The 72,089-nt window shown below is 42.3% G+C and overlaps 1 protein-coding gene across 2 annotated transcripts; it reads right to left on the bottom strand.

Annotated features, from left to right (window-relative positions):
- Positions 1-13,264: 13,264 nt before the first annotated feature.
- On the bottom strand, positions 13,265-57,440 carry tbpl1 (TBP-like 1). Of its 2 annotated transcripts, none has more exons than XM_078212557.1 (9): positions 57,273-57,440; positions 40,150-40,240; positions 37,279-37,359; positions 36,490-36,682; positions 28,779-28,861; positions 27,890-27,953; positions 23,696-23,799; positions 23,312-23,406; positions 13,265-16,105 (listed from the first exon to the last, which is right to left on the bottom strand). In XM_078212557.1, the coding sequence occupies exons 4-9, from the start codon at positions 36,622-36,624 to the stop codon at positions 16,026-16,028; spliced, it is 561 nt and encodes a 186-aa protein (XP_078068683.1). In that variant the 5' UTR covers positions 36,625-36,682; positions 37,279-37,359; positions 40,150-40,240; positions 57,273-57,440; the 3' UTR covers positions 13,265-16,025. The 2 variants fall into 2 exon arrangements, with proteins under 2 accessions (XP_078068683.1, XP_078068684.1); XM_078212558.1 differs by having other exon boundaries at positions 13,715-16,105; positions 36,490-36,677; positions 57,273-57,424.
- Between the last annotated feature and the right edge of the window lie 14,649 nt (positions 57,441-72,089).

Raw genomic sequence — 72,089 nt, 5'->3', positions numbered from 1 at the left:
TGGAGCTTGTAACAAAAGCAATTCCGCCAGGAGCATCCGGAATAAGGTGGGTGAGCTTGCAGCATGGGTTGGTACCTGGGATTTCGATGTTGTGGCCATCTCGGAGACATGGATAGAGCAGGGATAGGAATGGTTGTTGCAGGTTCCGGGGTTTAGATGTTTCAGTAAATGCAGGGAAGGTGGTAAAAGAGGGGGTGGTGTGGCATTGTTAGTCAAGGACTGTATTATGGTGGCAGAAAGGACATTTGATGAGGACTCGTCTACTGAGGTAGTTTGGGCTAAGGTTAGAAACAGGAAAGGAGAGGTCACCCTGTTGGGAGTTTTTTATAGACCTCCGAAAAGTTCCAGAGATGTAGAGGAAAAGATTGCAAAGATGATTCTGGATAGGAGCAAAAGTAACAGGGTAGTTGTACTGGGGGACTTTAACTTTACAAATATTGACTGGAAAAGCTACAGTTTGAGTACTTTAGAGGGGTTGATTTTTGTCCAATGTGTTCAGGAAAGCTTCCTGACGCAGTATGTAGATAGGCCAACAAGAGGCGAGGCCACATTGGATTTGGTACTGGGTAATGAACCAGGCAAGGTGTTAGATTTGGAGGTAAGTGAGCACTTTGGTGACAGTGACCACAATTTGATTACATTTACCTTAGCAATGGAAAAGGATAGGTATATACCAAAGGGCAAGAGTTATAGCTGGGGGAAAGGAAATTATGATGCGATTAGGCGAGATTTAGCTGGCATAGGTTGGGGAAGGAAACTGCAGGGGATGGGCAAATTTGTAATGTGGAACTTGTTCAAGGAACAGCTACTACGCGTCCTTGATAAATATGTACCTGTCAGGCAGGGAGGAAGCAGACTTGTGAGGGAACCGTGGTTTACTAAGGAGGTTGAATCTCTTGTGAAGAGGAAGGAGGAGACTTATGTTAAGATGAGACGTGAAGGTTCAGTTAGGGCACTTGAGAGTTACAAGTTAGCCAGGAAGGACCTAAAGAAAGAGTTAAGAAGAGCCAGGAGGGGACATGAGAAGTCTTTGGCAGGTAGGATCAAGGAAAACCCTAAAGCTTTCTATAGGTATGTCAGGAGTAAAAGAATGACTAGTGTAAGATTAGGGCCAGTCAAGGACAGTAGTGGGAAGTTGTGCGTGGAGTCTGAAGAGATAGGAGAGACACTAAATGAATATTTTTCATCGGTATTCACACTGGAGAGGGACAGTGTTGTCGAGGGGAGTACTGAGATGCAGGCTGTTGGACTGGATGAGATTGATGTTCATAAGGAGGAGGTGTTAGCAATTCTGGAAAGGGTAAAAATAGATAAGTCCCCTGGGCCGGATGGGATTTATCCTAGGATTCTCTGGGAGGCTAGAGAGGAGACTGCAGAGCCTTTGGCTTTGATCTTTGTGTCGTCATTGTCTACTGGAACGGTGCTAGAAGACTTGAGGATAGCAAATGTTGTCCCCTTGTTCAAGAAGGGGAGTAGGGACAACCCTGGTAATTATAGACCGGTGAGCCTTACTTCTGTTGTAGGCAAAGTATTGGAAAGGATTATAAGAGATAGGATTTATAATCACCTAGAAAGGAATAATTTGATTAGGGATAGTCAGCACGGTTTTGTGAAGGGTAGGTCGTGCCTCACAAACCTTATTGAGTTCTTTGAGAAGGTGACCAAAGAGGTGGATGAGGGTAAAGCGGTTGATGTGGTGTACATGGATTTCAGCAAAGCGTTTGATAAGGTTCCCCGTGGTAAGCTTTTGCAGAAAATACAGACACATGGGATTGAGGGTGATTAAGTGGTTTGGATCAGGAATTGGCTAGCTGTAAGAAAACAGAGGGTGGTGGTTGATGGGAAATATTCATCCTGGAGTTCAGTTACTAGTGGTGTACTGCAAGGATCTGTTTTGGGGCCACTGCTGTTTGTCATTTTTATTAATGACTTGGATGAGGGCGTGGAAGGATGGATTAGTAAATTTGCGGATGACACTAAAGTCGGTGGAGTTGTAGACAGTGCGGAGGGAAGTGGCAGGTTACAGAGGGACATAGATAAGCTGCAGAGCTGGGCTGAGAGGTGGCAAATGGAGTTTAATGCGGAAAAGTGTGAGGTGATTCACTTTGGAAGGAGTAACAGGAATACAGAGTACTGGGCTAATGGTAAGATACTTAGTAGTGTGGATGAACAGAGGGATCTGGGTGTCCATGTGCATAGATCCCTGAAAGTTGGCACCCAGGTTGATAGGGTTGTTAAGAAGGCATAAGGTGTGTTAGCTTTTATTGGTAGAGGGATTGAGTTTCGGGGCCAGGAGGTCATGCTGCAACTGTACAAAACTCTGGTGCGGCCGCATTTGGAGTATTGCGTACAATTCTGGTTGCCATATTATAGGAAAGATGTGGAAGTGTTGGAAAGGGTGCAGAGGAGATTTACCAGGATGTTGCCTGGTATGGTGGGAAAATCGTATGAGGAAAGGCTGAGGGGCTTGAGGTTGTTTTCGTTAGAGAGAAGAAGGTTAAGAGGTGACTTAATAGAGGCATACAAGATGATCAGAGGATTAGATAGGGTGGATAGTGAGAGCCTTTTTCCTCGGATAGTGATGGCTAGCACGAGGGGACATAGCTTTAAATTGAGGGGTGAGAGATATAGGACAGATGTTAGAGGTAGGTTCTTTACTCAGAGAGTAGTAAGGGCGTGGAATGCCCTGCCTGCAGCAGTAGTGGACTCGTCAACATTAAGAGCATTCAAATGGTTATTGGATAAACATATGGATGATATTGGAATAGTGTAGATTAGAGGGGCTTTAGATTGGTTCCACTGGTCGGCGCAACATCGAGGGCCGAAGGGCCTGTACTGCGCTGTAATGTTCTATGTTCTAATTTAATGATTACAAGGGGCATTAATCTTCATATATCTGGATGGATTAAGTTGGCAGAGGTAGTCTGGAAGATGAGTTTGTAGGATTCCAGGGTTAAAACTGTTTTGGGTTAGTACTGTGTAACGAGCACAGTAAAAAATCCTCCGGGAAAAAAGTGATAACACAATGGAGTTTCAAATTATGTTTGAGACTGACATATCAAAGCCCAAAACAAGAATCTTAAATTTAAACAAATCTAATTACATAGGTATGAGGGGAGAGCTGGTTAATGTTGACTGGGTTAATAAATTAAAGGCATGGTGAAAAATAGGCAGCAGCAAATATTTAAAGGTGCATCCTTAATCTTGGGAAGTTAAGGATAGTATTAGATTCTTATCTAGATTATTTGACCTCTTTTTAGGGAAAAATCAGATTTCACCATCTGACGTGGATTTGAACCTGGGACCCCAGAGCATTACCCTGGGCTTACTGGATTGCTCACTCAGTGACAATACCAATACACCATTGCCTCCCGCAGACAAAAGAGCAGGGGAGCGGGGAACTGGAGACAGACAGCAGTACATGAAAGAGTGGGAGAGGAGGGGGACAGCAGCAGCTTAAAGAGTGGGGAATAGGAGAACCCAGAGACAGACTGCTTCCCCCAACCGAGATCTCCAGTCCAATCCATAGCTCCAGAGTGGATCAACTGTGTTCTGAAAAAAATCAAAGTGTAATTTCACAGGGAAACAGGTAGTTGATGCATTGGTGAATATATTTCTCATTTATCTTTCAAAATTGCAGGGTTTGTATGAGCAGTAGTAAGGTTTACTAACAGCAGTAAAGCTTATTAGTTTGCTGGTGACTATTTCCAATTTATCTTAACTAGGGAATTTCAAACAAGATAAGTCAAATATTTAGGACATAGAACAGTACAGGCCCTTCGGCCCACGATGTTGTGCCGAACCTTTTCCGAAACCAAGATCAAGCTATCCCACTCCCTATCATTCTAGTGTGCTCCATGTGTCTATCCAATAACCGCTTGAAAGTTCCTGAAGTGTACGACTCCACTATCACAGCAGGCAGTCCATTCCACACCCCAACCACTCTCTGAGTAAAGAACTTACCTCGCACATCCCTCCTATATCTTCCACCACGGACCCTATAGTTATGCCCCCTAGTAACAGCTACATCCACCCAAGGAAATAGTCTCTGAACATCCACTCTATCAATCCCCCTCATCATCTTATAAACCTCTATTAAGTCGCCTCTCAACCTCCTCCGCTCTAAAGAGAAAAGCCCTAGCTCCCTCAACCTTTCCTCATAAGACCTACCCTCCAAACCAGGCAGCATCCTGGTAAATCTCCTTTGCACTCTTTCCAGTGCTTCCACATCATTCTTATAGTGAGGTGACCAGAACTGCACACAATATTCCAAATGTGGCCTCACCAAGGTCCTGTACAGTTGCAGCATAACCCCACGGCTCTTAAACTCAAACCCCCTGTTAATAAACGCTAACACACTATAGGCCTTCTTCATGGCTCTATCCACTTGGCAACCTTCAGAGATCTGTGGATATGAACCCCAAGATCTCTCTGTTCCTCCACATTCCTCAGAACCCTACCTTTGACACTGTAATCCGCATTCAAATTTGTCCTACCAAAAAGAATCGCCTCGCACTTATCAGGGTTAAACACCATCTGCCATTTTTCGGCCCAGCTCTGCATCCTATCAATGTCTCTTTGCAGCCTACAACAGCCCTCCACCTCATCCACTACTCCACCAATCTTGGTGTCATCCGCAAATTTACTGATCCAGCCTTCAGCCCCCTCCTCCAAGTCATTGATAAAAATCACAAATAGCAGAGGACCCAGCACTGATCCTTGTGGTGGACACCGTTGGTAACTGGTCTCCAGTCAGAAAATTTTCCATCCACCACCACCCTCTGTCTTCTATGAGATAGCCAGTTACTTATCCAATCGGCCAAATTTCCCTCTATTCCACACCTCCTTACTTTCTTCATGAGCCGACCATGGGGGACCTTATCAAACACCTTACTAAAATCCATGTATATGACATCAACTGCTCTACCTCCATCGACACACTTAGTTACCTCCTCAAAAAATTCAATCAAATTTGTGAGGCAAGACTTGCCCTTCACGAATCCGTGTTGACCATCCCGGATTAAGCTGCATCTTTCTAAATGGTCGTAAATCCTATCCCTCCGGACCTTTTCCATTAACTTACCGACCACCGAAGTAAGACTAACCGGCCTATAATTACCAGGGTCATTCCTATTTCCTTTCTTGAACAGAGGAACCACATTCACCACTCTCCAGTCCTCTGGCACTATCCCCGTGTGGAGATGCCGGCGTTGGACTGGGGTAAACACAGTAAGAAGTTTAACAACTCCAGGTTAAAGTCCAACAGGTTTATTTGGTAGCAAAAGCCACACAGGCTTTCGGAGCTCCAAGCCCCTTCTTCAGGTGAGTGGGAATTCTGTTCACAAACAGGGCATATAAAGACAATCACCTCGACAATCATCAGGCAAGACTGTTCTCTTCCTGTTGGGGAGCACTTCAGCGGTCACGGGCATTCGGCCTCCGATACTCGGGCAAGCGTTCTCCAAGGCGGCCCTCGCGACACACGACGGTGCAGTCGCCGAGCAGAAACTGACAGCCTCTGATACAGGTGATTGTCGAGGTGATTGTCTTTATATGCCCTGTTTGTGAACAGAATTCCCACTCACCTGAAGGGGCTTGGAGCTCCGAAAGCTTGTGTGGCTTTTGCTACCAAATAAACCTGTTCGACTTTAACCTGGTGTTGTTAAACTTCTTACTATCCCCGTGGACAGTGAGGACCCAAAGATCAAAGCCAAAGGCTCTGCAATCTCATCCCTTGCCTCCCAAAGAATCCTAGGATATATCTCATCGGGCCCAGGGGACATATCGACCTTCAGGTTTTTCAAAATTGCGAATACATCTTCCCTCAGAACATCTGCCTCCTCCAGCCTATCAGCCCGTATCACACACTCATCCTCAAAAACATGGCCCCTCTCCTTGGTGAACACTGAAGAAAAGTATTCATTCATCGCCTCTCCTATCTCTTCTGACTCTATGCACATGTTCCCACTACTGTCCTTGACCGGCCCTAACCTCACCCTGGTCATTCTTTTATTCCTCACATAAGGGTAAAAAGCCTTGGGGTTTTCTTTGATCCGACCCGCCAAGGACTTCTCATGCCCCCTCCTAGCTCTCCTAAGTCCTTTTTTCAGCTCATTCCTTGCTAACTTGTAATCCTCAATGGACCCAACTGAACCTTGTTTTCTCATCCTGAGATACGCTTCCTTCTTCCTCTTGACAAGACGTTCAACCTCTTTTGTGAACCATGGTTCCCTCACTCGGCCATTTCCTCCCTGCCTGACAGGGACATGCCTATCAAGGACACAGTATTTGTTCCTTGAACAAGCTCCACTTTTCATTTGTGCCTTTCCCTGACAGTTTCTGTTCCCATCTTATGCTCCCTAATTCTTGCCTAATCGCATCATAATTATCCCTCCCCCAATTATAAACCTTGCCCATTGCAATAACAAAAGACACCGAATTGTGGTCGCTATCTCCAAAGTGCTCTCCCAAAACCAAATCTAACACTTGGCCCGGTTCATTTCCCAGTACTAAATCCAATGTGGCCCCACCTCTTGTTGGCCTATCCACATATTGTGTCAGGAAACCCTCCTGCACACACTGTACAAAAACTGCCCCATCCGAACTATTCGACCTATAAAGGTTCCAATCAATATTTGGAAAGTTAAAGTCACCCATGACAACTACCCTGTGACCTCCACACCTATCCATAATCTGCTTTGCAATTTCTTCCTCCACATCTCTATTACTATTTGGGGGCCTATAGAAAACCCCCAACAACGTGACTGCTCCTTTCCTATTTCTAACTTCAGCCCATATTACCTCAGTAAGCAGATCCCCCTCGAACTGCCTTTCTGCAGCCGTTAAACTATCCTTGATTAACAATGCTACTCCACCACCTCTTTTACCACCTTCCCTACTCTTACTGAAACATCTATACCCCGGAACTTCCAACAACCATTCCTGTCCCTGTTCTAACCATGTCTCCGTAATGGCCACAACATCATAGTCCCAAGTACCAATCCACACACCAAGTTCACTTACCTTATTTCGGATGCTCCTTGCATTGAAGTAGACACACTTCAACCCACCTTCCTGTCTGCCGGTACACTCCTGCAACCTTGATATCTTCCTCAGTACCTCACTACACTCAACACTGACTTCTGGACTACAGCTCCTTTTCCCATCCCCCCGACAAATTAGTTTAAACCCCCCCAAAGAGCCGTAGTAAATTTCCTTCCCAGGATATTGGTGCCCCTCTGGTTCAGGTGCAACCCATCCTGTTTGTACAAGTCCCACCTTCCCCAGAATGTGTTCCAATTATCCATGTAGCTGAAACCCTCCCTCCTGCACCATCCCTGCAGCCACGTGTTTATCTGCACTCTCTCCCTGTTCCTCGACTCGTTATCATGTGGCACCGGCAACAAACCAGAGATGACAACATGATTTGTCTTGGCTCTCAGCTTCCACCCTAGCTCCTTAAATTCCTGTTTTAAATCCCCTTCCCTTGTCTTATCTATGTCGTTGGTACCGATGTGTACCACGACTTGTGACTGTTCCCCCTCCCCCTTAAGAATCCTGAAAACACGGTCTGAGACATCACGGACCCTGGCATCCGGGAGGCAACATACCATCCGTGAGTCTCTTTTGCTGCCACAGAACCTCCTATCTATCCCTGTAACTGAGTCCCCAATAACTATTGCTCTCCCCCTTTCCCTTCTGAGCCACAGCGACGGAAATAATTATTTTATGGAAATAATATGAATATAAGCATAGATAGGAATAGAGCCATTAATTAGAATTTAAGCAGTAAAATAAAAATGTCAGGGCAGGTGGTGTATGTTGGTTGCAGAGTTCATGAACCTGTGTGATTCAAGGCAAACATCTGCAGTGTCAGTGGCTGGAGGAACTTTGGCTCAGATTCACTGAGATGGAGACCAAGCTGCAGACAGTGCAACACATTAGAGAGGGGGAGAAGTTACTTGGGCACCTTATTCCAGGTAGTCGTCACACCACTTAGGGTACAGTTGTCTGATTTATTCCATTGTCAGGGATAGAAGGATGTGTGCGAGGCAGGTGTGGAGATCGAGATGGAAAAGGAGGATCCTCAGACTTTTTAATTATCTAATAGGTTCTAAGTTCTTGCAGCCTGTATGGGCAAAAGCAGTCTGCAGGATGGATGAACAAACTGACTGTGGCAATGTTAAAGGAACTCATTCAAACGGGGTGGGGGGGGGGGGGGGGGAAGAGTTAATAGGAATGTAGTGGAGTCCAAAAGGTAGTGTTGTCTGCCTGTTGCCTGGGTTCACGGCATCTGCTGTGGGCTGGAGAGGAACTTAGTGGGAGGGGGAGGATCCAGTTGTTGTGGTTTACAAAGGGACCAATGACATAAGTAGGATTAGGAAAGAGATTCTGTTTAGAAATTATGAAAAACCAGGGGCTACATTAAAAAAAACCTTAAAGGTAACAATCTCTGGATTACTACCTGAGCCATAAGCAAATTGGAGTAGGGTAAGTAAAATTAGACTCACATGCATGGCTTAAAGATTGATGTGTGAGAAACAGGGTTTTGATTCATGGAGCACTGGCACCAGTACTGGGGAAAGAGGGAGTTATGTGATTCAGACAGTCTTCATCTGAACCATGCTGGGACCAGTGTTCTGGTGAGTTGTGTAGCTAGGATGCTATAGAGGGCTTAAAACTAAGTAGAGAGAGGGCTCAAGTCAGGGAAAATGTGATGAATATGAGAGTGGGCATGGCAGGGAACTGATAATCTGAGCGTGGCTGAAAGGAATGGAGCGTACAAGTTTAAGAGTGCACCAGCAGATAAGGGTAGAGGCAGCAAAAATCATAGAAAGCAAAATTAAAAGCATTCTATCTGAATGCACACAGCATTCACAAGATAGATGAATTAACTGCACAAATAGAAATAACATGTATGATCTCATAGACATGCTGCACGGTGACCAAAGCTGGGAACTGAATGTTTGAAGGTATTCAACATTTAAGAAAGATAAGCAAAAAAGAAAATGAGGTTGGTGGTACAGTTAATAAAGGATGCGATCAGTACATCAGAGAGAGGATCCTAGATCAGAAATCAAGATGTAGAGTCAGTTTAGGTGGAGCTAAGAAACAGCAAAGACCAGCAAACATTGATAGGTGTTTATAGGCCATTGAGCAATGGTGGTAATAAAGGGCATGGCATGAGTCAGGAAATTAGATGTATATAACAGCAATTCAGTTATCATGGAGGACTTCCACATACAAGTAGACCGGATAAACTAATCAGCAATAATACTGTGCACGACAAATTCATGAAATGCAAACAAAATGGTTTTCTAGAACAGTATGTTAAGGAACCAGCTAGAGAACAGGCTATTTTAGGTCTAGTATTGTACAATAAGAGGCTAATTGATATTCTTGCAGTAAAGACTCTAGGGAAGAGTGACCATAATATTAAGTTTGAAAGTGATTTGGTTCAATCCGAAACTAGGGTCCTAAATTTAAACAACTATGAAAGCATGAGGGGCAAATTGGCTAAAAGCTATAATGCTAGACAATGGCTAGCATTTAAAGAATTAACACATGGATTACACCAAATTTACATTCCTTTGAGGCAGAGACCAATCAGGAAAGGTGATCCAACCATGGCTAACATGAGAAGTTAAAGATTGTATTAGATTAAAGAAGGGCCTTATAAAGTTGTCACAAAAAGTGGTAAGCCTGAGGATCGAAAGCATTTTGGAATTCAGCACGAGGTCCGAGAAACTGTTAAAGAAAGAGAAAACAGAATACGAGTGTAAACAAGTGACACAAAAAAGTAGATTGCTAATCTTTTCCTTTTTACATATAGATGCTTTTACAAAGACCATTATAGGCCCAGTACAGACAGAACCATGCAATCATAGTGGGGAATTAAGGCAATGGCAGAGAAACTAAATAATAGGTTGCATCTGTCTTCACAGGAAGATACAAAGAGCCTCCCAGAAAGACAAGTGAATGAAGGGACTAGCGAGAATGAGAAACTGAAAGATTTTCTTAGTAAATAAGTAACACCAGAGTAATTAATGGTACTGCAAGTTGATAAGGTGGTCATCTCCCAAAATTCTACAGCTTTTGGAGGGTATTTGCAGATTGGAAAGTAGCAAATGTAATCCCACTATTTAAGAAAGGAGGGAGAGATTGAGAATTGGGTAACAGACAGAATACACAGGTCATTCTCAGGTTGTCAGGCTGTGACATAGAAACATAGAAAATAGAAGCAAGAAAGTTAAAGACAACATATAAACAAAAACTAAAGGAAACCATATTGCAAAGGCCAGTGGCAGGCTGGAAGATTGGGAAATTTTTTACTAAAGTAATTAAAAAGAGCAACGGTAAATTATTAAAGAAAACTAGTGCAAAATATGAAAAAGGATAGCAAAAGCTTCTATAAGTATATAAAAGGGAAGAGAATAATTGAAGTGAATGTTGGTCCATTGGCGGATGAGACCAGGAAGTTAATAGTGGGGAACACAAAAATGGCAGAGGCGCTAAATCAGTATCTTGCCTCAGTTTTCACAGTGGAAGCACTGGTACAACCCCAACAGTAACAGGTAATGCAAGGTAATAGAAAGGGAGGAACTTAGAATAATCATCAACAGGGAAATAGTAGAAGAACAAAGAAAATTAGGATTGATGGCAGATAAGTCCCCAGGGCCTGATGGCCTACATTCTATGGTATTAAAGGAAGTGGCAGCAGAGATAGGGGATCCATTGGTTATAATATTCCAAAATTCCCTGGATGTGGGAAAGGTTCCAGTGGATTAAAAAATGCAAATGTGACACCCTTTGTCAAAAAAGGAGGGAGGCAGAAAGTAGGAAACTACAGACCAGTTTTGTTTAACATCTGTTGGGAAATTATTATAATCCATTATTAAGGAAGTAATAACAGGACATTTGGAAAGTCAAAACACAATCCATCAGAGTCAGCATGGTTTTATGAAGGGTATATCATGTTTGACTAATTTGCTAGAGTTCTTTGAAGATGTAACAAGCCAAGTGAATAATGGGGATCCTGTAGATGTAGTATATCTGGACTTTAGGAAGGTGTTTGATAAGGTGGCACACCGCACAGAAGTTAATACATAAGGTAAGATCAGATGGGGTTAAGGGTAATTTATTAGCTTGGATAGGACACTGGCGAACTGACAGAAGGTAGAGTTAGGATAACTGAGTCTTTTTCTGGCAAGATGTAACTAGTGGGGTGCAACTGGGTTCAGTCCTTGGGTCCCAACTATTTACAATCTATATTAATGAATTGGACACAGGGGTTGAATATTGGGCTGGATTTTGCAGCCTCACTCGTCCTAAAACTGTAAAATCCCGCCTGAGGTCAATGGGCCTTCCCATAGATGATTTGGAGTTGGGGACCAAGTGTACTGTCATAATTCGCAGGTGACACTAAGATGGGTGGCAGAGAAAGTGTGCAGAGGACGCTGAAAGTCTGCAAAGCGATATAGTCTAAGTGAGTGGGTGAGGATCTGGCAGATGCAGTACAATGTTGGTAAATATGAGGTCATCCATTTTGGTAAGAATAACAGCAAAATGGACTATTATTTAAATGGTAAAAAATTGCAGCATACTGCTGTGCAGAGGGACCTGGGTGGCCTTGTCCAGGAATCTCAAGGAGTTGGTTTGTAGGTGCAGCAGGTAATTAAGGCGGCAAATGGAATTTTGTCCTTTATTGCTAGGGGGATGGAGTGTAAAAACAGCGAGATTATGTTGCAGCTGTATAAGGTGCTGGTGAGGCCACACCTGGAGTACTGTGTACAGTTTTGGTCTCCTTACTTGAGAAAGGATATACTGGCACTGGAGAGGGTGCAGAGGAGATTCACTAGGTTGATTCCGGAGTTGAGAGGGTTGGCTTATGAGGAGAGACTGAGTAGACTGGGGCTATACTCATTGGAATTCAGAAGAATGAGGGGAGATCTAATAGAAACATATAAGATTATGAAGGGAATAGATAAGATAGCAGGGAAGTTGTTTCCACTGGCGGGTGAAACTAGAACTAGGGGGCATAGCCTCAAAATAAGGGGAAGCAGATTTAGGACTGAGTTGAGGAGGAACTTCTTCACACAAAGGGTTGTGAATCTGTGGAATTCCCTGCCCAGTGAAGTAGTTGAAGCTACCTCATTGAATGTTTTTAACGCAAGGATAAATTTTTGAACAGTAAAGGAATTAAGGGTTATGGTGAGTGGGCGGGTAAGTGGAGCTGAGTCCACAAAAAGATCAGCCATGATCTTATTGAATGGCGGAGCAGGCTCGAGGGCCCAGATGGCCTACTCCTGCTCCTAGTTCTTATGTTATGTTATTGTCTGCCCCTCACCCGCTCCAATTCCCATGGTGGCCGGGGCAGTAAAATTCCAGTTGTTATCTTTTATAGTCATTAACATTGCAATATACTTACTCACTTTGAAGTGTATTGCATGTTAAATAGATCTGTAAATAAACTTGTAAATAAGTTAATAAAATAGAATGTCTGCTCGTAGTCTTCTGCATGCAATATAAGATCCTACTCTCTTGTATTTTCTTAAAGAGGGAAGCTACATTTTTTAAAGAGAGACCCCAGGCCCTTATAATACCAGGTCATTATAGTTTTATAGTACAAATTACTCAACTATCTGGAAATGGTAATGGCAGCAATTGAGCTGGCCAGCAATCGGGAGGCTGGCAGACAGAGGTCACTGCGCATGCCCTGATCTTACACGGACAGATTGGTGCATGCGCAGTGGCCCGCTCAGCGCAATGCTGCCGGCCTCTCCAGCGGGGTAGGCCCCACCCACGATTTGCAGTGTGATTTATGCTTGTGTACTCTGCAGTGCAGTGTGGGGGAGATTCACTTTGAAACTCACACTGGAAGAAAAGTGTGATTTAATCCAGTTTTCACGCAAATTCAGTGCTCAAGACTTTTCTTTCCTTAGGGGAAATGTGGTTCACGTTCTCAGACTCAGAATAGGTGTGTGGGAAGTTGCAGCCTTGAACTCAGGGGAGGGCGATTGTTGAGGGAGTGCTCCCGATCTGGAGTAATCTATATTTGGGGCTAGAGTTATAATCCAAGTCAGCATTTCCCTTCAAGCTAAGCACTCAGTAATGTTAAATCCACTAACAAGGATATCAGATTCAGTGACAATGATCAAGAAGCAGTTGGTTTTCTCAGACAATAATATTGGAATCAATTTCTGTTTCTGGCAGCCAACTTCAAATTTTAGAAGAGGTCCAGGAATTTCATTGGTCTACCAGTATTACCTATATATCATAAATGTCATTTATGTGGCAACATACATTTTTCAGAACTCATTGTTTTGCATTGACTCCAAGTCTTCTAGTTTACAGAGCATCATACTTTAGCAGTGGTCTATTATCACTCACAAAATAAAGTTACAATATTTTCAGAGCAGTATTGCAATGTTCTTACCAGTACATGCCATGCCTCTGATAAACAATGAGTGTCCTACCTGCAGTTCAGTCACAATACAAGCTGCAGCTTACAATGCCAATTTTGTTTTCCTGATTCCAAATCATTCCCCATGGCTTTGTCTGATTCAGCCATGAACAAACAGAAGTTTACTTATTGAAACATGTATTCAAGGAAGCTTTGGAATTTCCATCTTCAACAGTCAAGTGTTCACACGTCAATCTAACATGGTGACCTTGTTATTGAAAGTTTTAAAGCAATCCAAAACACATTTTTCTTCAAATTAGTAGATTTTGAAGTTTTTTTTCCTGAATTTACAGTTTTACATATGAAAGTTACATATTTTCTATGAAAAAGTATACCATCTTAACTACATCTCATCAACACAAACATTTAGCCTTTGCAATACATAATTGTCTTTTCCAACTCAAATTCAACAGCAGAGGCAATTTCCAAGGTATGGTAAAAAAGCAATACAATATTCCAACTACTGGCAATTGGAATGAAGACATAACATCTAAGCAACAATGCTGACATATTTTGAAGTAGACTATTTACATGACAGATGCACTCTGTCGCTCAACATAACCCTTTGAGACTGAGAAAGCCTTGCTACATTAAATAAGCAACTACTATATACTCAGGACTACATTTATTGTGAGAATATTGTAAATCAGTATTTTACAGTGCATACATCCATCTACTACAACTTTGCTGAGGATTGGAAATTTACAAAAACATACATAATAGAAAATATGCTATTCATAAGTGCTATCCAGTACTCAAAGGATTATGTTTGTGAATGTTAATTTAGATGATGTAATGTCCAATTGAAAAGTTTTGTTTGTGAATTACCTTACAATCGCAATGATAAAGTAAATTCTAGTTTGAAATTCAACAGTATTCTTGTATCAAACAGATGCCACTTGCAATGCACGTGAGAATGGACACTCAACCTGAGGAATAAAGATTCAGCTGGGAAAAGCGGAGTGAATCGAGAACATTTTCACTGCTCGAGTGCAGTGTGACTTCTACAGCACAAAGTCAAGAGTTTTAAACTTAGTAATTGAAACCTTGTTTTCATTGTAAATCATGAATACCTAATGGCATACCGGCAATATTATAAGTTTATTATGCAGAGTAACAGTGGTCAAACTGTAACAATTGATTTTTTTTTCTTTTGGTAATGGTGGAAGGGCAATAGAATAGTTTCTTTTAAAAAGTTACATAAGTAATAGTCAATAGTCTGCTTGTTAAAAGATACATTAAAGAACTTCAAATCAAGGTTGCGCATCATAAAACACTTTTTCAAGTCAGTATTTATTAAAACATAGACAAAGTAAATCTGGGTTCAAAGAAGAAATCTCACTGGTGATGGGTAGTCACCTCCATTCTTTCTAGAGTATGAAATATTCATACCTCAAGAGCTTAACTGATCAAAGTTTGTAGCAAGCACAAATGAAAAAACCACTGGAACTCACCAACATTAGTGAGATTCTCTTTATTGTGTGGGTGTGAGGCTCCCTGGTAGAAGTTTAAATTCATGTTCTGCAGCATTATGGGCTATATGGTTCTAGTCCCATGAAAGTTCTTTTCAAATACAGAAAAAGTTTCCTAAGATACTGCTTTAGAATATTAACGCAATACTTGTTACTATGTTTTGATACATGTCCAATGGTTGATATAAATGGTATGCATCACAGCATGTAACTATTTTGATAAAACAACTTTACACTGCCTTTCTAACCCATTAGATGATGCTGTATATGAAGTTTCATAACTTAGCTGATCAATATTAAAAATCAACAAGCAACCATGCAAATATTTAAACACTTTTCAATACCCTACAATGTGTAAAAGGTTTGATGCACTAGATTTTTTCATTAATAGGATGTGATTTGACTCCAACTTTTAGGAACCCTTCATTTTACATTGACTCACAAAATAATCATTTTAATAATGAACTTTCAGTCCATATCTACCTGAAATTTTAATCACTACTAAATGGGAATCTAACTTCAACCACAACTATTACTTGTGAGGACCTGTTAGTCAAAACTGCTTTTCCAAATAATGTTTTGGATTTACTAATACTAAATTTATTATGCTATTTATAAATTTTGAAAGCAATTATGACTGATGGTAGGGTTCTTGTTTAAAATTAAATACACATCTATTAATTTTATTTAAACACGAGCCAAATGGACAGTGATATTGGTGGCATCTTTGGTTTTCATATACAGCATAAATTTCTTTTTTAAAAAGACCTCACAATAAAACACAAAAGCTCAACCAGAAAAAATGGTTCAACTTTAAATGTAGTGCACATTTTATAATCTTGTTCCCCTTACTGCACAGACTAAGAGAGCTCTCCCAAGAAAAACAGCAGCATCATGTCATGTAAACAGTTCACAATAAAACAATATTAACATCCCAATATGAATACATTTGCATTGTGTTCATACATTTTTATAAGCATCTCACAGTCTCTCATTTACTGTATGTCCATTCCTGGAATTATTATATGGTAAAAATTTGCCTGTGTAGTCATCCATTCAATAATCAAAGGATGGTCCCAGAATAGGAATGGTTATTTGATCATCTTTCGGGACTCAAAGATTAATGGATAGGTCTGCTCCACTGCCGTGGCAACACACTGTATACTGGGTGCTAAGGTACAGAAAGAAAAAGACACATTGTAAATCATACTTTTTAATTGAATTCTACAGAGCAAAGTTAACATTTTGAAATGTTTGCTCCTAATCTAGCCAGAAAGGTAACAACAGATTGCAAGATCTTTTATAAAGTATACAAAAAGGAAAAGAGTAGCTAAAGTTAATGTTGGTTCCTTAGAAGCAGAGACAGAAGAAATTATGATCAGGAATGAGGAAATAGCAGGTACTGAACTAATACTTTGTGTCTATCGTTAGAGTAGAAGACAAGCTTCATACCAGAAATAGATGGTAACCTTGGGGCTAAAGAGTGAGAGAATTAAGGAAGTGGGGTAATGCATTTTGGAAGGTCTAAAACAGATTGGAAATATACAGTAAATGGCAGAACCCTTAAGAGTATTGATAGACAGAGGGATCTGGGTGTACAGGTACACAGGTCACTGAAAGTGGCAATGCAGGTGGAGAAGGTAGTCAAGAAGGTATACAGCATGCTTGCCTTCATCGGCCGGGGCATTGAGTTTAAAAATTGGCTAGTCACGTTGCAGCTTTATAGAACCTTAGTTAGGCCGCACTTGGAATATAGTGTTCAATTCTGGTCATCACACTGCCAAAAGGATGTGGAGGCTTTGGAGAGGGTACAGAAAAGATTTGCCAGGATGTTGCCTGGTATGGAGGGCATTAGCTATGAGGAGAGGTTGGAGAAACTTGGTTTGTTCTCACTGGAACGACGGAGGTTGAGGGGAGACCTGACAGAAGCGTACAAGATTATGAAGGGCACGAACAGAGTGGATATTCAGAAGCTTTTTCCCAAGTGGAAGAGTCAATTACTAGGGGCATAGGTTTAAGGTGCGAGAGGCGAGGTTTAAAGGAGATGTATGAGGCAAGTTTTTTAAAAAAACACAGAGGATGGTGGGTGCCTGGAACTTGCTGCCGGGGGAGGTAGTGGAAGCAGATACGATCGTGACTTTTAAGGGGCGTCTTGACAAATACATGAATAGGATGGGAATGGAGGGATATGGTCCCTGGAAGGATAGGGGGTTTTAGTTCAGTCTGGCAGCATGGTTGGTGCAGGCTCTGAGGGCCAAAGAGCCTGTTCCTGTGCTGTAATTTTCTTTGTTCTTTTTGAAATTAATATGAGAAAAAGTGTTGGAGAAACTTAAGGGCTTAAATCCGATAACTCCCTGGGACCAGATGGCCTACACCCTAGGGTTCTAAAAGAGATAGTTCATCCACTATCCCTGCAGCTATGATTTTCCAAAATTCCTTAGATTCCATTAGATTGGAAGTTGGCAAATCTTTCCCATCTTGCTTGAAAGCAGCGCAAGAGAAAATAGGGCACTACAACAGGCCAGTTAGTCTAACATAAGTTGTTGGTAAAATGCTGGAATCTATTATTAAGGAAGCTGTAACAATGCAAGTAGAAAAGCATAGTATGATTAGAATAAGTCAACATGGCTTTACTAAAGAGAAATCCTGTTTGCCACATTTATTAGAGTTTTTTGAGGATGCAACTAGTAGGATCGATAAAGGGAAAACCAGTAGATGTAAATGTACTTGATTTCCAAAAGGCATTTGATAAGGTGCCACACACAAGACAAGAACTTATGGAGTTGGTGTAATACTTTTGTATGGATAGAAAGGGTTCATTAACTGATAGAAAGTAGAGTGTGGATATTAACAGGGCTTTTTCAAGTTGGCAGGCAGTGAATAGTGGAGTGTGCAGTGAATAGTGGAGTGCTGTAAGAATCAGTGCTCAGGTCTCTACTATTTACAAACTATGTAGAGTAATGATGATACTAAGCTAGGTGGGAAGGCAAGCTGTGGGGAGGACACAAAGGCTGCGAAGAGATATAGATAGATTATGGGAGTGTGCAACAAGATGGCAGATGGAGCATAGTATTAGTCTAAGTATACTTAAATCAGCATATACTTTTTTTAAAAAGGAGTGAAACTTGCAAGTGCTGACATTCAAAGAAACTTGGGTGTGTTCGTACAAGAAACACAAGTTAGCATGCAGGCGCAGTTAGCAATTAGGAAGATAAACGGCACGTTGGCCTTTATTGCAAGGGGAAAGGAGTACAAGAATAAAGAAGTCTTGTTACATCTGTCGAGGGTTTTGGTCAAACCACATCTGGAATACTGTGTGGTTTTGGTCTCCAAGTTTAAGAAAGGATAGACTCACATTGGAGGCTATGTAGCAAAGATTCACTAATTGAGGAGATTGTCCTATCATGAGAGAGTAAGTAAATTACGCTTATATTCTCTGGAGTTTAGAAGAGTGAGAGGCAATAAGACCAGAAGATGTAGGAGCGGAAGTAGATTCTGCTCCACCATTCAATGAGATCATGACTGATAATCTTCAACTTCTCTTTCCCGCCTTATCCCCATAACCCTTGATTTCCTTACTGATTAAAAATCTATCCATCGCAACCTTGAACATACGAAATGACTCAGCCTCTACACCCCACTGCGGTAAAGAATTCTACAGATTCACTACCGTCAGCGAAAAACTTCCTCCGCATCTCTGTCCTAAATGGGTGACCACTTACTCTGAGATTAGGCTCTCTGATCCTTGACTTTTCCCACAAGGGAGAGCAACCTTATTGCAATCCTCATTGAACCCTCCAAAATTTAAGGGGCTTGATAAGGTACATAATGAGAGGTTGTTTCTGTTGGTCAGGAAGTCTAAAACATGCGGGCACAGTCTTAGGAAAAAGGTTGATCATTTAGGACTAGGATGAGGAGAAGTTACTTCACCCAAAAGGTTGCAAATATTTGGAATTCTCTAACCAGAGGGTTGTGCATGTGCCATCATTAAATACGTTTTAAGGCTGGGATAGACAAGAGATTTGGTCTCAGGGAATTAAGGGATATGGGAAGTGTGCAGGAAAATGGAGTTGAACCCCAAGATCAGCCATGATTGTAATGAATGGAAGAGCAAGCCAGGTGGGCCACATGCTCCTATTTCTTGTGGATGAAACCAAAGTCTGCAGGGTGGATGAGCAAATTGACCTTGACATAGGAGGGAGTGAGAGGAATATGCAAGTGATATGAAGCAGTACAGTCAAAGCAGAAGGCATAGAAACTGCTGTGAAGATTGTGCCACCTGCCCAGTGCTGCGGTTAAAAACATTTGTGGCTGGTGAAAAACTTGGAATGAGAGGAAGAGGTCCCATTGTATTCAGTCTTGGACCCAACGTAGCCAGAACTAGAAAAGTGGTTCTACTGAAAGAGCTGGGGGAGGTAATGTTGAAATTAAAAAGCAGAATCTCATACGCAAAAACCTCTGCATTGTTAACTGAGCCACACGCAAATTTATATCGGGTCAAACTGATTAGCAGGTAACATGCGTGGCAGAAAGAGTGGTGTGGGAGGCAGGAATTTCAATTTATAGGGCACTAATATCAATACCGGGGAAAGAGGGAGCTCTTCTCTTGGGCCAGGCACCACTTAAAATTGGCTGGAATTGCCCTGGTAAACTGAATAACTAGAGTGGTAGGTAAAATTGGTTGGGAGGAGAGAGAAGATCCAGGAAAGAATACATTCAAAACAAATGCTAAGGCTGTTAAAGCAGAATAGTGACTTGGCTAAAAAGAAACAAAGTGGGTCAGTGATAGCGTAGAAACAGAAGGGTTAACAAAGGTATTAAGAGGATTAGTGACTAGTATAACATCAGAATCAAAAGGGTTGTGGTGAAGGCTAAAAGTAACTCATTTAGTTGTATGCAACATATAGATGAATTATATAGAAATTGATTTGATCCAATTTCTTTTATTTCAAAAAAAATTTCATGGGATGAGGGGGTCACCAGAAAGGTCGACATTTATTGCCCATCCCTAATTGCCCTTGAATTGAGCGGCTTGCTAGGTCATTTCAGAAAGTAATTAAAAGTCAACCACATCACTGTGGGTCTGGAGTCACACGTAGGCCAGACCAGGTAAGGATGGTAGATTTCCTTCCCTGAAGGACATTATTGAACCATGGATTTTTACAATAATCGATGATGGTTGTTCATGATTACCATTACGGAAACTAGCTTTATATTTCAGATTCATCAACTGAATTTAAATCTTACCAGTTGCCGTTAACCAGAGCATTAACCTGGGTCCTACTAGCCTAATGACATTGCCACTATGTCACTATTTCCCCCACATTATGGAGATGTAGTTGCAAAGTGATCAAGTTTGGGAATTAAAATATTCCAGTATATCTTGCTTTTAGAAGAGGGATAAAAATGGAAAAGGAAAAGGGTTTGTTCTAATGATAAAGACAGTGAGAGAGAAAGAATCTTAGCTGGGAAAAATCACAATATGGAACCAGTTTGAGTGGAGCCAAGAAAAAACAAGAAGGAGGAAAATAATGGTGGGAATAGTTGTAATGTCAAGTAGAGTATGAATTGGGAAAGTTGAGATGGATGTTACAATGAGTAATCATGCAGCACTTTAATCTTCATATAAACTGGACAATCCAAATTTACAATAACAGTGTGGAGGATGAGTTTATGGAATGCATTTAAGATTATTTTCTAGATAAGTACGTCAGGAACCAACTAAGGAATAGACCATTTTAGATTTAGCATTGTGCAACAAGACAGGGTTAATTAATAACTTTGTAGTAATGGAGTCTCTGGGGAACAGCAACCATTGTCAAGACTTGAATAGCCAGGCAATGAAGGATAAAACATTGAAGTCATGTCTTTTTTAACCTAGCAGCTTTTATTTGCAGAGATACACATTACATACCGTGTACCTCCAACAGCACAACCCTCTTTCAGCCTGCTTGCTCCTGCATATGAGCACAGGTTAATTAATACTCCTGCCTGAATGCAATTAATATCCAACTGATATACAATTGACAATCATAACCTGATGAATGTAACATTAAGTGATTTAATTAACTCCAAAACTAGGGACTGAATCTGAACAAAGCAAATGTGCAAGTTGGTTCAGGTGTGAAGGGAAACTAGATTAAAAGATATGATGGTTGACCGACAATTGTAGCCATTTTAAGAATTAATTTATAATTCACAACATACATTGTCCAACAGAAAATGCTAGAATCTATTATTAGCTAGGAGGTATCAAGGCATTGGAAATCATAATGAGATTGAATAGTCATAGATTTATGAAGGGGAGATCGTTTTTGATTTCTATTAGAGTACTTTGAGGTTGTGACTAACAGTGTTCATAAGGAGGAACCAGTGCATGTAGTATATTTGGATCTTCAGAAAGATTTTAACAAGGTGCCACACATGTGCATGGGTCTGGGGACAATACATTCACATGGACTGAGGATTGATTAATAGACAGAATAGGAATAAATGGGTCACGTCAAGTTGGTAGGCAGTAGTAAGTTGGGTACTGCAAGGATCTGTGTATGGGCCTCAGTCAATGACTTCAATGAGAGGATACAATGCAATGTATTCAACTGAGGCGGGTGCAAAGAGGCTGCAAAAAGATTTAGACAGATTGTGAGTGGGCAAGAACACGAGAGATGGAATTATAATATGGAAAAATGTGAGGTTATCTACTATGGTAGGAAAAATAGAAAAATTGAGTATTTTTAAATGATGAGAGAAATGCTGGTATTGAGAGAGACCAGGGCACTTGAATCAAGCAGGTGAACAGACAGATATAGCACGCATTGAGAAATGCAAATGGTATTGTTATGTTTATTACAAAGGGATTGGCTTACATGAGCAAAGAAGACTTACTTCAATTATAAAAGGCTTTAGCGAGAACACAGAAGTAGTGTACACAGATTTGTTCTCGTTACCGAAGGAAGGATGCACTTGTCTTAGAGGAAGTGCAATGAAAACGCACCAAACTGATTTCTGTGATGTGTGGACTGCCCATAGACTAGACTAGGCCTATATTCCCTCGAGTTTAGAAGAATGAAGGGCAATCTCAATGAAACATATAACATTCTTAAATGGCTTGATAGGAAATCGGAGACATGTAAATAGTATGGAAATGTGTAGCTGAGATAGATCATCAACTATGATCTTATCAAATGGCAGAACAGACTCAACGGGCTTAATGACCTACTTCTGCTCCAATCTCATGTTCTAGCTTAGTTTTGAATTCCAACACTAATTTGAAGAATGCCCCATACGTGCATTTTTCTTTGCTCTCACAGTGAAATTACAATTATTCTCTACAGTGAAATAACGCTTTAAAAAATCTATGTCAAATTTGGACAACAGTTAACACAATTAATAGATGCAAGTACAAAGTGATGTTATTGTCAACTTAACTAATCCAGTCTGCTCCCATTATTCAGATTCTGTTTCAGAACCTAATTTTTAAAAAAATATTTTCTCCATTCAAAACCCACATCATCCTCTTCACTAGAGAATCAAGAAATCAATGCAATATTTCAATGAGTATTTGCTATCCAATGGTATTTTGCATCAATGAAAAATTATTAGCACAAATTATAATATGCTGTTAGGGACACACGGTCAAGCAGGTGTCCAGTTCAAACTTTTGTTTTCACGTTGCTTTGTTGCAAAGATCATTTGTTAAGAAAACTGTCACTAAAAGAAAAGTTAATACTGATGAATACTAGCACTTCGTACTCTGTGACAGAGAAATACAGAAATGGAAGGAAATTAAATTGAGAGTCATAAAGAGGTCAACTGTAGAACAGAAGAACATAACAAAGACTAAAAAGACTCAATATTAATCGTGTAGCTTCCCAGCAACTACATTTTCTTCCTCACTGGTAGTCAGACCATCTGGTTAGCACTGCTTTGGTAATCAATCTCTCTGAAGTCATGAGTTGATATTCTTTGGTGCTAAAGACTACCTTCATAACTGGGAGTTTATTTGGCAACTGCAAATTATAATATTTTTCAAGCTAATATTTTAGGAATGTCTCTGACCTGAAGCTGTGAATTTATTCAGACTGGTGGGAGGAAATAATGAAAATTCTGAAAATGTACATTAAGCACGTCAAAGGTACTGCATAATTGATGGTGGACAGCAGACCAAGAATTGTGCAGATACTGTAGAGGGTATACTTAGCGTGAGGAAGAAATCGTGCACAATGACATCATGATCTCATGCAGTGGAAATTCTTAAAAAGGCAAAGGCAGACACATTTTAACTCATTTTCACAAAGCTTATGAAATGTAGAGCAACCTAAAATGAAAATGCTAGTGGCTACAATTGCTGATTTTAACTTGAGGTTTGCAAGCACACCTGTTATTGTTATACTTCCTGTGGAAAAAATTTGAAGTGTAGCCTTTAACGCTTTAACTCTATAAGATGCTGCAGGATGGAGTTCTGGCTCATAGCTGCAAGAGAAAGAAAAACACTAGAATTTCAGTGACTGCATAAAACAACAGAATGCACATCTTAGAGATTGTTAAAAAACAGTAATACGCGAAAGAAAGTAAACACTCCAAATCTCAAATCTGAAATAAAAACAAATTCTGGAAATACACAGGTCTGTCAACATCTGAGAAGAAAAAACCAGGTGAGCTTACTTTTGGGGTAGAGATCTTTCATTTCTCTGGTCTTTACTCAGATTTTGTTGGACAATGTTGCCACCACAGTATTATTCAAAAATTTCTGAGTGCGTACCTTGCAATTGGCCGATTTCTTTTGGTGAATTCTGGTAGCCTAATTTCAAATGGCATAGTGCATACAGCCAGAACGTTGACAACTTTATAGCCAGCAAATTTTACCTTCAGAATGAAGAAGAAGATTTTTTAAAAAAAATGATTTAATGTTGTTCTATTAATAGTTAAACATCTGCTTGTTACTAAATTTATAGTTCATCGTGAAAATATTGAAATACAAATACATCTGGAATGCATGATCAGTTAGATAATGGCTTCCTCTCTTTGGCACCTGAGTTAACTATCCACCACATGCTGACAGTGTAAAAGACTCCACTCTACTGACTATCATAGGTCTATACATGTTTATGGCAATCTGTAACTAGTCCTTGGGGGCAGACAAATGCACAGCACAAACCATCTTTAATTAAACAGTAATTGACATGGAATTGCCAAACCCACAGAGAAACAGGTCTTTTAAATTTAAACAAGCTAAATTATTCTTTCAGTCAGGCGATATTATTCACAATTAGAGGCAGAGATAAAAGAGATAATTAACCTGAAACATCAGTTGCAAATTTACTTTGAGATTTAAGGAATAACATGAAGAAAAGCCAAAGGTAACCCACTTTGAGGAAGTGAAACACCAGGGGCGGGATTTTACAGCCTCGCTCGTCCCAAAACCGTAAAATCCCACCCGAGGTCAACGGACTTTCTCATGTTCCGCCCCTCGCCTGCTCCGATTCCCGTGGCAGGATGGATGGTAAAATTCCAGCCTAGGTATTTATGAGACTTACTTTTGTTCTCTTATTACTTGGGTCATACCAGCTATCTTAGAACACAGTTATCCTGCCATTTCTGCAGAACAGTTAAGAAAGACCATCTCACACCACTGCATTTGACATTGCGTGGAATATAACCAAGCCGTGTCAGATCTGGTTCAGAAAATGCTCAGTACAGCAATCCCCTTGAATTTCTAACAGTGAGTGTGGGGAAACTCCAGGGAGTTTGGTAGAATCAAGACCTACTGTACCATTAAAAATTCACTTACTCTTGAATGGACAAGTCCCACCTTTACTGGTATGTTTAATTGGTAACTACTGGGTAAGTAAAGTAAAGTTTATTTATTAGTCACAAGTAAGGCTTAAATTAACACTGCAATTAAGTTACTGTGAAATTCCCCTCGTCGCCACAGTCCGGCGCCTGTTCGGGTCAATGCACTTAACCAGCACATCTTTCAGAATGTGGGAGGAAACTGGAGCACCCGGAGGAAACCCACGCAGACACAGGGAGAACGTGCAAACTCCACACAGACAATGACTCAAGCCGGGAATCAAACCCGGGTCCCTGGCGCTGTGATGTAGCAGTGCTAACCACTGTGCTACAGCGCCGCGGCTAAGTACCACAACTTCACACCATTAACTACTTGGTTAGTATATCTCTCAGCAAGATACCATTACTGAACGGTTGCTGAGTAGCCTGAGTCCCTGTTAGCCACACATGTGCAGATGCCAGAAATTGTGGTCTAAATTAAAAGCGAATGCAGATTGCCTCATTGCTACGTTTATCACTAAATCTAGGCCATTTAAAATTTATCATGTTATTTCAGGCAGTAGCTACAGAATAAATAGAAAATTTGATTAGCATCAGTTATTAGTTAGAGAGTGATTAAGTATACACTGATTACATTGTATGTATCTCAAGTAAAATTCAACTTCACCACTACTTAGCTCTCAGCTTTCATTCTTACATTCAATCCATCACCAAGGTCACCTCCAAAGCATCACACCAATTTGCTTATCTCTGACCCTCTGTTGCCAAAATCTTAATTCATCTCAATAACATCTTGCAAATGATCTCCTCCAAGGTGATACTAACTGGCACCTCCACTTCTGCAATCCATAAGCTACAAATGATATCAAATGCTGCATCGTTTATACTAACCATAGTTCACATTCTCAACACTCTTGCTCCTATGAACTGGCTTTTCGTGTCTCATCTTAGTATTCACATCCCTCCAAGGTTATGGCCCTCCACACTTCTGCTATCTCCTCTAGCTTTACATCGATATATACACTTATCTGACACTTGACAAACTTATTGCTCCCCACTCCTTCCACCCATCATGAATAGTTGCTGTTTCAGACTTCCTCCCTGCTTTTAAAAGTTCATAATATATTTTGACCATGTTTTTGTATCCCACCAACCTGTTTCCCTTTCTCATTCCTTTAAAATGTTCTGCAACATTTTTTTAGGTAATTAGCAGGAAATAAAATTGCAAATTGCAGTTAATACTAGCCTTTGCATTATTGTGCATACTTAAGAGGAAGGAAGACTGTTTAACATAGTATCCTCTCTTTTTCAAGAAGAAAATAAGTCACTTCAGAAATGTTCCATATATTGGTTAAAAAAATATTTTTTGCTGCTATGGAGATATTCCAATAGAGTCGTCCTCCATGCTGGGGGGTAGGTGACAGAACAGTGACATCACAGGACTCAATTTTATGCCACTGAAGGAGTTGGATAAGTGGCGCGAAGGGCCGAAAAATCAGGAGGGAGGCTGGGCCTGGAATGCCTATCATGTTGCCAGGGCATTTTGTCAGCAACAGGGAAGATGGAGGATAGCCATCCTGCCCAGAGTGCCACTTAAGTGTATCTTTTTCAGTAAGGGATGTGGGCTTCACTGTCTAGGCCAGCATTTATTACTGATCCTCAGTTGCCCTTTAGGAAGTGGTGGTGAGCTGCCTTCTTGAACTGCTGCAGTCCATAAGACCATAAGACATAGGAGCGGAAGTAAGGCCATTCGGCCCATCGAGTCCACTCCACCATTCAATCATGGTTGAAATCAACTCCATTTACCATGTGGTGTGGTTAACACCGACAGTACTGTTAGCAAGGGAGTTGACCCAGCAACAGTGAAGGAGTGGCCAAGTCAGAATTATGAGTGGCTTGGAGGGAACTTCTAGGTGGTAGTGTTCTCAGGTATCTGTAGCCCTTGCCCTTCTATGGTAGTAGTCAAGAGTTTGGAAGATGCAGTTTAAGGAGCTTTGGTGAGTTCCTGCAGTGCATCTTGTATTCTCCACATAAAGGGGCCAATTAAGGGTTTCTTCCTAGCACTGCTGCCATTTTAGCTGACCCTGTTGCCCGTGGAGGGTTGGTCCCTCCCAATGGCAATGGTTACCACTGCAGCAACGTTACCTGCCCTCATTAACTGCCACCTCTTCTATTGTCAAAGTCTGCCTGACTGGCCCCAGAAACACCTGACCCCACTTAGCTTGTTCAAAGGGCACCATCCATCACTGTCGCTCTTGTCTGGGTGTAGTCCCAGCAGTTGCCACTGCTTTGGCAGACTGGCAGCACTAGGAGACAGGCCTTACCCCTTAAAGGGTCAGGAGCCCAATGATAGCTCATTATTTTCAAGATGAACCCATTGTTTACAAGATGAACCTGAAAAGCTGCTGGGTATCCCCGAAGTGACTGAGGAGAGGTTGCCCCCTGACTTTCCAGTCCATCATTTGTGCTTCCACTGCCTTGACAAAAATCTATCCCACTGAAGTGGTTCCATCGTAAAGCCAGGCCATGTTTTCAAACTAGCCTACCAACTTTTCTGGAGCACGAACACCTTTGGAAACCACATCATAGACAGGGAATATGAAAGTCTAAAGTTTCGGCCTCCTATTACTTACAGCGGAACTCCCGCCTGATCCAGGAGCACTTAAAGCTAGTAGCATCATCAGAGAGGCCGAGCAAGAAGAGAGAGCAGACTTGAACATCTCCTTGCTGACAAAAAAATTGCTATTGAAATCAAAGGAGTATTTGACACATGCTAATTTGTTCTTACCTCGTCCTCCCTAGCCCTTTAAGTGCTACAGAATAGTGATGGTAAGGAACCGAATTGTAAAGTGTTAGCATATTTGGCCCGGTTCAACTTAACATCTCATGTTTGTATTTGGAGGTAAAATACACTTAATCAGCTCCGATAGAATTTAAACGTAAACAAGATGCACAAGTAGAATCAACTTTAAATCTATTCAGAGATTAGAATTTGAACTTTAACAGAGAATAACAGGCCTGAGTGCAAATTTTACACAGCGGTGCACAACTTATTGAAAAGCTGGACACCAAGAAACTAAATGACTAGCTTAAACACCCAAAAATGATTTTAACAGTTCAGTACTTACACTTGCTATATAAATAAGACATACAAAATAATTACCTGAAAACCCAGTTTCTGCAGAAGGCGGGCTAATCTTCGAGCACCAGTTTTTGCATCTTCTTCACTAAATTATGTTTGAAGATATTCTGACATTATTTTTCAGGTGAAGTACAATAAAAACTGCATCACAGTTTTTAAATACAAGATTACATTTTATTATTGGACAGGGAGTGTTCTTAATAAATAAAAGAAATACATAATAGTTGATTGACACCTAAATAAGTCTACTTTGTATTTATGATTAACACAATTAAATGAGACAGAGGACAAAAGTACGAGTAAAATGTAACCTTGCTGGAGCGCAAATTGGAGGTTAGTCAACCAGTTACATCCTGATCAATATTCCTTTCCACTGACTTTAATTAAAAGGAAAATTAGACATGATGTATAATAGGTGGGCAATCTGTTTGCTTTTAGCCCCCATCAAAGTTGAATCTCGCTCATGTGTTTTGTGCAAGGTACCCACTGATCGGAGTGCATATTGAGCATCTGAATTCTGAACATACACGCCCAATGCTTTACTTAAGAGCTTCAAAGCTCAAAATTTAGACCAGAATATTTTTGTAATTTATTTTCTGCCCACTAATGACTAAGCTTTACTCTCAGTACATTCATAGATAGCATTCCAGGTTTTAAAAAGATAAGTAATTGGTTTATAACATATAGTTTTGTAGTTAACCTCTTATTTTATACTACATCACCACCTATACAAAAATGGATAGTGTTTTTTTCCACCCCATGTTTCTGGAAAAACACAAGCCGAGCTTCCCCAGTTCAGTTCTCATCCAATATATGTATAATAATAGCCATTAAAACAAAGTTAAGATTAAATACAGCGACAATCAATAATATAATAAAAAGCTTTTAAAAAGAAAAATTAAGTTCTCACCTTGTAGCTCCAGTGCATATAATTTTCCCTGAGGACCAGATTGTGGCTGTTATCCTGGGTTTCCTCAGTTTCATTAACACCTTCTGAAAACATATATAACAGATGATTATCTGTGTCTTGGTACATTCGTGGAGAACGTCATATTTATATTTTAATTCAACTTTAGATCATGTCATATGCAAAAAATGTCAGAGGGCTGCTTTGGTTAAAAAAAACTTGCATTATAATTTGCACCTCAAGTTTAGGTGTGTTTTTAATATAAAACAATGCATTTTATATGCACTATTTACAAGCAATACATTTTATTTTATTTCATTTTATATTATGAACTGTGGTAATTAGGATTTTGCTGATAATTTTAAACACTTTTATTCCCAACATGATTGGAATTTTAGAGACATGCTTTTTATTTGTTATTCCTAGATGCAATTCTTGCCTAATTTAATCAAGGATAGGTTTGCATCTAGGCTGACTACTTCATTGATTAAAACTAATATAATCTGTGTATGATTGCTAATTTATCAGCCAGATCAATGCTTCACACAAAAATCAAAATGTTTATATACAGGACACTTACTATAACAATGAAAAGTGCATATAAATTTAAAATAAAGCATTGAAGATCTCTGTACCTGTAAAATAAAATAATATTTCTGTGGGAGCAAGTGGAAGTTCTAGTCATTCTAATATTCAATAGGAACATAGGAAAGAGGTTTAGGTTATTTAGATCCTCGAACCTTTTTGTCATTCATTTAAACCATGGCTAATCTATACCTCAAATTCAATTTACCTCAGCAAGTTCACACTGATGACCTCATCCCACCCACTGAGACACCAGCAAGTTCACAGTGGGGAGAGACCATTCACCTGCACCAAGTGTGGAAAGGGTTTCAATCGCTCATTCACCTTGCTTAGACACCAGTGAGTTCACAAGTATCTGCACTGACTGGGTTTGCTTTTAATCGCATCCAGGACTAAAACATGTTCATGGGGTCTGTTTCTGCTGGTGTTGATGACCACAATAACTAGGCTGGAGTTTAAGATTCCGGATAAATGTCAAAAAAATCATCTTTTTGTTGGGAAAAAAAATCAATTTACCTACTTGTGATTCAAATCCCTTGCTATCCTAACAAAAAGCTGAATTTCAGTTTTGAAAATTTCAATTGCCCCAGCATTCATAACTTTTGGATGAGAGTGTTCCAGATTTTCATTATAAATGATGTGGAAAAGTTCTGATTTCACTCCCAAATTACTTTAGCTGTCATTTTAAAATTATCCCTATTTGCTCAGGGTATATTTACCAGAGAAAACAATTTATCGGTATTATTTTAATAAATCAATTAGATGGTGGTGTGGAGGTAATGTCACTGGACAAGTAAGCCAGGTTAATACTCAGACCATGGGTTCAAATCCCACCATGGCAGCTGCTGAAATTTAAATTCAATTAATAAAATCTGGAATTGAAGCTCGTCTCAGTAATGGGACCAAGAAACTAACATTGATTATTGTAAACACCCATCAGGTTCACTAATGTCCTTCAGAAAAAGAAACCTATTGCCTGACCTCCAGATCCACATAACGTAGTTAAATGTTCTGTAAAATGGCCTTGTATGCCATTCAAATTCCCGTTTTTGACGATAAGGGACCCTACATTTGTCTTTACCAATCTGTTTCTCCTCACATACCTTTAGAAACTTTTACAGTCAGTTATTATGTTCCCCGTAAGCTTATTCTTGTACTCTATTTTCCCCTTCTTAATAAATCCCTTGGTCCTTCTTTGCTGAATTCTAAACTGCTCCCAATCTTCGGCTTGTGATGGTAGTCATTTTTGTTCACAAAGAATCCGCAAAAGTTAAACAGCATGAGTGAACATTCTATATATCAATTAAGGAAAGGTCTATTCTTTATAACATAAATATTGAAATAATGCTCAGTGGGCAGCAATGTAAATTACTGATCTTTTTGAATAATGAGGCAGACAGGGAGGTGTTGGTAGGTTAAAGGAACCGTGATGCACGAAAGCTGTGCGGAACCTAGTCGAGAAGAAAAGGAAAGCATACAAAAGGTTCAGAGAGCTTGGTGAAGATAGGGATCTAGATGAGTATACGGCTTGTAGGAAGGGACTAGAGAAGGAAATTAGGAGAGCCAGAAAGGGTCACGAGAAGGCCTTGGCAGGTAGGATTAAGGAAAATCCTAAGGCGTTCTATAAATATGTGAAGAGTAAAAGGACGAGACGTGAAGGAATAGGGCCTATAAAAGGTGAAGGCGGGAAGGTCTGTACGGAACCAGTAGAAATGGCAGAGGTGCTTAATGAGTATTTTGCCTCGGTTTTCACAGAGGAGAAGGACCTGGGGTGGATGTACTGCGGGCTTGCAGTGGACTGTAAAGATTGAGTATGTGGACTTTAAGAGGTTGTGTTGGAATCTTTGAATGGCATCAAGATAGATAAGCCGCCGGGTCCGGATGGGATGTACCCCAGGTTACTGTGGGAGGCGAGGGAAGAGATTGCAGAGCCTCTGGCGATGATCTTTGCATCGTCGATGGAGACGGGAGAGGTGCCGGAGGATTGCGGATGTGGTTCCTATTTTCAAGAAGGGGAATAGGGATAGCCCAGGAAATTACCGACCGGTAAGTCTAACCTCAGTGGTTGGTAAGCTGATGGAGAAGATCCTGAGGGACAAGATTTATGAGCATTTAGAGAGAGGTTTAGTATGCTCAAGAATACTCAGCATGGCTTTGTCAAAGGCAGATCGTGCCATACGAGCCTGGTGGGGTTCTTCGAAAATGTGACTCAACACATTGACGAAGGGAAAGCGGTAGATGTGGTTTATATGGATTTTAGCAAGGCGTTCGATAAGGTCCCCCATGCAAGGCTTCGAGAAAAAGTGAGAGGGCATGGGATCCAAGGGGCTGCTGCCCTGTGGATCCAAAACTGGCTTGCCCAAAGGAGGCAGAGAATGGGTATAGATGGGTCTTTTTCTAAATGGAGGTCGGTCACCAGTGGTGTGCCCCAGGGATCTGTTCTGGGACCCTTGCTGTTTGTCATTTTCATAAATGACCTGGATGAGGAAGTGGAGGGATGGGTTGGTAAGTTTGCCGACGACACAAAGGTTGGTGGGGTTGTGGATAGTCTGGAGGGATGTCAGAAGTTACAGAAGGACATTGATAGGATGCAAGACTGGGCGGAGAAGTGGCAGATGGACTTCAACCCAGATAAATGCATAGTGGTCCATTTTGGCAGGTCAAATGGGATGAAGGAGTACAATATAAAGGGAAAGACTCTTAGTACTGTAGAGGATCAGAAGGACCTTGGGGTCTGGGTCCATAGGACTCTAAAATCGGCCCCGCAGGTGGAGGTGGTGGTTAAGAAGGCGTATGGTGTGCTGGCCTTTATCAATCGAGGGATTGAGTTTAGGAGTCCGGGGATAATGATGCAGCTATATAAGACCCTCGTCAGACCCCACTTGGAGAACTGTGCTCAGTTCTGGTCGCCTCATTACAGGAAGGATGTGGAAAAGATTGAAAGGGAGCAGAGGAGATTTACAAGGATGTTGCCTGGATTGAGTGGCATGCCTTATGAGGATAGGCTGAGGGAGCTCGGTCTTTTCTCCTTGGAGAGACGTAGGATGAGAGGAGACCTAATAGTGGTATATAAGATGTTGAGAGGCATAGACCGGGTGGACTCTGAGGCTTTTTCCCAGGGTGGAAATGGCTGCTACGAGAGGACACAGGTTTAAGGTGCTGGCGGGTAGGTACAGGGGAAATGTTAGGGGGAAGTTTTTCACACAGAGGGTGGTGGCGAGTGGAATCGGCTGCCGTCAGTGCTGGTGGTGGAGGCAAACTCAATAGGGTCTTTTAAGAGACTCCCGGATGAGTACATGTGACTTAATAGGATGGAGGGTTATATGTAGGCCTAGAAGGTAGGGATATGTTCGGCACAACTTGTGGGGCCGAAGGGCCTGTTTTGTGCTGTAGTTTTTCTATGTTTCTATGAAACTTCCAATAATGCCAAGGAATTAAATACTCTATTTTATGATAACATTTCTAATAAAATAGGTAAAAATATTCTATTCATAGGTGTTTTATACTAGAGAGAATTATATTAGCATTTCTTCATTTTATAGAGTAAGATGAGCAAACAGTGACACCTCGTGCCCAAATGGAAGAATTTCAGCTTATTGGTGCAACTATGCCCAATAAACCTCTTTTAAAAATTTTTTAATTGAATTTGTGCCGGTATAATAGTCATTTAATCCATATTAAAAAAAAGATATTTTTGAAACTACTATGTCTCGTACAGCTGTCACAAGAAATCCTAATCGAGGGGCTTATGCTCAGAATGAATAACACAAAAAACCTATAAATTATATCAACTTGATCCATTATCAGCAAAACTGTGCTCAAACTATATATTTTGCAGATCCTTTATAAAACACTAGTTTAACTTCAGCTGGAGTAGTGTCTAATTCTGGGCAGTGCAATTTAGGAAGAATACAAAAGCTTCAGGGGAGGCTGCAGTGAATATTTACTGGAATGATTCCAGAGTTGAGGGACGCAAGATAGTTTGCAGAAGCTGGGGTTTTCTCCCTAGAAGACAGAAAGTTGATAGGTTTGATAGAGTTATTCAAAATTATGAAAGGTGTAGATAGACTTCCTAATTGTTGTCTTATGAGGAAAGGTTGGAGAGATTGTACCCGTATCCCTGGAGTTTAGAAGAACGAGAGATGATCTTATTAAAAGACAAGATCTTGAGGGGAGTTGACATGGTGGATGCTGGGAAGGAGTTACCATTATGGGAGAAACTACAGCGAGGTGATCTAGTCTAAAAATAAGCCCCCCCCCCCACCCATTTAAGACAGATGAGAATCTTTTCTCCGAGTGCAATTAGTCTGTTCAATTCTCTTTGCCAGAGAGCAGTGGAGGCAAGTACATTGAATATTTTTAAAGCTGGGTTAGATTGATTCCCTTGTCATTCAAGAATATAAGCGTCCAGGGGATAGATAGGAAAGTCAGATCAGCCATATCTTATCAAATGGTGGAGCAAGCTGTCGAGACTAAATGGCCCATTCCCACTTCAAATTCGTATTTAGAAGGATCTAGAATCAAAGGACACAGACTGAAAGGTGAAAGGAGGAAAACTTTTGCAAGCAGACAGTTGGGTTCACTACCTGACAGAATGTGGAGACAGATACAACCATGACTTTCAAAAGGGGATTAGTTAAGAAAAGAATTGCAAGGTTACAAAGAGAGGCAGTGTGGGACTAGCTGCACTGCTCTTGCCGAAAGCCAGCATGGAATTAAGAGCTGAACAGTGTCCTTCTTTGTGCTGTAATCATCCTATCATAGTTCTTTTCTTCCTTCCCTCTTTTCTTTTGAATAGCAGAGCTTACCATCTTGCAATGTGCGGTGACCATTCAAAAATCTAGAATTGTGAAAGATTAAAATGATGCACCCACCATCCTTGTAGCCAGATCTTTTAAAAACACAAAGATGTAGGCCATTGGAGGCAGGGAATTTTTCGGCTGACCAAGCAGCTGCTCACCATGTCTGAACTTCTCAAAGTCTTTTTGATTTTAAAAGTGTCTGATTATCGCCCGTCAAGTGGTCAAAGCCCATCATATTGCATTGTCATTCATTTCAAGGATTTTCATGTTGCTGCCTCCAACCAGGAAATCATTTGGATGGAACCCCATCATGAAGGAAAGACTTTACGATTTCCCAGGCTTCGGAAATCATGTGAAAATCATGTGAACTATTAATTCCGGTTGTTCTTTTACGATCATTATCTGTAGTTGGTAAAAACTCATCTCTTCCAATCCCCTTTCCTGTATGCAGGGTGTGTGTGTGCATGGTTGTGAACACCCCCTCCCCAATTGGGTTTGAATATGAAATAAACCAACCTTGTGAGCTAACCATACAAGTGTTTGCTGCACGTTACCTATCAAATTGGACCACACAAACTGAGAGTTTTGGGAACACACCATAGCCTACTCCAAAAATAATTCAAAACACCTCTGCTTATGGACAGATGGAGAGAGATTGAACAAGTTCAGTTTGCCTCTCTCCTGTCCTTAACATTACTCAAATCATTGTTGTCCTACGACCTTGATTTGTTACTGTTTTTGAATTTATCCTTTCTCACTCCGTTTCATTAGCATTAAGTCTCATCTACCACTCAAGTAATTTGATTCACTGGGACATCCTGTGAAAGAATAACCCCAAACTGGGCCCAGCCTGGTTTAAGCAAATGGCTATTCCAAACCTCTTTCCCAAGAAAGTGTGCCAGTGCCCAATAAATGGAACACTTTGCTACCCATACCAGTCCTACCACTACACATTTAATATTCTAATCTGTTTGTCCCTATGCCAATTTATGCATGGCAGAATTTATCACCTGAGATTCTACATTTTAGTTTGTGCCCACATCTTCAAAATGTTCTCAGCAGAATTTTACTCCTAGTGCCAACTATGTTGTTTCTTCCTAAATGGACCATGACAACTGAATCCTCGCACTCCCAAGTTCATCCCCAGGCTAGCTTCAAACAGACAACTGGCACAACGATTGGAACTCCCAGTCACAAATACAAGAAATGGCATCCATCCTTGTGTAGCCTATCATCATATTTATTTTTCATTTCTTCACTATGCCATAGTCAGATGGCTCATATACCTGCACATTCTCATCTACACAAGCAGCAAGAAATTTGTGTCTATCGGATAAAGACAAAGGCCGAGGCTCCCCTAGTACTGCACCTGGGATTCCTTTAACTTGCTCAAACGCAGTCACACCCTCTTGATGCCTGCAATGTCTACAGCTCAAATTCAAGCCAACAATTCTAAGCTTAAGTTTTCTGAGATGCTGATATAGACTGCAGATAAAACTGTTCTGGATGACAACACTCTTGACAAACACTCAGATGTTGCAGATGCAACACAGCTCCCAATGCATAAAACCTTGTTTTATGTATTCAATTACCATAAATCGAGTAAGTCAACCCAATATGATCACATTATTCTGGTCCAAAAAATTGTGTTTTTGCAGATACTCGACATGCAACCCCGAACACATCTAACTCAACTCCCCTCGTTTCAGCCATGATATGCTATCCTCACATCAGTCGGCAGCTTCAAACTTTTGTCACACAAACACATGTTTTAATTATGTTATAATTGGGCACAAAGGCAATACAGGCTGTTGCGAAGATGCACAGGAATTTAGGAAATGCCCACACAGACACATCTACACTGAGTGGACAATAACTAGCTAAAAACCAGTACAGAAGACCAAAAGAAAAATGCAAAATGTCAATACTGGCATTTTGTTCATTATTTTAAATGCTGCAATAATAAAAAGGCAGCAATTGAAAATACACCAAAAGATTATGTCTGAAATCTAATGGCATTAAGCACTCCAAAGTCTATAGCAGCCTCTGCATTATCACACATTTAATTTTGTCTAGATGGACTTTTGTGCAAAGCATTAATGCCAAGATTATATATAGAAATCAGAGTTCATTAAGTTAAGCACTAACAAAGGTCAGTAAATCTCTTGGAAACTTCCACATTATAAACGTCAACTAAATATAACAGAAGAGATTTATCTCTTGCTTATTAAATAATTTAGTATTGTTCACCATAGGAGTATAGAAGTCAGAGTTTATTGCAACTAATACAATGACACAGAAGTGATGACACAAAGAATAGGACTTACTCCAACATCTCTTTTGTAGATCACATTTGTTCCTTCCAGTGCAATCTTCCGCAGATTTAAATGGCATCTTGTTTTAAAGACACAGACTACATTTGTTATCAAAATATCCAGTGCAATATCATTGTCCGGTTCCATGGGTATGGCTTGTTATCCAACTGACCAACAGACAGCATACCACCTAGATAGTGCTATACTAGATTAGAACAGCAAAATGTTAACTTCATATGTACAGAGATATCTAAGAATATGCTATGCATTCCATAACAATAAGCAACTGGAGTTCCTTACTCAAAATAGCATCCATAAAACTAGTCCATAACATTTTGATGGTACTACAGGGAAGTCACATTTTGCTAAGTATACTGCATTGGCCCATAAGTTCATAGAAATCATAGAACCCCTACAGTGCAGCCATAAAGCCCTACAGTGCAACCCTTCAGCCCATCAAGTCTGCACCAACAATCCCAGCCAGGCCATATCCCGCAACCCCACATATTTACCCTACCACTCCCTCTAACCTAAGCATCCCAGAACTTTAAGGGGCAATTTACCATAGCCAATCATTCTAACCCGCACATCTTTGGACTGTGGGAGGAAACCAGAGCACCTGGAGGAAAAACATGCAAACACGGGGAAAACGTGCAAACTCCACACATGACCCAAGTCGGGAATCGAACCCAGGTCCTTGGGGTTGTGAGGCAGCAGTGCTAACCACTGTCCCACCGTGCCGTCCGGTTAGCCAGCATTTTTCTGGTAAGAAACTTGAGTCAAGAATAGAAAACTACTCACCATAGCCAGCTGGGCAGCCGAATTCTGGAGTCCGAGTAAAAGGCAGAAATAATCAAAGTGTAGCAAAAAAAGGTACCACACCTATAAGTGAAATAATAGTAGCTCAATTTTATTATTAGCTTGGTTTACTGCTTAAATGCTCTACAAACTGTGTGCAAAGTAATTAATGCCTTCAAAAAACACATTCATAAAAATCCTAAAATAAAGGCAAAATAATGTGGGTGCTAGAATCTGAAACAAAACAGAAAATGCTGGAAAATCTCAGCAGGTCTGACAGCATCTGTGGAGAGAGAATAGAGCCAACATTTTGAATCAGGATGAGCTTTCATCAGAACTAAAAATCCTATTGTTTTAACAAAAAGAACTGTGCAGTGGACATTCTGCTCCAAAAGAAATTGGGCACATTTTTAAAACAGAAATAACTTGGGTAAAATGTGTATTTGACAGATTGAGGGTCAATCTTGTTTATTATTAATGCCTCAACTGTAGACACAAATTATACATGGCTAAAAAACGATGCTCCAATAATGGTGTGATGCAATACTGTTCACAATGTTCTAATGTCAAAGAACCAGTCTGTCGGTGGTAATGTTTTTCTTTAACCCTTGAATGAAATATAGTTCATTATTATAGTTTTTAATACATTCACAGGACGTGGCATCACCAACATTTATTGCCCATTTCCAAATGCCATTGGAAAGGTTGTGCTGAGGTTCCTCAATACAATGGAATGGCTTGCTAGGTCCTTCCAGAGAGCAGTTAAGAGTCAATTACATTGCTGTGGGTCTGGAGTGGTTACATGACTAGAATAATAATCCAGAGATTTGGACTAATGAGGTAGACACAAGAGTTCAAATCCCATCAGGGCAGCTGTGAATTCAAGTTCAATTAAATAAATAAATCCAGAACAAAAGCTACCACGTAGCTGTAATAGTGGCCATGCAAACTACTGAATTGTAAAGAAAAACCTATCTGGTTCAATAATAATGTCCATTAGGGAAAGAAATATGCTGAATTTATTCAATCTGGCCTATATGCGACTCCAGATGACAACATTGTGATTGGCCCTTAACTATTCTCTAACGTGGCTTTGCAAGCTATTCAGTTTATTTAGGGGTGGGCAGTAAATGATTGCTTTCCCAGCAACATCACATGAATGAACAAAAAAGGATAAAATTAAGTAAACAGCAAAGAAAATTCAACAATTCCAAACATCCCTAATCTGTAGTGATTTGTCAGAAATCCTATGTATTAATAATCTTCTCCATCTGTATTTCATCAAGTTTGTTTTGTTGATGACAAAAAGTAATTTGCTGCTGAGAAAAAAAAATGTCTGAGAAAATCCTGATTTAGACACACAGGAGCTAGGTAGACACTAAAGTGGAATGGGAAAGGGCAAGTATAATCTCAGGAAAGCAAAACAGAAACTGATTATCAGCTAATAATCATAGGCCTAGGGTGCTCATAATTGTCTGCATAATTATTTAAGATATCAGAGAAAAAAAACAAATTCCTATTCCACATGACATCTACTTCAGCTACTGCAAGTGCTAACGTTTTGCTGAAAGCTATTAACTTTATTCATATTTAAGCACAGTACAAAAAAGAACTCTCAATTCTGACAAAATTTTATAATTTTAGGTTGTTATTGAACAAAGTCCTGCAAAAAGGAGAATTTCGAACACATGTTTTAGTATCGTTTTGATCATCTGCACTGCGACTATAAACTAATAAATCTCATACACTTCCTTGAAAGCCTGCCCTTTAAGGGACCAATATGCAAGGATTTTGAGACTTCTTGCATTCTTGCAGGGTGATCAACTTTTGGAAGATAGAGTCATATAGGTTTATAGCATGGAAACAGGCCCTTCGGCCCAACTTGTCCATGCAGCTCTTTTTTTTTTAAACCACTAAGCTCAGCCCAATTGCCTGCATTTGGCCCATATCCCTCTATACCCATCTTACCCATGTAACTGTCTAAATGCTTTTTAAAAGACAAAATTGTACCCACCTCTAGTACCACCTCTGGCAGCTTGTTCCAGACACTCACCACCCTGTGTGTGGAAAAAATTGCCCCTCTGGACACTTTTGTATCTCTCCCCTCTCACCTTAAACCTATACCCTCTAGTTTTAGACTCGGCTATCTTTGGGAAAAGATGTTGACTGTAGGCTTAGCAACCCTAAAAAATAACATTGCTTATGAAGTTAAAAACAAATTGGTATTACTGTACATGTTAAAAAGTGCAAAGTAAATGTTGCACCAATAAGAAACTCCACTGGAGTTTAGAAGGGTAAGAGGCCACTTGATTGAAACATACAGAATCCTGAAGGGATTCGACAGGGTGGACGCAAAAAGGATGTATCCTCTTGTGGAAGAATCTAGAATTAAGGTCACCGTTAAAAATAAGGGGTCACCCATTTAAGACAGATGAGGAAATTTCTCTCTCAGAAGGTCAGTAGTCTTTGGAATTCTTTTCCTCAAAAGACAATACAGGCAAAATCTTTGAATATTTTTAAGGCAGAAGTAGATAGATTCTTGATAAGAAAGAGGGTGAAAGGTTATCAAAGGTAGACAGAAATGTTAAGTTGAGGTTAAAATCAGGTCAGCCATGATTATATTGAATGGCAGAGCAGACTTGAAGGGTTGAGTGGCCTATCTCTGATCCTAATTCCATTTGTTCCTGTTTGCAAGCCTCTGTAGTTTTTTTAAAATTTTAAAGCATCTATTTTAGGTGGCTCTTTGAATGCTGACAGCTTTTTACATGGGAGACTTGTGGATATTCCTAAAGATTTGCGTCAAGTGACATCTAGGCCTATTTCTTTTTTTTAAATGCCCTGGGCATACTGCATTAGAGAAATAATAGAATTTACCCCCTCCTCTTCCTTCAAATCTTGAGATTCATCCTCCTCCAGAAGCAAGATGCTCAAGATTCAGTTGTTGGCTGGAATGTGGATTAATTATCTGTGAAAATATGAAGTGAATAATTTAAATTAAGACACTGTACTGCACATCACTCAGAAAATATTTTAAAGACAGTATCCAAATCATGGAACATTTTGATGTTACTATTCGGAGTTCCGAAAATGAGGACAAAGAGCATTACAGGCGTAAAACAATTTCTAAATCATTTTCATGGCAGATTTGTTCACATTATGTGCTTACATAAAATAACTTACCAAACTTCAAAACTCAGTGCAGTTTCACCTTCCCATTGCTTGGCACTCTCCATTCAATAGCAGTCTTTCTTATGTGACATATCTTGGCCTTCTACTCAAGACCTGTACCTCGAGTTATTTTTGAAAAGCTTTCAATATCTTTCTAAGATCATTCAAAAGTTGCCTTACATTTATTTAGCATTCCTGATAATGAAGGATATCGGGCCTATTTCAGGAGTTCCCAAATTGGGAATGATTTTGGGGCAGAGAATGCCCGGAAAGTCCTGTGACCAGCTTTGCGGTCCCATGAGATGCACATCCAATTAGTTCCCCTGTTCACAGTTCATTGGAAAAGGTGGAGAGTGAACAAGCTTTGCGCAGGCAGCCAGTGAGTGTGCCTTCAGCACACTTGATTTTACAAAAATACAGGTCTGCATCAAATCTCGATATCGTTCAAGTTGTATGCACCATCAGAGGTTAGATGTGTCATATCAACCACATTGCCCTAAAAAGCTGTCACAACATGCATGGCTCGAGTCTCATTTGGCTCAGTGAGATAACATTGGGAAAAAATATCTCAACTTTGAAAACACATGATTTTCAAATCTTTAAAAAATAGTGTGCACTAATTAAATAGTAAAGGTTACTATTTCCACTCCTGCCACCCAACAACTCCCCCTTCCCACCCAAGTTTTCACTCTGGGCTCACACCAAGTCTGAGGCATTAAAATGGGGTCACACTGTGAAACAGTTTGGCAAAAACTGGCCGACTTTATGGAGAAGAATAATTTAGTCAATTCAGCAATGTAAAAAAAAGTTTCTTTTCTTTACATTACTGGTCAAATATATGGATCTCTTTAATGATGAAAGGTGGCATTTGTCCCCACCTTCATGGTTAAACATGACTTTCAGGTAACTGCCATCTTGCTAGAAGCTACTTGTTAAATGCCAAACGACTTGCCAAAAATCCAGATTAATAAAATGTCAATTATAGCATTGGATTTCCCAGATTAAATTCAACAACAATTTACTGTATTCAAAACTGTGATTATGCAGTTTTTGCACATCAAGATCATTGAATGAATGTCCATATACTAACACAAGGACTGGTTGGAAGGAGGACTACATCCAATAGAGTAAATAAGTTGATTTTACATCATTGGGGATAAATACAGCATATTTCCAGTTTTATTTCTGAGACATGCAAAAGCACCCTGGCAGTTCTATAAGCCAAAAGATATCAACACAGCACACTGTACAGGACACACAAGCAACAACATCCAATTTCAGCACCAAGTGGGCACCTCCATGACATAGATTTGGAATAGGCAGAATTTGGTACTGAAGTTCATAAAAAGCAACCACAGAAATATTAGAAAAATTCTGTTACTTTAACATAGTGCGATCCCACTATGGTCCCACTACATGTGTCGGTTCACATGTAAATAGTTTATTTAAATTACATATAATGACTTAGGGTGTCGCACCCTCAGGATTTCTTTCAATCATCTAGATCGTTTGAAGTAGAATGAGTTCGGAAACTCCAGGATACCTTTTTCATTATGTGTTGGTGATCAAGTCTGCTTCAATTCAAATTATCAAGCAAAATAAAATACTGCATGCAGACAAGGCTACAATCTAACAAGCAGAAGACCCAGACTTCAGGTTCTCCAGAGCACAAGAGATCCTGATCAAATCAAACTAGGCTATTAAAATGGATCACTGGCATTTTGGGGGTTGCACTCGAATGATCTTTGTGCGAAAACTGTATTGTGACAGCACTATCTTAAGGTTCATCCTCCAACGGTGGTGCACTTTGCACATATGCTGCTATTTGTTACTTGCAGCCTCTGACACAGCAGCTGTCATCTATTTTAGTATAGACACGAACAAATCTGATAAACACATTGTATGTTCTGTTATGTGCACACGGAGTACAGCATCTTATTTCAAATCATTCTCAAAAGAAATAACAAATTTATTTTAATTGAGGCATATAAGTCAATCTTTGAAATCACAAAAATTCTTTGAGGAGGGAAGTCAACTTATTCGGCAAGTATGAAATGTGAACCATTGGTGTTGGTGCCAGTGGTCACCATTTTGAAATGTGTAAACAGATAACACTGGCAATTCAAATAACATCAATATGACACATTTTATTGAATGAATTAATTATACAAGGTTACCATTAACCACAATTAAAACATTTAAAAAACCGTCAAATTCATTATCTTCAGCATCTGACATAGAGTTCATCAAATTCATTCCGAGTCACTATGGCATCATCATAAGGATTGCACTCTGTTTCAGATTTGGCTTTCGATTTCAGAATCATCCCTCCACAAATAATAATTTCCTCCATCTATTGAACTGGATATTCCATTTTTTTTTTCACAATGATCTATGACAGGTCGTGCATTAATGGCATCCCAAATAGCATCTCATGACTTGATGCCACACGGAACATCAAGTGGGTTTGCGTATTCCACCCTTCTGTAGGTTTTTGCTCTGTCAACCATCTACCCATTCCATTCAACTCAAACATGATGTTTGAATGGCTTATTGAGGGATGCATCCAAAGGTTCAACTACAGATGCTAGACCGCCTGATTTAACTTCAATTTCTTTGCAGGTATGTCTTGATCTCATAGTTCCCCCACTAATAAACTGTGTTTTTTGAGTAGGTCACTAGAACACCTATTCCACACATTATTAAACTTCACTCCATCCTTATCCATTCAACTTTGACATGGGCATATACAAATTACCACAGACTTCAATTTTGTTCTATTGGTCATGCAGGCTGGTGCCACTTCTCATGTCCTGTGGTTTTCACAAGAACTATTCATTCCACAGTTTGGTTGCTAGCATATCAAAATTCATGGGTGTTCCATCCACTTTGCTGATGTGGCTTAATGGATACTCATGTTTTTGTCACTGCCTGATGAGGAATTGCTGGAAAGGCTGATAATTTTGACTTTGAGGTCTTTTGGTAGTCCCCAAGTGATCTTCGGCTTCTGTCACAATACTGTTTATTGCTTTCCATAAAGCGGCTATACCAACTAGCTGTTGCAAAGTGATGGACTCCCGTGTTTGATTTGGCCCACTCAAGTGCATTGCATTTCTGGCGGTAACAGAACCATTCTGCTGATTTTCAAGCACCTACTCCAATACATGTTTCTCAAGAACAGGCCAGTGGCTGGTCCCTGTTCTGGTACATTTGATCGTCTGCATCTTCATAAAATCATAGAATCCCAACAGTACAAAAGGAGGCCATTCAGCCCATCAAGCCTGCACCGACAGCAACCCGACCCAAGCCCTATCGGAACTCCACGTTTTTACTCTGCTAATTGCCCTGACACTAAGGGGCAATTTAGCATGGCCAATCAACCTAACCCGCACATCTTTGAAGTTCTTCAGGGAGAATTCCTCCTCCTTCCATTCTTGCGCTAGTTTTTCACTAACACTGGATTCCCTCACTGCAGCAATAAAGTGTTACGACTTTCAGGTTGAAGTTAACTTCATATTACTTTATTTTTGCTGGAGAACATATTTCTGTTGATCATGTGAATCTGCTCTGTGTGGATGTGTCCCTAAACTCCCACTTATTTTCTTGGTAAAACAGTCTGCATTGCCTGCTTGATCCTTTGCGCTAACTGAGAAGGTGCGTAAAACATACATTTCTGAGGTGAAAATTTAAGGCAGATTCCTAATGCAAGTATAGTATGCTTTAGTGGAAAGGAAGGGATAGGTTGTTGACTTATATGCTGAACATAGGCCTAAACATAATTTGTATTGAAAAATTGAGTCATCTTATACGCTGGATCCAATTATACACCACGATCTATGGTATGTCCATTTGGGCCATGATCTCTTTGCCCAAATTGTAGTGGACAGTGGGAGAGTTGCCTTCAGCAGATGGGGAACTTTTACCTTGAACACCAGTAGTTAATTCCACCATGCATTTTTCAAGTGCCAGTTCTCTTAATCAACAACTTCAACTAAGTAATACATGAATCGACTAAGAAACAAGACATGCTATACTGTCTTTCACTCAGCAACTTCACATAGCTGGTTTGGTCTTTAAATAGAGATAACGTCCGCACAAGTCCAGTAAATAGTGGTGACTAGTGACGTGCCTCAGGGATCAGTGTTGGGACCGCATTTGTTTACGATTTACATAGATGATTTGGAGTTGGGGACCAAGTGTAGTGTGTCAAAATTCGCAGATGACACTAAGATGGGTGGAAGAACAAAGTGTGCAGAGGACGCTGAAAGTCTGCAAAGGGATATAGATAATCTAAGTGAGTGGGCGAGGGTCTGACAGATGGAGTACAATGTTGGTAAATGTGAGGTCATCCATTCTGGTAGGAATAACAGCAAAATGGACTATTATTTAAATGGTAAAAAATTGCAGCATGCTGCTGTGCAGAGGGACCTGGGTGTCCTTGTGCAGGAATCTCAAGGAGTTGGTTTGCAGGTGCAACAGGTAATTAAGAAGGCAAATGGAATTTTGTCCTTCATTGCTAGAGGGATGGAGTTTAAAAACAGCGAGATTATGTTGCAGCTGTATAAGGTGCTGGTGAGGCCACACCTGGAGTACTGTGTACAGTTTTGGTCTCCTTACTTGAGAAAGGATATACTGGCACTGGAGGGGGTGCAGAGGAGATTCACTAGGTTGATTCCGGAGTTGAGAGGGTTGGCTTATGAGGAGAGACTGAGTAGACTCATTGGAATTCAGAAGAATGAGGGGAGATCTTATAGAAACATATAAGATTATGAAGGGAATAGATAAGATAGAAGCAGGGAAGTTGTTTCCACTGGCAGGTGAAACTAGAACTAAGGGGCATAGCCTCAAAATAAGGGGAAGCAGATTTAGGACTGAGTTGAGGAGGAACTTCTTCACACAAAGCGTTGTGAATCTGTGGAATTCCCTGCCCAGTGAAGCAGTTGAGGCTACCTCATTGAATGTTTTTAAGGCAAGGATAGATACATTTTTGAATAGTAAAGGAATTAAGGGTTATGGTGAGGGGACGGGTAAGTGGAGCTGAGTCCACAAAAAGATCAGCCACGATCTTATTGAATGGCGGAGCAGGCTCGAGGAGCCAGATGGCCTACTCCTACTCCTAGCTCTTATGTTCTTATTAAATACAGTTACAGTAATGCCTATTTAGATTCAGCATTAATCAACTTCCTCAATCACTTGAAGTTGATAATCATCCCTGGCCAGTACTATACTTGGTTCAAGGCTCAATCAGCCATTTTTCTTACATTTTGAAACATCAACAACTTAACATAGCACCAACCACAATCCCACCCAGGCCCTAGTCCCCTAACCCCACCTAAACCACCTTATGGCACTTCACAGGAGTATAATCAAACACAATTTGACACTGGACCTCATAAGGAAACATTGAGGCAAATGACTAAAAGCTTCGTCAAACAGGTCAGTTTTAAGGTGTGTCTGCCTAGACAGTTGAAGACATGCTGCCAATGGTGCAGCAATTAAAACCAGGGATGTTCATGAGGTTAAAACTGGAACTTGGAGGGTGGCGCAATTGGAGGAGATTACAGAGACGGGCAGGAGGGAGACCATGAAGAGGTTTGAAAATAATTTGAATAATGAGGCATTCTGAACCAGAAGCCAATATAGGTGAGTGAATACAGGAGTGATGGATGACTGGGACTTGGTTAGGGCACGGGTAGCAGTTTGGATGACTTCAAGTTGGGAGTAGAATGTGGGAGATCAGCCAAGAGTGCATTGAAATGGTTAGGTTTAGAGCGAATAAAGGCATGAATAAGGGTTTCACCAGCAGATGAACAGAGACAGGGTCAGGTGATGTTACAGAAGTGGAAACACTGGGTCTCCATGATGGCAGGGATGTATCTGAAAGCTTATCTCGGGGACAGATATGACACCAAGATTGCAAGCAATCGGATTCACCTTCAGAAATTTGTCAGGGGGAAGGCTGGATGGGGAAGGTGTCTAGCTCACAGAATTCATGGTGGGATATAGAATCATAGAATAGAATCCCTACAGAGCAGGAGTAGGCCATTCAGGCCATCGAGTCTGCACCAACCACAATCCCACCCAGACCCTAGTCCCCTAACCCCACATATTTACCCTGCTAATCACCCTGACACTAGGGTCAATTTAGCATGGCCAACCAACCTAACCCGCACATATTTAGACTGTGGGAGAAACCGGAGCACCCGGAGGAAACCCACGCAAACACGGGGAGAATGTGCAAACTCCACACAGACAGTGACCCAAGCCGGGAACCAAACCTAGGTCCCTGGCACTGTGAGGCAGCAGAACTAATCACTGTGCCACCATGCCATCCACTAAAAACAATGGCTTCGGCCTTCCCAATACTTAGCTCTAAGAAATTTCTGCCCACCCAGTACAGAAATGGGGGTGGTTCTCGAAAGAGGCAGAGTTGTCAGCACACACACAGAAGATGATGTACTTTCAGATGTCTCATGAAGAGAGTTATGTAAATGAGAAACAGCAGAGCTCAGGATATAGATCCTTGGAGGACAGTAGTTAACAAAACAAGAACAAGAAGTGAAGCCATTATAGGCTATTCTCGGTCTAGTTGGATAAATAAAAAAGGAACGAAGTGAGTGCAGTCCCATCCAGCTGGCTAATAGTGGAAGCATTGGAGGTAGACGGTGTGATCAACTACCCAAAAGGTTGCAGCCAGGCTGAGGAGAATCAGTCATGGGGGATGTCATTTGTAATTTTGATAAGGTCATTTCCGTGCTGTGACAGGGGGCAAACCTGACTGGAGGGATTCATTAGAATATAAGAAACAGGATGAGTAGACCATAAAATCCACCAAGCCTGCTCCACCATTCAATAATCAAGGCTGATCTGCAGTTCCAACTCCACTTTCCCATCCACTTCCAATTATCCTCGATTCCCTAAGGCACCAAAAATCTGTCCAACCCTTCTTAACTATAATCATTGATAGCACATCAACACCCCACAGGGATAGAGATTCACTGTCCTCTGAGTGAAGAAATTTATCCTAATATCAGTCCTAAGTAAACATCCCTTTACCCTGAGACAGGATTCTCAAACTCTCGTCTCCCAGCTAGTGGCAATAACCTCTGTGTCTACTCTGTCAAGCCCCTCTAGAATTTTAGATGTTTCAATGAGGTCACCTCTCATTCTTCTAAATTTCAGAGAGATGAATATTTCTCATCAGTATTTACTGTTAAGAAAAGCATGGATGTTAGGGAACTTGGGGAAATAAATAGTGATGTCTTGAGGAGTATACATATTACAGAGGTGGTGGTGCTGGAAGGCTTAAAGTGCGTCAAGGTAGATAAATCCCTGGGACCTGATGAAGTGTATCCCAGGACATTGTGGGAGACTAGGGAGAAAATTGTGGGTCCCCTAGCAGAGATATTTGAATCATCAATAGTCATAGGTGAGGTGCCTGAAGATTGGAGGGTGGCAATTGTTGTGCCTTTATTTAAAAAGGGCTGCAGGGAAAAGCCTGGAAACTACAGGCCAGTGAGCCTCACATCTGTGGTGGGTAAGTTATTGGAAGGTATTTTGAGAAACAGGATCTACAGGCATTTAGAGACGCAAGGACTGATTAGGTACAGTCAGCATGGCTTTGTGAGTGGAAAATCATGTCTCACAAATTTGATTGAGTTTTTTGAAGGGGTAACCAAGAGCGTAGATGAGGGCAGTGCAGTTGATGTTGTCTACATGGACTTTAGCAAGGCCTTTGACAAGGTACCGCATGGCAGGTTGTTGCATCAGGTTAAATCTCACAGGATCCAGGGTGAGGTATCTAAATGGATACAAAATTGGCTTGATTGATGAAGACGAACATCTCGCCAAGGCCATCCCCACACCCCCACTTCTTGCCTTCAAACAACCGCACAACCTCAAACAGACCATTGTCCGCAGCAAACTACCCAGCCTTCAGGAGAACAGTGACCAAGACACCACACAACCCTGCCACAGCAACCTCTGCAAGACGTGCCGGATCATCGACACAGATGCCATCATCTCACGTGAGAACACCATCCACCAGGTACACGGTACATACTCTTGCAACTCGGCCAACGTTGTCTACCTGATACGCTGCAAGAAAGGATGTCCCGAGGCATGGTACATTGGGGAAACTATGCAGACGCTGCGACAACGGATGAATGAACACCGCTCGACAATCACCAGGCAAGACTGTTCTCTTCCTGTTGGGGAGCACTTCAGCGGTCACGGGCATTCGGCCTCTGATATTCGGGTAAGCGTTCTCCAAGGCGGCCTTCGCGACACACGACAGCGCAGAGTCGCTGAGCAGAAACTGATAGCCAGGTTCCGCACACACAAGGACGGCCTCAACCGGGATATTGGGTTTATGTCACACTATTTCACATAAATATTTCTGCTTTTTTCCTCCTGAGTCTTTATCATGCGATCCTAGAATCAGAATTTATGTCACACTATTTGTAACTCCCACAGTTGCGTGGACCTGCAGAGTTTCACTGGCTGTCTTGTCTGGAGACAATACACATCTTTTTAGCCTGTCTTGATGCTCTCTCCACTCCCATTGTTTTGTTTCTTAAAGACTGGATTAGTTGTAAGTATTCGCATTCCAACCATTATTCATGTAAATTGAGTCTGTGTCTTATAAGTTCTGTTTGTGAACAGAATTCCCACTCACCTGAAGAAGGGGCTCAGAGCCTCGAAAGCTTGTGTGGCTTTTGCTACCAAATAAACCTGTTGGACTTTAACCTGGTGTTGTTAAACTTCTTATTGATGACAAAGCCAGAGGGTGGTTTTAGAGGATTGTTTTTCAAACTGGAGACTTGTGACCAGCGGTGTGCCTCAGGGATCAGTGCTGGGTCCACTGTTATTTGTCATTTATATTAATGATTTGGACGAGAATATAGGAGGCATGGTTAGTAAGTTTGCAGATGACATCAAGATTGGTGGCATGGTAGACAGTGAAGAAGGTTATCTCGGATTGCAACGGAATCTTGATCAATTGGGCCAGTGGGTTGATTAATGGCAGGTGTAGTTTAATTTAGATAAATGCGATACATTTGGTAGATCGAACCAGGGCAGGACTTACTCAGTTAATGGTAAGGCGTTGGGTAGAGTTATAGAACAAAGAGATCTAGGGATACAGGTTCATAGCTCCTTGAAAGTGGAGTCACAGGTGGACAGAGTGGTGAAGAATGCATTCAGCATGCTGGGTTTCATAGGTCAGAACATTGAATACAGGAATTGGGATATCTTGTTGAAGTTGTACAAGACATTGATACGGCCACACTTGGAATACTGTGTACAGTTCTGGTCACCCTATTATAGAAAGGATATTATTAAACAAGAAAGAGTGCAGAAGAGATTTACTGGGATGCTACCGGGACTTGATGGTTTGAGTTATAAGGAGAGGCTGGATAGACTGGGACTTTTTTCTCTGCAGCATAGGAAGCTGAGGGGTGATCTTAGAGGTCTATAAAATAATGAGGGGCATAGATCAGCTAGATAGTCAGTATATTTTCCCAAAGGTAGGGGAGTCTAAAACCAGAGGGCATAGGTTTAAGGTGAGAGGGGAGAGATACGAAAAGGTCCAGAGGGGCAATTTTTTTCACACAGAGGGTGGTAAGTGTCTGGAACAAGCTGCCAGAGGTAGTAGTAGAGGTGGGTACAATTTTATCTTTTAAAAAGCGTTTAGACAGTTACATGGGTAAGATGGGCATAAAGGGATATGGGCCAAATGCGGGCAATTGGGACTAGCTTAGGGGTTTAAAAAAAAGGGCGGCATGGACAAGTTGGGCCGAAGGGCCTGTTTCCATGCTGCAAACCTCTATGCCTCTGACAAGTATCAGCTCAATTCACCATCATAGGACAACTCTATCATTCCAGGAGCTAAAAAAGTGAACTTTCACTGTACTGCCTCCAATGCAACTATATCCTTCCATAAATATGGAAAACTGCACACGGTATTCCAGGTGCGATCTCACCAAAGCCACGTACAATTGTAGCAAAATGTCTTTATTATTTTAGTTCAATCCCCTTACAATAAAGGCCAACATGCCACTGCCTTCCCAAATGCTTGTCGCACCTGCATGCTCACTTTGTGTCTTTTGCACAAGAAAACCCAAGTCTCTCTGGGCATCAATATTTACAAGTTCCACACTTTTCAAAAAATTCTGCTTCTGTCATTACCAAAATGAGTAACCTCTCACTTTCCATATTATACTCCATCTGTCACCTTCTTGCCCTTAACCTGTCTATAGTGCTGCAGCCTTTGTGTCCTCTCACAGCTTGCATTCACACTAGCTTTGTATCATCAGCAAACATAGATAGATCTATTACTCTGTCTCTTCGCCTAACTCATTAGATTTGAACTTAGTGCATGAATTTGGGAGGTGGCAACACATTCAACACATTGGGGCGGCACAGTGGCAAGCACTTCTACCTCACAGCGCCAGGAACCCAGGTTCAATTCCGGCCTTGGGACAGTGACTGCGTAGAGTCTGCACATTCTCCTAGTGTCTGCGTCTGCGTGGGTTTCCTCCGGTTTCCTCCCATAATCCGAAAGACATGCTGGTTAGGTGCATTGGCCATGCTAAATTCTACCTCAGTGTACCCAAACAGGCGCCAGAATATGGCAACTAGGGAATTTTCACAGTCACTTCATTGCAGTGTTAATGTAAGCCGACTTGTGACACCAATAAATAAACTAAATTAAACTTCAAGGATTTGAGAGAAAGGGAAGCTGGAGATGGGTGGTAAAGATTGAAGGGTCAAGGATTGGGTTTTGTTTGAGGAGAGGGTCATCACAGCTGATTTGAAGGGGGCAGGACAACACTTGAGGGCAGAGAACCACTAAAATATGAGTTAATGTGGGAGTCAGGAATGAAAGTTGAAAAGTCAGCACTTTAGGAATGGGTGTGCCTCGTGGACAAGAGGTGGTATATGGGAGATTGGAGAGAAACCAAATAAAGATTCAAGTTCAAGCAGCAGAACCAGTTGATCAGACGGTCCTGATCTTAGCAATAAAGAAGTTCATGATTGCCTTGGAGGCGAGAGTGGAAGAGACAAGGATGAGAAAATTAAAACAACAGTTTTCTATGGAGAAAGAAAACTTGGGTTATCCGCTATCCTGTAATAGTGAACAGTATGGGCAGATCAAAGCAGGACTCAACAGTGCTTTATGTGGTACCATCCCAAGTGATCAAGTGCAAGGTTTAGAGTGTAGGAACTCAGAAAAAAAACTCAATGACGAAAAGAAGCAAAAATAAAAGTCCTCTTGGTGCAGAAGAAACTTACAGATTGCCATGGTCCAACTTCTATGCCATCAAACAACCAACCAACCACACTTGTTAAGAGAAAGTGAGTTTGTGGGGGAAAAGTGTCCAAGACCCATAGGTAAAAGTGACATCAGCAGGGATCACAGAGAGTGAGCCTGCGGGAAAAAAGAGCCAGGGACCCACAGATAATAGTGGGTGAGGGGTTTCAGCAGAGAACAAGGTTGCAAGAGTCGGGGGAGTTAGAGATTGCATTGACAGAAGAAATAAAAAAATTATCAAGCAGTGCCATCACAAGACAGCGGTTGGCGATTGGTTGGAGAGCCCAAAAGGAGAGAAGCACGTAGCAGAAGAGATTTGTGATAGAGCAGCGAATGTGAGCATCAGGGAACATTGTAAATAAATATTAAAAGTATCAGCATGCTAAATATAACAATAAGTGAGTTAACAGCGTACTAGCACAGATGAGGTCTAAAGGCAGTAACTTGCTAAGGATCTTTCCACAGCACCTTCCAAACCCAGAGCCTCGAGAAGGGCAAAGACAGCTGACACAAGGGAACACCAGCATCTGCAAGTTCATCTCCAAGACACACTACGAAACTATATCAACCCTCCATCACTGTCAAGTTCTGTGATTACCTTCCTAATAGCGCTGTGGGAATACCTGCAGATGATGGACTGCAGCTGTTCAAAATGAAGGTAACTCACCACCACCTTCACAAGGGCAATAAATGGTACCATTGGGCAGGGTCCAAACAGGAGGATAGAGCACAGCAAAAATGTTGTTATTCCATAGTTAGGGGGACAAGTTTTTTCAATAAGTGTCATTGTGGTGCAGGCCACTTCATATAGGGTGCTGAATATTCTGCAGGGAAAGGAGTGAGCCAGGAATTGTGGTACATGTCAATTCAAATGACAGAGAAAGAAGGTACTGAGGTCCAATGATCAGATTTTCAGGAGCAAGGGAAAAAGATAAAATGTAGGAACTCGACAGTAATAATCTTTGAATTGCACCAAGTGCTGCACATTAGCATGAATAGGATTAGAAAGATAAGAAGGATCAATGTGTGTCTTGAACCATAGAGGGGGGAGGGCTTCGGGTTTTGGGACATTGTGGCCAGTTCTGGGCAGGAGGCACCATTTCAAAAGGGAATGTTACACCTCAACAAGACTAGGACCAATATCCTTGTGGGGAAGTTCACTCGTGTAGTTGAGAGTGTTTAAACTCGGGGGAGGCAATGGCCTAGCGGTTTTATTGCTAGACTATTAATCCAGAAACTCAGCTAGTGTTCTGGGGACCCGGGTTCGATTCCCGATACGGCAGATGGTGGAATTTGAATTCGATGAAAAAAAATCTGGAATTAAGAACCTACTAATGACCATGAAGCCATTGTTGATTGTTGGAAAAACCCATCTGGTTCATTAATGTCCTTTAGGGAAGAAAATCTGCTGTCCTTACCTGGTCTGGCCTACATGTGACTCCAGAGCCACAGCAATGTGGTTGTCTCTCAACTGTCCTCTGAACAAGGGCAACTAGGGATGGGCAATAAATGCTGGCTAGCCAGCGACGCCCATGTCCCACAAATGAATAAAAAGCAAAGTTAGCAGGGGATTGGGAATTATCAAATCAAGTCAAAAAGAGGATTAAGGTGCATAAAGTGGGTGTGTACTAAATAAGGTATTAGTACCATATCAGACAATACCAGACCAAGAAGGACTTATAGAAACATAAAGGCAGGTTTACAATGCATATATCTAAATACTGAATAAGGTTGGTGAGCTGCAAATACAAATAGGTGTGATATGTAGTATGTGGTACGATGTAGTATGATGTAGTGTCAAAAATGCAAATCTGGATTACAATGATGATGATTGGGCACTTAATATTCAGGGATACAAAGTTTTCAGAAAAGATAGGGAAGGATAAAAGGAAGGAGGTGAGATGGCAGAACTAAATAGGGAAGACACTGGTGCGCTGGAAAGAAAGGATGTCCTTGAGGGGCAAGGACAAGATCCATCTGGTTAGAGATGAGAAGCAATAATGCCATGATCACACTACCGGAGATATTCTATAGACCTCCAAACAGTGAAACAGAGATAAAGCAGCAAACCCGCAGGGAAATCACAGAAATGTGTAAGAATTATAGTCAGGATATTGGAGAACTTGAATTAATCAAACATCAATTAGGATAATGCGAAAAGTTAACAAGGGCAAGAAATTTATGCAATGCTTTCATGAGAACTTCCTTGATCAGTATGTTCTCAGCCCAACTAGAAAGCAGCCATTGCTAGATCTGGTGCTGGGAAATGAGGTGAACTGTGTCTGTAAGGAACATTTAGATACGAGTTACCATCCCATCAAAAGGTTTAGATTATGAAATGGAGATGCCGGCATTGGACTGGGGTGGGCACAGTATGAAGTCTCACAACACCAAGTTAAAGTCCAACAGGTTTATTTAGTATCACAAGCTTTCGGAGCGCTGCTCCTTCATCAGGTGAACCACTCACCTGATGAAGGAGCAGCTGTCCGAAAGTTCGTTTTATTTTTAATGACAAAAAATAGTGAGTAGTGGTAAATGGTTACTTTGCAAACTGGAGGATGGTGCTCCTCAAGGATCAATGCTGGGACTACTGCTTTTCTGATCACTTTTAAAATGACGCTGGTATTGGAATAGAGTAAAATTTCAAAATTTGCCAATAGGTTAAGCGGCAGTGAGGATGTTACCAATTGACTGCAACAGAACACAAATAAGCTTGTAGCATGGTCAGACTAGTGGCAGATGGAATTTAATACAGAGAAGAGTGCAGTGATGAATTTTGGCAGAAGGCACAAGGAGAAGCAATATAGAATTAATGGCAGTTCTAAAGTGGGTACAGGGACAGAGGGATTTCATATCCATAGATTTTAGAAGGCAGCAAGACATATTGAGAGAATAGTTGAAGAATTTATAATCTTGGGTTTCATAAACAAAAGCAAGGAAGTTGTGCTCTATCTGTATAAAGCTCTGATTAGGCCACAAATAGGACATTGCATCCAGTTTTGTCACCATACATTAGGAAGGATATGAGGTCCTTGAGAGGGTGAAGAGGAGATTTACAGAATAGTTCCAGGATGAGGGAATTTAGCTAGAAGGACAAGTTGGAGAACCTTGTGTTTTCTCCTTGGAGCAAAGGATATTGAAAGAAGATATGATAGAGCTGTTCTCATTAGCTGATGGCAAAGACTAGGGTTTAAGATACAAGGTTTTTGGTAAGAGCTGCAGGGGTGAGGTGGGGATGGAAGGATGAACTTTTTTACACCATGAATGGTAATGACCTGGAACTTTCAGCCTATAAGGGTGGTGAAAACAGAAGTGATCAATTCCAAAAGGGGAATTGGATGGGTACTTTAGAAGTTAAACTTATAAGACTCCAGGGATAGAGCAGGGAAACGGAAATGGCTGGATTGTTCCATGAAAGAAACACCAATTAGATCCAGTAGCCATCTGTTTCACCAGTGGAAGTAACAAGTAGCATCTGCTGCTCGGTCAGACTGATCGCTTTCCGTCACTTCACCCCTTCCCCAAGTAACTGTCCCATTGAGATCCAGCTCTGGCTTTACCCACCAGCAACCCCCACATTTCTCTATGTGGGAGAAGTGCAGTATTAAAACTGCCTTCCATTACAGTTATATAATTATATTACACTACATTATAACAGGACATTTTTAAAATGTATTCATTCATGGGATGTGGGTGTCACTGGCTAGACCAACATTTGTTGCCCATCCCTAATTGCCCTTGAAGGGTTAATGAGCTGTCTTCTTGCACTACTGTAGTCCATGTGGTGTAGGGATACCCACAGTGCTGTGAGGAATGGATTTACAGAATTTTGATCAAGCGACAGTGAAGGAACAGCGATATATTTCCAAGTCAGGATAGTGTGTGGTTTGGAGGGGAATTTGCTGGTGCTCCCATGCATCTGCTGCCCATGTCCTTCGAGATGGTAGAGATTGTGGGTTTGAAAGATGCTGTCAAAGGAGCTTTGGTGACTTGCTGCAGTGCATCCTGCAGATACTTACAGCTGTGCATCGGTGGTGGAGGGAGTTGACTGTTTAAGATGGTGGATGGGGTGCCAATCAAGTGGGCTGCTTTGTTCTGGATGGTGTCAAGTTTGAGTTGCACTCATTCAGGCAAGGGGGAAATATTCCATCATACTACTGACTTGTGCATTACAATAGTGGACAGGATTTGGGAAGTCAGAAGGCAAGTTACTCAGCACAGGATTCTTAGCCTTTGATCTGCTCTTGTCGCTACAGTATTTACATGACTGGTCCAATTCGGTATCTGGTCAATGATAACCCAGCCTCCAGGATGTCAATAGTGGAGGATTCAGCTAGGGTAATGCAACTAAATGTCATGGGGAAATGGTGATTGAAGATGGTCATTGCCAAATTGCAAGTAACATCCACACCACGCATCAGCCCAAGCTTGAATGTTGTCCAGGTTTTGCTGCATCTGGACATGGACTACTGCAGTATCTGAGGAGTCACAAATGGTGAAGATTTTGCAAATATCCCCCCCTTCTGACCTTATGATGGAGGGAAGATCATTAATCAAACAGTGGGTCTAGGACATTACCTTGAGGATCTTCTCAGTTCGAGCACTGAGATGATTGACCTCCAACAACCATCTTCCTTTATGTATGACTCTAACCTTCAATAACCATCTCCCCATGACTCTAACCAGCGGTGAATTTTCCCTCTGATTCCCCTTGACTTCAGTTTTGCTAGAGCATCTTGATGCCACACACTTGGCCAAATGCTGCTGTGATGCCAAGGGCAGTCACTCACACTTCCTGAGTTCAGCTCTTTCATCCATATTTGGACTGAGGCCGAAATAAGGTCAGGAACCAAGTGGTCCTGGCAGAACCCAAACTGAGCATCAGCGAGCAGGTTATTGATCAGTAAATGCCATTTGACAGCACTGTGGACATCACTTTGCTGGTGGTTGGGAATGGACCGATGGGTTGGTAATTGGCTGGGTTGGATTTATCCTGCTTTTTGTGGACAGGGTACACCTGGACAATTTTGCACATTGCCGGCTTAGATGCCAGTGTTGGAACTGCTTGGCCAGGGGAAGCACAAGTCTTCAGGACAGCCACTGGAATGTCATCGGGGCCCATTGGGAAAGCGGGTATGGATCTGATGGGCCGATTGGCCTCCTGTGACAAATTTGAGAGACAGAGAGCGAGGATGGGGATATTCAGCAGAGATACGAGGGGGGAAGCGCTTTGCCTTGTCTCAAAATAACCGACCGCTTTGTGGATGAAGCAAGCCCTGGGCCCACACCGACAAACACACCGAGTCAGTGGGCGATCAGCCCCGGGAGGCACACGGCTCGCTCCCCCCGGCTCTCTTCCACCCCCACCTCCCACTGCCGGTGCAAGGCCGGCACAAAACGCACCGCCGTCGGCTCCCAATTCCCATTTTCGCCCAAGGCCCCGGTGAACCGGATATCGGGAACTCCGCCGCGCATGTTCACAAAGTCGGAAAGAAAGTCATGAGAGGCTGCTCACCGGCCTGTCCCTCAGCTCCGCTCCGCTCCGGTGGGGGGGACCGGCCCGAGATATGCAGGCGGACGCTGCTCGGCTCTTCTCCCTGTTGTTGTTGTTTGGAACGCGGCGGTTTAACGGTCCAACGTTCCAACACTGTTACTGTTTGAGCACGCACCCAGACCCGGAAGCGTGCCTGCACGTTCTGATCGACAGCTCTGCCCGCCGGTCAGAGCGCGGCGCCTCTGGTGGCCAGCCAATGAGAGCGGTGGGGAGGCGGGACTTCCTGTGAGGCGGGCGGGGGGGGGGAAGAGAGAGTGATGGGGGTTGGGTCGGTGCGCGTGCGCGTAGCCCGGGGGCCGGAGTGGGGAATTTTGAACTGATTTCCTTTGGCCGCAGGTCACTGCGAACGGCCAAACAGAGCGGCGGCAACCTCCCCGACACTGCTGCTGCTGCAGTAACATACTGACAAAAATATATATACTGACAAACTCTTCATCAGTTGTGTTCCCGATGACGAAGGGTCATCCTAGACTCGAAACGTTGGCTCTCTATTCTTTCTCCACAGATAGAACATAGAACAGTACAGCACAGAACAGGCCCTTCGGCCCTCGATGTTGTGCCGAGCTTTGTCTGAAACCAAGATCAAGCTATCCCACTCCCTATCACTCTGGTGTGCTCCATGTGCCTATCCAATAACCGCTTGAAAGTTCCTAAAGTGACCAACTCCACTATCACAGCAGGCAGTCCATTCCACGCCCCAACCACTCTCTGAGTAAAGAACCTACCTCAGACATCCCTCCTATATCTCCCACCATGAACCTTATAGTTATGCCCCTGAGTAACAGCTGCATCCACCCGAGGAAATAGTCTCTGAACGTCCACTCTATCTATCCCCCTCATCATCTTATAATCATCTTATAAACCTCTATTACGTCGCCCCTCATCCTCCTCTGCTCCAAAGACAAAAGCCCCAGCTCCCTCAACCTTTCCTCATAAGACCTACCCTCCAAACCAGGCAGCATCCCGGTAAATCTCCTGCACTCTCTCCAATGCTTCCACATCCTTCTTATAGTGAGGTGACCAGAACTGCACACAATATTCCAAATGTGGTCTCACCAAGGTCCTGTACAGTTGCAGCATAACCCCACGGCTCTTAAACTCAAACCCCCTGTTAATAAACGCTAACACACTATAGGCCTTCTTCACGGCTCTATCCACTTGAGTGGCAACCTTCAGAGATCTGTGGATATGAACCCCAAGATCTCTCTGTTGCTCCACATTCTTCAGAACCCTGCCGTTGACCCTGTAATTCGCATTCAAATTTATCCTACCAAAATGAATCACCTTGCACTTATCAGTGTTAAACTCCATCTGCCATTTTTCCGCCCACCTCTGCATCCTAGCAATGTCTCGTTGCAGCCTACAACAGCCCTCCACCTCATCCACTACTCCACCAATCTTGGTGTCATCATCAAATTTACTGACCCACCCTTCAGCCCCCTCCTCAAAGTCATTGATAAAAATCACAAATAGCAGAGGACCCAGCACTGATCCCTGTGGTACACCGCTAGTAACTGGTCTCCAGTCTGAAAAATTTCCATCCACCACCACCCTCTGTCTTCTATGAGATATGATGTGGAGATGCCGGCGTTGGACTGGGGTGAACACAGTAAGAAGTCTCACAACACCAGGTTAAAGTCCAACAGGTTTATTTGGTCGCAAATACCATAAGCTTTCGGAGCGCTGCTCCTTCGTCAGATGGAGTGGAAATGTGCTCTCAAACAGTGCACAGAGACACAGAAATCAAGTTACAGAATACTGATTAGAATGCGAATCCCTACAGCCACCCAGGTCTTAAAGGTACAGACAATGTGGGTGGAGGGAGCATTAAACACAGGTTAAAGAGATGTGTATTGTCTCCAGACAGAACAGCTAGTGAGAGTCTGCAAGTCCAGGGGGCAAGCTGTGGGGCTTACTGATAATGTGACATAAATCCAACATCCCGGTTTAGGCCGTCCTCATGTGTGCGGAACTTGGCTATCAGTTTCTGCTCAGCGACTCTGCGCTGTCGTGTGTCGTAAAGGCCGCCTTGGAGAACGCTTACCCGAAGATCCAAGGCTGAATGCCCGTGACTGCTGAAGTGCTCCCTCACAGGAAGAGAACAGTCTTGCCTGGTGATTGTCGAGCGGTGTTCATTCATCCATTGTCGTAGCGTCTGCATGGTTTCCCCAATGTACCATGCCTCAGGACATCCTTTCCTGCAGCGTATCAGGTAGACAATGTTGGCCGAGTTGCAAGAGTAGGTACCGTGTACCTGGTAGATGGTGTTCTCACGTGAGATGATGGCATCCGTGTCGATGATCCGGCACGTCTTGCAGAGGTTGCTGTGGCAGGGTTGTGTGGTGTCGTGGTCAGTGTTCTCCTGAAGGCTGGGTAGTTTGCTGCGGACAATGGTCTGTTTGAGGTTGCGTGGTTGTTTGAAGGCAAGAAGTGGGGGTGTGGGGATGGCCTTGGCGAGATGTTCGTCTTCATCAATGACATGTTGAAGGCTCCGGGGGTTCTTTGTACAATGGGTTGTACAACCCATTGTACAAAGAACCCCCAGCTTTTGTCGCGACACTACGGACTTCCTACAGAAACTCAGCGCACATGGAGCAGTTGAACCAGGAGCACTCCTCGTCACAATGGATGTCTCGGCACTCTACACCAGCATCCCCCACGATGATAGCATTGCTGCAACGGCCTCAGTACTCAGTGCCGTACACTGCCAGTTTCCAGATGCAATTTTACAACTCATCCGCTTCATCCTGGACCACAATGTCTTCACCTTCAACAACCAGTTCTTCATCCAGACACACGGAACAGCCATGGGGACCAAATCCGCACATCAATATGTCAACATCTTCATGCACAGGTTCGAACAAGACTTCTTCACCGCACAGGACCTTCAACTGATGCTATACACTAGATACATCGGTGATATTTTCTTCCTTTGGAGTCACGGTGAGCAATCACTGAAACAACTGTATGATGACATCAACAAGTTCCATCCCACCATCAGACTCACCATGGACTACTCTCCGGAATCGGTTGCATTCTTGGACACACGCATCTCCATTAAGGACGGTCACCTCAGCACCTCACTGTACCGCAGCCCACTGATAACCTCATGATGCTCCACTTCTCCAGCTTCCACCCTAAACACGTTAAAGAAGCCATCCCCTACGGACAAGCCCTCCGAATACACAGGATCTGCTCGGATGAGGAGGATCGCAACAGACACCTCCAGAGGCTGAAAGATGCCCTCATAAGAACAGGATATGGCGCTCGACTCATCGATCAACAGTTCCGACGCGCCACAGCGAAAAACCGCACCGACCTCCTCAGAAGACAAACACGGGATACGGTGGACAGAGTACCCTTCGTCGTCCAGTACTTCCCCGGAGCGCAGAAGCTATGGCATCTCCTCCGGAGCCTTCAACATGTCATTGATGAAGACGAACATCTCGCCAAGGCCATCCCCACACCCCCACTTCTTGCCTTCAAACAACCACGCAACCTCAAACAGACCATTGTCCGCAGCAAACTACCCAGCCTTCAGGAGAACACTGACCACGACACCACACAACCCTGCCACAGCAACCTCTGCAAGACGTGCCGGATCATTGACACGGATGCCATCATCTCACGTGAGAACACCATCTACCAGGTACACGGTACCTACTCTTGCAACTCGGCCAACATTGTCTACCTGATACGCTGCAGGAAAGGATGTCCCGAGGCATGGTACATTGGGGAAACCATGCAGACGCTACGACAATGGATGAATGAACACCGCTCGACAATCACCAGGCAAGACTGTTCTCTTCCTGTGGGGGAGCACTTCAGCAGTCACGGGCATTCAGCCTTGGATCTTCAGGTAAGCGTTCTCCAAGGCGGCCTTCACGACACACGACAGCGCAGAGTCGCTGAGCAGAAACTGATAGCCAAGTTCCGCACACATGAGGACGGCCTAAACCGGGATGTTGGATTTATGTCACATTATCAGCAACCCCCACAGCTTGCCCCCTGGACTTGCAGACTCTCACTAGCTGTTCTGTCTGAAGACAATACACATCTCTTTAACCTGTGTTTAATGCTCCCTCCACCCACATTGTCCGTACCTTTAAGACCTGGGTGGCTGTAGGGATTCGCATTCTAATCAGTATTCTGTAACTTGATTTCTGTGTCTCTGTGCACTGTTTGAGAGCACATTTCCACTCCATCTGACGAAGGAGCAGTGCTCCGAAAGCTTATGGTATTTGCGACCAAATAAACCTGTTGGACTTTAACCTGGTGTTGTGAGACTTCTTTCTATGAGATAGCCAGTTATTTATCCAATCGGCCAAATTTCCCTCTATCCCACACCTCCTTACTTTCTTCATGAGCCTACCATGGGGAACTTTATCAAACGCCTTACTAAAATCCATGTATACGACATCAATTGCTCTACTTTCATCTACACACTTAATTACCTCCTCAAAGAATTCAATCAAATGATGCTGTCAGAGCCGCTGAGTTTCTCCAGCATTTTCTGTTTTTGTTAATGAAAGCAGCTACCGCTAACTCAGAATTAATGAAGCCTGCCCTCACCACATTTATACATGTTGCTGGATTACTGATATTTGGTTTGTGATGCTGATATATAAGTGAAGCCAAGTTAATTCCCCCCTAACCCACACATTTTGGGACACTAAGGGGCAATTTAGCATAACCAATCCACCTAACCTGCACATCTTTGGACTGTGGGAGGAAACTGGAGCACCCGGAGGAAACCATGGCAAGCCCTTCCTAACCTCTGTCATTGCCTCTAGAGGTATTTGTGCTCCCTTCAAGCCCCGAAAGTTAATTGTGCCACCACTGGTAGCCACACCTTAAGCTGCCGAAGACCCTGCAATTCCCTCTCTAAATTACTTTGTCTCTATCACTCCTTCCTCTTTTGGCATTTGCCAACTTTTTCTCTTTACGCAAGCTTTTGGCTATCTTCCCTAATGTCATTATGTGTCAAATGGTGTTTGTTAACAATCTGGTGAAGCGTTTTGGGGTGTTTCATTAAAGTTGCCATTTTATTGTTATGGACCTGACTGGATGTCTAAATGAAGGTCCTCCTTGCATGCATGCATATCATAAACATCACTCCAGTTGTTCATGAGGCATTAATTCTTGGCTAAAAGATAATTGCTCTGTATTTTCTATGTCTCCCAAAGTTGAAACACTGAATAAGACCAGGACAGTTCAAATCCAGTAGTGTTATACTCTGGAGAGACTATGGCCCTTTGCTGAAGTTATAGAAATAGCCTTCGTCCCACCACCCCATCTTTTTTTAAGGGACCAACTAACAGAGCACTATATTCTTGAAAAAGGCATTTGTTAATTTCTCCGTAAACACAGGAAAATGTTAGAAAAGGTGTGTAACCTTTGAAGGTAGAATAATTCCAACAATGTGAAGCAACCCCATTGTGTATATTTTGTGTGAGGCTCAACATCAATATCAAAATACAATGGACTTATATGGTATGGTTAAATTCAGTTTATTGATTCATGGGGTGTGGGCATCACTAGCTAGGCCAGCATTTATTGCCTCTCTCATATTGCCCTTGAACCGCTGCAGTCCATGTGGTGTATGTACACCCATAGTGCTGTTCGGGAGGGAGTTCACGGATTTTGACCCATTGATAATGAAGGAATGGTGATATATTTCCAAGTCGGGATGGTGTGGTGATGGGTTTGGAAGTTAATAAACTTTACAGCACAAAAACATTAAGCCCAAGTGATCACGCCATGATAATGTTCCTCTGACTTCAATTATCTCCTATTTTGTCCCTTAACTCTATTTCCCTGACTCCCTCTATGTGCATCATCCTTGGCTGTCCTTCTATTCGAGGATCATAGAATCCGTACAGTGCAGAAGGAGGCCATTCAGCCTAAAAAGCCTTCACCGACAATAATCTCACCCAGGCCCATAACTCCATGTAACCCTGCTAGTCTCCCTGACATTAAGAGGTAATTTAGCATGGCCAATCAACCAAACCCACGCATCTTTGGACTGGGAGGAAACTGGCGCATCTGGAGGAAACCCACGCAGCCATGGGGAGAACTTGCAAACTCCACACAGTCACCCAAGGCCGGAATTGAACTTGGGTCCCTGGCACTGTGAGGCAGCAGTGCTAACCACTGTGCCACCATGCTGCCACCAGGATGACCTCTACCCAGATTAGCAAGTTTCAGCCATGGGTCTTCACATGACTGATCAGGTCTACTCTTGACCCACAGCTCTTTGAGCAAATGGGGCAGGACGTCCAATGAGGTACTGGGATCTGGAGGGCAGGACTTGCTTCCTTCTCTGCTGTCGCTCTGCCTCATCATTAAGACATTGTTACTCAGTGAGATGTACCTTGATGGACAAGTTGTAGCCATTTTGAATGATTGGTAGCAAGCTCATCTCAGTGATTATGTCAATGGTTTTATGTTTCAAGGAGAACTTCAGAGTGTTTTTGACTTAATGCCCACCCATCACCCCCCCTCCTCCCCACAGCATCAGCCATTTGAGAGTTGAGATAACAGGACCTGGCGGGGACCTGGTTTTTGGCCATCCTGATACAGTGTTGATTGATGTTGATGTTGCAGGAGTTTTGCCTGTGTGCTTGTGGAGCTGGCTTCAAGAAGGATATCTTTGATTGACGGTCCTCCCATTGAATCCGAGGGGAACGGCAGAGGCATTGCTGATGGATTTTCTCGTGCCTTTATGTGTCACTGATACACAGTATAAGTGTGGTGATGTCAGCTGCTCTGTACACCAGGACTTTGGTTGACTTGTGGATGTCTTTGTTGTCAAATATTCACTGCCATAGTCTATAGAAGGCTGGCACAGCTGATCCAGTTGAATCTCCTTGTCGATGATGGCCTTTTGAAAGGAGTGGGAAGTGCTCAACATGTTCCAGAGTCTCTCCTTCAAGATGCATGGTAGGCGGAATATTTGGCTGTTCTGGTGTTTAGGTTAGTTTGACAACATTTAAAGACAGGCCAAGTTTCTTGTATGAAGAATTCAAGAGTTCGAGAGTGCAAATCTGATGCAGAGCAGGCAATGACACTGCAGTCGACTGCATACTGTAGATCATTTATGTCTATGGTCGTCATCTTCCAAGGTGAAGATGAAAAACAAAGAAATCACCCTCAGTCGAGTGTGAAGAGAGAGACTGTGGTGAACCATTGTTGGTTACCACCAGGTAGTGCTGAGCCATGGTCTGGCCAGTACTATGAGTCTGTAGATATGTTACTGTTGGGGTTAGGGTTGGGGTTCTACCTGTTAATATAGTCCTATGGTACACCCCAGTTGGCTCCGCCTCCTGGGAGAGGTATAAAGGTCACTGCTCTGCCTGGTGACCCTTTAGTCTGGGATTGTATATTGTATATAGTAGCTCCGTTATTGTTGGCAATAAAAGCCTTTATTTCCCGGGTACATCCTGCCTCCCGTGTGATTTATCGCGCATCAGAGACATTTCTGATAATTCAGAGACCAATTGAAACTCTTTACTATTTAATGAAGAGACATAAAATGCAAAGTGCTGAATATTGAAACAATGGCTGCCTAGACAGACCCATCCAAAACTGCTTAGAAATACACAATGGGTGAAGAATAACAGGCCAAGCTGCAGCCACTGCAGAGAGATTGCAATAACGTTTTCAGCAGAGTAAACAGACTGAAAACTGGGCTCTCCCCCTCTCTCTTTTGTAATAAGTGTATAGCCTGGTTCAGAAGGCAACATTACTAGAAATCTACCAGCGAACTGAGCTCTTGCAAGAATTGCAACATTTCCTACATCTTACTGCTTCCACAAAACCAGCTAATCCAAATCAATCGCAATGATGATCAAAGGGCACAACTTTATATTTGTTTAACTTTTATTTAGTGGATGCTAATTTCCATCAGGTTTAGTGGCTAATAAATTTGCTGTTTCTTTGACTCAGGAAAACCTTGCTTGATTGGCTCCTTATTGCTCACAGCTTAAATAGTTAAATACGCTGAAATCAATAAAGACATATCCTTGTGAAAAAGAAACTTAAATCTTTTTGTGATAAACCGATGAGGCTGAACAGAAGGGAACTAGTTCACTCCTCACCTGCTCGTAACAGGTTGGATTAGTTGTTCATGCAAAACCTGAGGAGAGAGGACCTGTCTAGAGGGGAGACCTAATAGAGGTGTACAAAATTATGAAGGGTATAGATAGGGTGAACAGTGGGAAGCTTTTTCCGAGGTCGGAGGTGACGATCACGAGGGGTCACGGGCTCAAGGTGAGAGGGGCGAGGTATAACTCAGATATCAGAGGGACGTTTTTTACACAGAGAGTGGTGGGGGCCTGGAATGCGCTGCCAAGTAGGGTGGTGGAGGCAGACACGCTGGCTCATTGAAGACTTACCTGGATAGTCACATGACCAGTCTGGGAATGGAGGGATACAAACGAATGGTCTAGTTGGACCAATGAGCGGCACAGGCTTGGAGGGCCGAAGGGCCTGTTTCCTGTGCTGTACTGTTCTTTGTTCTTTGTTCTTTAGTTTGCAGCACTCCTTCCTTTTCCTCAGCTTCTATTGCCTTCTCTTCATGCCCCTGCTCATCAGCTTCTTACTTGATAGGTGGTGGAGAGGGCTATTCTCCCATGACAGCAATGTTGAGCAGCATGTAGAGTACAATAACAAATCTTGATATCCAATCAGCAGAGTAGTTCAAGTCTCCTCCAGAGTGGTCCAAGAGGTAGAGTCATTGCTTCATGATGCCAAATATTTGCTCTATCCAATTTCTTACAGCAGCATTGTTCTTGTTGTGTACCTGGTGACGTTTCAGTTGGGGAACAGTTTGGGAACAGTGACCACACTTCAGTAACCTTTAAGGTACTGATGGATAAGGAAAAGTGTAGTCCTCAAGTTAAGGTGTTAAACTGGGGGAAGGCTAATTACAACAATATTAGACAGGAACTGAAGAATGTAGATTGGGGGCAGATGTTCGAGGGCAAATCAACACCTGGCATGTGGGAGGCTTTCAAGTATAAGTTGATAGGGATTCAGGACCGACACATTCCTGTAAGGATGAAGGAAAGTATGGCAAGTTTTGGGAACCTTGGATAACGAGGAATATTGTGAGCCTAGTCAAAGAGAAAAAGGAAGCATTTGTCAAGGCTAGGAGGCTGGGAACACACGAAGCAAGTGTGAAATACAAGGAAAGTAGAAAGAAACTTAAGCAAGGAGTAAGCAGGGCAAAAAAGGGTCATGAAAAATCATTGGCCAGTGGGATGAAGGAAAATCCCAAGGCTTTTTATACATATATAAAGAGCAAGAGGGTAGCCAGGGAGAGGGTTGACCCACTCAAGGATATGGGAGGGAATCTATGCGTGGAGCCAGAGAAAATGGGCGAGGTATTAAATGAGTACTTTGCATCAGTATTCACCAAAGAGAAGGACTTGGTGGATGATGAATCTGGGAAAGGGTGTGTAGATAGTTTGAGTCATGTTGAGATCAAAAAGGAGGAGGCATTGGGGTTCTTGAGAAACATTAAGGTAGACAAGTCTCCAGGGCCTGATGGGATATACCCCAAAATACTGAGAGAGGCAAGGGAGGAAATTGCTGGGGCCTTGAGAGAAATCTTTGTATCCTCACTGGCTAGAAGGGAGGTCCCAAAGGATTGGAGAATAGCCAATGTTGTTCCTTTGTTTAAGAAGGGTAGCAAGAATAATCCAGGTAATTACAGGCCGGTGAGCCTTATGTCAGTGGCAGGGAAATTATTGGAGAGGATTCTTCGAGACAGGATTTACTCCCACTTGGAAGTAAGTGGACGTATTAGCGAGAAGCAACATGGTTTTGTGAAGGGGAGGTCATGTCTCACTAACTTGATCGAGTTTTTCGAGGAAGTGACGAAGATGATTGATGAGGGTAGGGCAATGGATGTTGTCTACATGGACTTCAGTGAGGCCTTTGATAAGGTCCCTCGTGGCAGACTGGTGCAGAAGGTGAAGTCGCATGGGATCAGAGGTGACAAGGTGGATACAAAACTGGCTCGGTCATAGAAGACAGAGGGTAGCAGTGGAAGGGTGTGATTCTGAATGGAGGGCTGGGACAAGTGGCGTTCCTCAGGGATCAGTGCTGGGACCTTTGCTGTTCGTAATATATATAAATGATTTGGAGCAAAATGTAACTGGTTTGATTAGTACATTTGCGGATGACACAAAGGTTGGTGGATTTGTGGATAGCGATGAGGACCATCAGAGGATACAGCAGGATATAGATCGGTTGGAGGCTTGGGTGAAGACACGGCAGATGGAGTTTAATCTGGACAAATGTGAAGTAATGCATTTTGGAAGGTCTAATAAAGATAGGAAATATACAGTGAATGGCAGAACCCTTAAGAGTATTGATAGGCAGAGGGATCTGGGTGTACAGGTACACAGGTCACTGAAAGTGGCAATGCAGGTGGAGAAGGTAGTCAAGGAGGCATACGGCATGCTGGCCTTCATCGACCGGGGCCTTGAGTTTAAAAATTGGTAAATCATGTTACAGCTTTATAGAACCTTAGTTAGGCCACACTTGGAATATAGTGTTCAATTCTGGTTGCCACACTACCATAAAGATGTGGAGGCTTTGGAGAGGGTACAGAAAAGATTTACCAGGATGTTGCCTGGTATGGAGGGCATTAGCTATGAGGGGAGGTTGAAGAAACTTGAAAGTGGAGTCACAGGTGGACAGAGTGGTGAAGAAGGCATTCGGCATGCTTGGTTTCATCGGTCAGAACATTGAATACAGGAGTTGGGATGTCTTGTTGAAGTTGTACAAGACATTGGTAAGGCCACACTTGGAATACTGTGTGAAATTCTGATCACCCTATTATAGAAAGGATATTATTAAACTAGAAAGAGTGCAGAAAAGATTTACTAGGATGCTACCGGGACTTGATAGATTGAGTTTTAAGGAGAGGCTGAATAGACTGGGACTTTTTTCTCTGGAGCGTAGGAGGCTGAGGGATGACCTTATAGAGGTCTATAAAATAATGAGGGGCATAGAGAAGGTAGATAGTCAATATCTTTTCCCAAAGCTAGAGGAATCTAAAACTAGAGGGCATAGGTTTAAGGTGAGAGGGGAAAGATACAAAAGTGTCCAGAGGGGCAATTGTTTCACACAGAGGGTGGTGAGTGTCTGGAACAAGCTGTCAGAGGTAGTAGTAGAGGCGGGTACAATTTTATCTTTTAAAAAGCATTTAGATAGTTACATGGGTATGATGGGTATAAAGGGATATGGGCCAAATGCGGGCAATTGGGATTAGCTTAGAGGTTTAAAAAAAAAAGGGCGGCATGAACAAGTTGGGCCGAAGGGCCTGTTTCCATGCTGTAAACCTCTATGACACTATGACTCTAAACTTGGTTGTTCTCACTGAAACGACGGAGGTTGAGGGGCGGCTGATAGAAGTATACAAGATTATGAGGGGCATGGACAGAGTGGATAGTCAGAAGCTTTTTCCCAGGATGGAAGAGTCAATTACCAGGGGGCACAGGTTTAAGGTGCGAGGGGCAATGTTTAAAGGTGATGTACGAGGCAAGTTTTTTACAGAGAGTGGTGAGTGCCTGGAACTCGCTGCCGGGGGAAGTAGTGGAAGCAGATGCGATAGTGAATTTTTAGGGGTGTCTGGACAAGTACATGAATAGGAAGGGAATAAAGGGATATGGTCCCCGGAAGGGTAGGGGGTTTTTGTTCAGTCGGGCAGCATGGTCAATGCAGGCTTGGAGGGCCGAAGGGCCTGTTCCTGTGCTCTAATATTCTTTGTTCTTTGATCTTTGTTCTTTGGTGAACATGTGTGTGTGAGACGTGAACCAAAATCATGACTTTTGCCATCAGTGGGATAGCCCTTGTTGTCCAATAGCCACCCTTTGGTTTGTTGTGGTGGTTGAAATACAGTGGATTGCTGCAGAATTAATGCATCATGACTGCTGCTAGGATGTCAGGCATTGTCCACATGATGTGCTGTCATGGTCACACATCAGCTACATGTTGAGCAATTGTCAACCCTATCAATTCAGATCCATGAGAAAGTTGACCTAGTATAGATGCAAAGCAATATATGTACAGTCAGTGGTATCATGCACCACGGGGAAACCTGCAATCTGTGCTAACTGTTGTGGTTATGCCACCTGCTTCACTCTGGAAATAGCAAATGAAATTAAGTTTTTTCACTTTTCAGAGAAAGCCTCAGTGGCCTTATGCAATAGTGCACTGCATCCTGCAAGATGTAGCTAATGTCTCTAGTAGCTACCTAGGTAGAACCAGACAAAATCAATAGCAAAGACCACCTTCACAGCGACTGGCAATGTGTACCTTCCCCTGCACTGAGGTTGCAGTTATGGTTACATCGGCAAATTCCTTAGTGAGGTAATGATACTATCAAACACTGGGAATACCTGAAGTTCAATTAAGACATGCCCTCTTCCTGAGAGTCATTCTCTCACTCCTCATTGTCTCATGAATAAAGAAAAGGAGGAAATCTCTCCTCATGCCCCGACATAATTTGTCCTCCAACCAACATCACTAAATCAAATGATCTGATCATTAACAACGTTATCCTCTGTGGGAGCTTGTTGTGCACAAACTGGTGACCTTATACTTCTACATTACTGCAGAGATTACATTTCAAGAAAGTACATAATTACCTCTGAAATGTTTTTGCGCATTCCAAGATCGAGGAATATTCTATATAAGATCAATTCTTTCTAAATTGACACAGCTGAATTCTTGGTAATTCAAGTGTAGCTGTGGTTTCTACACAAGAAAGCTACTACAAAGAAATACTGGAAATATAATTACATTGAAGCATAGAAAACAGGATCATGAGTAGGCCATTGGTGCCTGCTCCACCATTCATTAAGATCATGGCTGATCATTCAACTCAATAGTCTGATCCCACCTTCCCCCCCGATCCTTTAATCCACTTCCCAACAGCCAAATATAACTCCTTCTTGAAAATATACAAGGTTTTAGCCTCAACTGCTTTCTATGGTAACGAATTCCACAGGTTTACCATTCTTTGGGTGAAGAAATTTCTCCTCATCTCGGTCCTAAAAGTTTTACCCCATGACTGTGACCCCTGGTTCTGGACACCCCCACCATTGGGAACATCCTTCCTGCATCTACCCTGTCTAATCCTGTTAGAATTTTATAGGTATCTATGAGATCTCCCCTCATTTTTCTGAACTCCAGCGAATATAACCCTAACTAACTCAGTCGTTCCATATATGGAATCACAGAATCCCTACAGTGCAGAAGAGGCCATTTGGTCCATTGAGTCTGCACCGACTCGGACAGACCCAGGCCCTCTCCCTCACCCTATTCCCATAACCCCACACATTTACCATGGCTAATGCATCTAACCTACATATCACTAAGGGGCAATTTAGCATGGCCAATCCACCTAACCTGTACATCTTTGGACTGTGAGGGAAATCAGAGCACCTGGAGGAAACCCACACAGACACAGGGATAATGTGCAAATTCCACACAGTCACCCAAGGCCGGAGTTGAATCCAGGTCCTAGAAGCTGTGAAGAAGCAGTGCTAACCACTGTGCCACCCGATATGTCAGTCCTGCCATCTGGAATCAGTCTGGTAAACCTTCACTGCACTCCCCCCATAGCAAGAATATCCTTCCTCAGATAAGGAGACCAAAATTGTACACAATCTTCTAGGTGTGGCCTCACCAAGGCCCTGTATAACTGAAGTAAGACATCCCTGCTCCTGTACTTGAATCCTCTCGCTATGAAGGCCAACATACTATTTGCTTTCTTTATCGCCTGCTGCATCTACATGCTTACCTTCAATGATTGGTGTATAATGACAGGCAGGTCCCATCGCACATTCCCCTCTTTTAATTTATAGTCATTCAGATAATAATATGACCATAAGACCATAAGACATAGGAGCAGAATTAGGCCACTCAGCCCATCAAGTTTGCTCCGTCATTCAATCATGGCTGATATTTTTCTCATCCCCATTCTCCTGCCGTTTCCCCATAACCCCTGATCCCCTTATTAATCAAGAACCTGTCTATCTCTGTCTTAAAGACACTTCATGACCTCTACAGCCTTCTGCGGCAAAGAGTTCCACAGATTCACCACTCGCTGGCTGAAGAAATTCTTCCTCAGCTCTGTTTTAAAGGATCGTCCCTTTAGCCTGAGGTTGTGCCCTCTGGTTCTAGTTTTTCCGACCAGTGGAAACATCCTCTCCACATCCACTCTATCCAGGCCTCGCAGTATCCTGTAAGTTTCAATAAATCCCATCTCATTCTTCTAAATTCCAACAAGCACAGACTCAGAGTCCTCAACCGTTCCTCATACGACAAGCACTTCATTCCAGGGATCATTCTTGTGAACCTCCTCTGGACCCTTTCCAAGGCCAGCACATCCTTCCTTCGATATGGGACCCAAAATTGCTCACAAAACTCCAAATGGGGTCTGACCAGAGCCTTATATAGCCTTAGAAGTATATCCCTGCTCTTGTATTCTAGCCCTCTCAACATGAATGCTAACATTGCATTTGCCTTCCTATCTGCTGACTGAACCTGCACATTAACCTTAAGAGAATCTTGAACAATGACTCCCAAGTCCCTTTGTCTTTCTGATTTCCTAAGCATTTTCCCATTTAGAAAATAGTCTATGCCTCCATTCCTCCTTCCAAAGTGCATAACCTCACACTTTTCCACATTGTATTCCATCTATCACTTCTTTGCCCACTTTCCTAACCTGTCCAAGTCCTTCTGCAGCCCCCCTGCTTC

The sequence above is a fragment of the Mustelus asterias genome, chromosome 5 (assembly GCF_964213995.1).
Source record: "Mustelus asterias chromosome 5, sMusAst1.hap1.1, whole genome shotgun sequence".
Lineage (NCBI taxonomy): Eukaryota > Metazoa > Chordata > Chondrichthyes > Carcharhiniformes > Triakidae > Mustelus > Mustelus asterias.
The sequence above is the reverse complement of the archived record's forward strand: the minus strand, read 5'-3'. Positions and strand labels throughout refer to the sequence as shown.

Bases quoted from the DNA above. Each gene is read 5' to 3' on its own strand.
- tbpl1 (XM_078212557.1), bottom strand. From the start codon at position 36,624: ATGGAACCGGACAATGATATTGCACTGGATATTTTGATAACAAATGTA. The intron at 28,862-36,489 runs GTAAGTCCTATT...ATATGTTTTCAG, and splicing joins TCTACAAAAGAGATGTTGGA to AAGGTGTTAATGAAACTGAG. The intron at 23,800-27,889 runs GTAATTATTTTG...TTCATTCTGAAG, and splicing joins TGCAGAAACTGGGTTTTCAG to GTAAAATTTGCTGGCTATAA.